At 37.6% G+C, this 72089-nt stretch overlaps 1 protein-coding gene across 1 annotated transcript; it reads right to left on the reverse strand.

The window, feature by feature from the left end:
- Positions 1-4892: 4892 nt before the first annotated feature.
- On the reverse strand, positions 4893-38814 carry LOC129283182 (G1/S-specific cyclin-D2-like). The gene is made up of 5 exons (XM_054919018.2): positions 38186-38814; positions 35761-35976; positions 28364-28523; positions 22743-22870; positions 4893-8880 (listed from the first exon to the last, which is right to left on the reverse strand). The coding sequence occupies exons 1-5, from the start codon at positions 38396-38398 to the stop codon at positions 8707-8709; spliced, it is 891 nt and encodes a 296-aa protein (XP_054774993.2). The 5' UTR covers positions 38399-38814; the 3' UTR covers positions 4893-8706.
- Positions 38815-72089: the final 33275 nt, after the last annotated feature.

A 72089-nucleotide genomic window follows, 5' to 3' on the forward strand; every position in this document is an offset into this window, starting at 1 on the left:
TAATTGATTGAATGATTATTTGATTGATTGATTATTTGATTGATTGATTGACTGACTGACTGACTGACTGACTGATTGATGATTATTGATTGATTTTTATTATGTGTTTGTTAGTTTTCCAACACATATATAATCACAACATTTACAAGTAATTGTAAATGATTTGAGACTGATGTTCATAGATAAAAACGACATTAAAAAAGGACTAAAAAGTGACATTTTAAAATCAAATCTCCCCCAAAAGCCCTCACATCACATACCTACTGTCATAAGCCGACTGATTTATTTACTAATTTATTTATCTATTCATTTTTTTCTTTCAACTGCGTATATCTCTACTCTCTATCTCTACCTCTACCTCCATTTATATACTAGTTTTGGGGTTCTAAAATATGTTTAGCCTATAAGTTCATTTGTAAATAATGGTCGATATTGTTTTGTTTCGTCATTATGCAATTACATAACATTGATACATTTTTCCCATTAAAAAAAACCCAATAATATACATTTTCCCCCCAATTTTCTGACTTCACTATTTTGATAAATGTATGATAAATACCAACAGATGAAGGCCTTCGTAAAGACCGAAGTACTGCAGGGAATCGAACCCTTGACCTTCATGTTAACCACTAAACCATGATCATTTTAGTGGAACTGTGCAACGCGGTGGCGTAACGTTATACTCGATAGAGGCGAGCGAAGCGGTTTTTTTTTTTGGGGGGGGGATGATACCCCGAATTAATTGAAGTTAATAAGGTCATTCGTGTCATTTTCAAAAGCTAAGTAAGTCAACTGGACGAAGTTAACAAGGTATTTATGTTCAATAACAAACACATTGTAGATTTCACCACGACATCTACAATACACCCACGAATTACTCGGAAAGCTGATCCATAAAAACATTTTTCCATATATATGTGCAGCTGGACAATAGGTGTATATTACATGATCCAGATAATATCATATGCCTACTTTTGAGAAAGCAATATAATTTCGATAATTTAATAGCTGGTATGTTTATTCACAATGATTTTTGTATGAATTTATGTTTATGAAAAATGTTTTGAAATGGAAGAAAATAAATGTTTAATTGAATTGAATTGAATTGAATTGAATTGAAATCATTCCTTCAGGAGCCGCGGAACAGTTTTCAAAGTGAGGAGCTGAGCCAAAAGTGTGTGTGCGGGGGGCTGACCATGCAAAAAATCACAACCCCCCCCACCCCAGCCCCACCCCCTCCCCCGCTTCCGAGGCCCCTGCAGTTCCAAAAAGGCCATTATCGTAATGCTTCTAAAAATTGAATTCAAAACCCCCTTATTTTAGGTGTACTTAATTGGATCAATAGTATAGTATCAATGGTGTTTATTGGAACGAAAAAAATAACAGTTGTCATGACAACCGATGATAGGATATTCACATTCTGATCATGGAAACATTTTTTTTTTCCAAGTTAAAATAGTTAGTGGAACCATTTTTAAGTCAGAGAACTTCGCTTTGTTACAATTGCAAATAATTGTAAATGTCGATCTTAGTAATCCTAACTCTGTATTATGAAAATGCAATAGCTATTAATGATAATATATTTTTTTCTAAAGAGTTCAATTTGGGCATTACTCGATTAATACTGATTAAGATTAATGCAAGTAATGTATTAGGAATCTACATCGGCAATGACTATATACGAGCAATTATTTTGTATATTTTTTATGATAGAATACCCATTTTGATGATTAATCGATTAAGCCGATTTGGATTTGAATTATAGGTTGTACTTAGATCCCCCGTTCCTCCTATTATCTGCATCAAAAGTATGTGGAGCTGATAAGCTTGATTTAGGGGTACTTTTGTGATTTTCCAGGGGCAAATAGACCCCCTTTCCGGCACGTTTCATGAAAATAATTTGTGTTTATTTATACACATATTGAACAGTACACCATAAAACAACAACGACACCAGTTGGTGAGGGGGCAGCACCCTTACGTTAACATAGGGTTTGAATATAACACCAAATAGTGTCGACGGAATTAAACACCAATGGGTGTTGATTTAACACAATGTAATTTAACACCACAGAAACAAACGCTGGTGTCAAATGCTTGGTGCGATCCTATCACAACACCGTCGGGTGTAGTTTAACACCAATCTGTCTTCCAATGTAAGCCTATAATTTGGTCTGTGGAACATGGGGCCCAGGTCTGGTCCTGTGCCTCTCTTTACCTCCCGCCAGGAAATCCTAGGTGTATAAGGAGGAGACTTTAGAAATAATTATTCTTTTGAATATCGCTCTCATTGTAGTAGCATAAGAAACCTTATGACGTGATGATATGTAATGAGCTGGATTATACTGTCACGAGAGAGCGAGTCGGAGAGAGAGAGAGGGTGGAATAGACCAGTGGCGTACAGGTGGGGGAGGGGCCTTGGGGCGCTTGCCCCCCTTCCAAATAAAAAGTAATGACCAAAATAATAAAGAGGAAAGGAAAGAAAGGGAAAGAGAGGATATAAATCTGAACATTTTGTCAAAATCTATCAGAAAACTGTATTTTTGTGATACAAATGTCGAAATTATTGCTCGGTCGCTTGCATCTTTTTATAAATTTCGCCCGATTTGCCATTATCTTTGCCCCTGAAAATATTTGGCTCATTATGCCATTGGAAGAGAGGGAGGGGGAGAGTAGGAAAGGAAGAAAGAATGAGCGAGCAAAGTGAGATAGAGCAATAAGAATAACGGAAAGGGGAGAGACGGTTTAAGAGAGGGAGCAAGAGAGCAAAGAGAGAGAGAGAGCAAATAAGAGAGACGGAAGGCAAGAGGAGGAGCGAGAGATCAAAGAGAGAGAGGAAGAGAGCAACTAAGAGACGGAGAAAGATAGTAGGAGAGCAAAGAGAGAGGCGGAGAGAGTTATAAAAAAATGGTGAAATAGAGAGAGAGAGGGAGGGAGAGAGAAAGATTATTAAAGGATAAGAGTTTACTTCAGGGGTAAAAGAGGAAAAAAGGTAAAGGCAGAGGGGTGCAACAAAGCCCCTCTTAATGATACAGGAACCCCGCTCGAGCGGTTCTTTTGATGCTTATGCACGATACCTTCTTTCACCTTTAGGGGCATCGATATGTGAATGACCTGGAAATACCAACATAAGTTTACCCAATATCTTCCATTTTACCTTTAGAAATTACAAAAATGTATTAGAATTTCACGGCAGTGGCTTGTTAACGAGCTCGTGCATTTTAACTGTGTAAAAATGTTATGGAAAAAACATTGTGGTCTTTTTAACTAGGCGGGGGCATTCTTCCAACCTCCAAGGTGGGGAAAGGGACTGGTGTGTTCATTGTTAGAGTACTGAGGAATTAAGGAAATTTTGTGAATATATTTGATGTGAAATCAGGATAGGTCTTGGACGTTGAGATCATTGATACTATTAAATTACAAAGGTGAAGGTTACTATGGAAGTAAATGGACTATTTTGGCCTTTTATGTCGCCCCCATTGCAATCTTTTGTGTAGTAATAACTATTCATCACCATCATAATTATCGTCATCATCATCACCAACACCATCCTCCTCCTCGTCATCATCACCACCATCATCATCACCATCATCCTAATCACCATCATCATCATCATCACCATCATCATCATCACCATCATCACAACCATCATCATAATCATCATCATTATCATCATCACCATCATCATTATCATCATCATCACATCACCACCATCATCATCATTATCACCACCATCATCATCACCACCATCATCATCACCACCATCATCACCCTAATCGTCATCATCATCATTATCATCACCATCATCATCACCATCATCATCATCACCATCCCCATCATCATCATCATCATCATCATCACCACCGTCATCATCACCATCATCACATCACCACCATCACCATAATTATCATCATCACCATCATTATCATCATCACCATCATCATCATCATTACCATCACCATCATCATCATCATCACCAACACCATCACCATCATCACCATCACCACCATCATCATCACCATCATCCTCATCCTCATCCTCATCATCACCATCACCATCATCACCATCATCATCACCATCATTACCATCATCACATCACCACCATCACCATAATTATCATCATCACCATCATCATCATCACCATCACCATCATCATCCTCATCATCACCATCACCATCACCATCATTACCACCATCATCATCACCACCGCCACCATCATCATCATCATCACCATTACCACCACCACCATCATCATCACATCACCACCATCACCATCATAATCATCATCATCATCATCACCATTACCACCACCACCATCATCATCACCATCATCACATCACCACCATCACCATAATTATCATCATCACCATCATTATCATCATCACCATCATCACCATCATTACCATCACCATCATCATCATCACCAACACCATCACCATCACCATCATCATCACCATCATCCTCATCCTCACCATCATCATCACCATCATTACCATCATCACATCACCACATCACCATAATTATCATCATCACCATCATCATCATCACCATCACCATCATCATCACCATCACCATCATTACCACCATCATCATCACCACCGCCACCATCATCATCATCATCACCATTACCACCACCACCATCATCATCACATCACCACCATCACCACCATCATCATCACCATCCCAATCATCACCATCATCATCATCACCACCATCATCATCACCATTACCACCACCACCACCATCATCATCATCACCACCATCATCATTATCATCTCAACCACTACCACTGACCCTTTGTTACCATGACCAGTTTCTCAATATAATTTTCAACATCCTGAACTTCCAATATTGATGAATTACAATAGAATAAAGTCACATCACACGATATAATTCTGGTTTACTCTGTTTTATTTTTTCATTTTCACTCAGAAGGACTCTCACAAATAATAATAATAATACCAATTATTAATATATCACAGCTCTCCACACTATAGCAACTATGCATCCAAAACACAAAAAGCTAAACTTCACAGGGAAACTGAAGATAACACCTAAAAAATATTTAACAATAATAACTCCCTAACCCCTGTGAAATTCAGCTTGTTGTGTTTTAGATTGCAATACGTTTAGATGCTATCAAAAGGTATAAATTTTTATTGTATATCACCCATATGTAAACTGCACTTCAACTTTAAGCATCGAAAATGGGTAAGAAATGTTATAAGAAAACACGGACTGAAAAAAAAGAAGAAGCGCTGTTCAATTGATAATAAGGTGGAGAAGAAGACACAAAGAATGTGCACAAAGTTACACAAGAAATAGCGAAGTCTTGAAGAAATTTTTTAAATAATTTGATAATGGAAAATTTTGTGATAAGTTGAAAACGGGTGTTCATTGCTATCTCTGGAATAACATAATCAAGGTATATCATTAAAGCTCTATAAACTGATGTAAACACCGCAGAGAATACAGCGTACATCTGATAAAAATTTGCAATAATTGCCTTCACAACATAACATGGAGTTCTAATTGAGAAAAAATGTCAATGAATTTATCAACACATTTGTAAGGATTTAACATTAATAATTCAACATTTTCAATTAACACTAATTAATAGGGTTTACAATGCAACATATACTTCATACAGGATAGATCGTCATAAACATGGCTTAAATTAAACATTATACTGATAACAAAGATTTGCATTTTTAGTGCACAATATAATATATATCATGTAGTTAAGTACTCCTGTTTGTCTGCAATATAATCTGTTTCTTACTGTTTCGTTCGACAACCCCTCACAAAATTTCCAAAGTCCAGAAAAAGTTGGAATATATAAAAAAATAAGAGTGAGGGAACAAGACACACATGAAGACAATGAGACACAGAAGGAACATTTCACAAGAAAAAAAAAAATGGATTACAAAACCAAAACTCACATCATTAATGCTGTAGATTTAACACTTCTTAAGGGGGGGAATAATATATTTTATTGATAAAGGGCACAGCAAACTCACTATAATTTGTTCGATTGTTTCACTCACTCACTCTTTCATATAACTTTATACTCAGTTTAACAAACGCAATCAAACGTGTTCCGCAAATTCCCATCTAGTCTCAAAATTCAGACACTAACTATAATTTCTCTTCTAGCTTAAAAAAGAGAGCAATGGAAGAACTTTATCGTACAAATCAATTAAAAAATTGTATTCCAATTGAGTTATATAAATGTAAAAAATCTTACAAGGTTAACACACCAAAATGGATATATTCTTGCAAAAAAAACACCACATAACTTTTTTTAATCAACTAGTACTATTTTTTTTTTTTTTCTATATAAATGGTCAAATTTAAAAAATGGAAGGAACGTGTGATTGTACATAACTCTGATTGGAAGTACTGCTGAAGAACAGAATGAGTTTCCAAATTGATTCTGGCACGAGAGGCAGATATAATACAATCTATTGACTATAGTGGAACATACATGTAATTCAGACACTCTGAGTAGGATTTTTTTTCCTTCAGAGTCCTACTCCAAAACACTCGTCTAATTCACGATGTCGTATCATCATGAACGTGAAAATATGTGGGCAAGCTCTGTAAACATCAATTAACATTTTCATAACATCATAATTGCAAAGACAAAATTGTCAATTCTTTCTAGATACCTAATCAGAAGAAAAAAACAGTAACATTTTGACAACATTATTTGAAATAGTGTATATAAAAAACACCCAACATTCCTTAAAATTTGAACTTTATGATCAAAAAGTTTTAAATTTTGACATTTTAATGCCTGTACATAATAAAATCTAACACATTTTCATATCCTCCTTCCGGCTAGCCACATATACGTCAATGTGATTATTTTTCTTCTTTTTTTTTGGAATGATCAATCGGAATGGTATTAATTTCATTAGAACTTGGAAATCTGGGTACTAATTCTGGAATTCTCACATTTTGGAATGATTGACAAATATTTCGGGCCAGCGACACACAAAAAATCAAGAATTCTTTCAAGATCAGTACATGGAAATGCAATTTCATTGATTCTATATCCCCCTAATTTCCTTTGGTAAAAAAAATTAAAATACATCAAGGCACTTCATGTACAAATTTCTTAACTGTCTTTATCTGTTCATAATTTTATGGCACATGAACTACATATTTTCACATTGTCTTTTGAGAACTGCATCATGCAAAATGCAGAAATAATGGGAAAAAAATTAATAAATGAAAAAAAAAAAAGTACCAACACTCCAAAAGAGCTGCATTTTTAAATACATACTTGCAATAAACGTAAAAATAAGTCTTCAAAATCGGCCCATCAAACGCAAGCATCCTCCACACACACACACACAAATAAAACAGGAAAATGAATAAAGTGATAAACAAAATTATAATTTAAAGAGAATAAACAATAAGTGAATTCAGCTCTTTTTCCACTAAGAAGAACAATTTAAATAACCTATCGTTACCTTGCGAAAAATAATATATTTGTGGCATTTGATCGCGAGATAACAGCAACATATTCATCATGAACCAGTCATATATTGGTAGTTATTAATATTATGCACTTTAACTACCACGATCTTTTAGAGCCAATATAAGGGCTATCGGACTACATGTTGCCAATTTGCAACAAAGTAACATTGATGAGTGACAAATTTTTAAAATTTAGTACCCAATATGTCTGACAGTGCTCTCAGCCACGAGCCTGATTGTTTACCGAGTCACGAAATTATCCACAGACAAACGTTTCATAGAAAATTCAACCGAGTAAACGATTTATCTGATCCGTAGAGCATGTCTGATGTACATTTGACTACATTTCATCTAATCCTACTTCAAATACAAAATAAGGCACATACGGTGACAGCCAAATTTCAAGAACTGAAATATTCACCTTGGATAACGATTATCCAAGACATCAAATTTTGGCCTGTTGATGTTGTCTTAGAAGGCACAAATGTTTATTGCAGATACTGTTTATGATAATAAAAAAAGTTTTTTTTTTCTTCTTCAAATGTTGAATTTGTAAGAGAGTAGTTACAGAATAAAATGTGTATAGTCAGCTGCCTTGTTTGTTTTATAACTACCCTCTTTCGATTAGAGGCGAATCTGTGTCTCATCTCCAAAAGATAAACCCAAGACGTCGCTGTGAAGAGCAGTCCCTTTCCCTTCGGCTGTACTTCCCGAAATGAGCTTCAAACCCCAGTCCATTCTGTCATACTTCTTGAAATGATCTTACAGGGGGCGCTGATCTGCCTAGATATCGGAACTTGATCTCATAGGCGAGATGTGATCGAGAGTCGGCACTTGTGGGTTCTGGTCATCTAACAGTCTTTGAGGTAGAACTACGATGGCATTTATCCGTTTCTATCTTCCAAAGAACGGAGATAAGACACTGCACACTCTACAACATTCTCTGGTACCCGTTTCCATTTTTATTTATTTTTTTTGTTGGTGCGACTAGTTGATCCTTCGACGACTCTGTCGCTGGCGGAAACAACTGCCAACATCACAGCAACCATAACTTTGCACTTTTTCGTTGTGTCCGAGCGTCACGCATTTCCCGCTCTCCGTTTAACGAACGAACGGTAACCTCGAAGGCAACATCCGCATCAGCGTTTCATCAAGGATGCTACGCGCTATCGTTTATATTCAGCAAACTGTCTCAATGGACGCAGGGTAAGTTCTTCTGTCAACAGATGATTTCTACCTCGTCTACACCGGTTGGTGTGCTTGGTTTGTCGCTCTCGCTCATGGTTCTTGTCTTTGAGACCGAGGGATGTTCTGCGGACTTGGTAGAAGCGCTTGTTCCTAGATTCTTACTTAGTAGGTTTTCCATTAGATCTCGTACCATGTTAAGGTGATCCTGCAGAGGGAGCAAAGAGAGAGAGAAAAAAGGGAAACTTTGATTAATGTCACAGCTCCAATGCCCACTTCTTAACCACTTTATGAACTTTGAGAAAGCTTGGCTGATAGGCCTACCAGATTGTCAATTTCATTTTAATGGAGAAATTAAATACTAAATCAGCACCTGTAATTAATGTTTATGCAGAACATAAAAAAACATACAATGTACTTTGATAAGTTAATCACTGAACACTGATGGTGAACTTGCATCCTTGTAACATCTCCAAGGCTTTATTCATATTTCTGAGGTATGCAGTACATTTTCATATTTTCTAAACGAATATGAAGAGCAAAAACACAAAAACAAAAGAGTGCACCTTTAAACTCCCAAACCTCAAGATCGTGCAGGTATGCCGAGGGATTCTAATAGGGTGAAAGAAGGGTCAAGTACCCCGGCTCCACCAATCAGACCTCAACGTATCCACCCTGGGGCTAGACAGGGGAGAGAGATAACCCAATACTTTTGGCTATCGTCATGGAAACCGATGACAACAAACCTGGTCGGGAGAGACCCACAGTGTGTAGTGTTTCCCAAGAATCCTTGTTAAAAAGAAAAAAAAAGTGAAAAGAGAGCGAGGAAGAAAACCACCCGGTGGTGCGCTCAATTTTTCAAACTGATCCAGGGGAGGCCTGCCAGTTTTTTTCTTCGTCATCTTTTCCCCCTTTTTTCACTTGTTTGCGTGGGACTAAGGCAACGGTCCCCAACTGCAGTTTTGAACATGATGTATGCGGTCGACATAACATTGTGGCTTGCCTGATATCGGAAAAAGCGAGACCTTGGCACATTTTCTCTGGGTGGGACCGTGTTCGGCCACGCTCGACCGCAAAAATGCCGTCCACGTTCACACAGGATCTAGATTAGGAACAAGCAGTTTGTCCTCCTCTTTTCAAAGTACAGATACTCGGCCATGTCATCATTGTTTTAAGATTTTCGTTCTAGAGTGCTTATTGAATGATGAAGTGGGGACTTAGAATGCCAAAGACTTTTCTCCTCATCTTCTATCAAACAATAGCACATGAAAATTTGACAGAGAATGTTCTACTTTACTTAAGTTATCCTTTTCCACTCACTTTTCTTTCAATAAGAAAATTTGAAGTCATATTCAAATCGGTATAGGTGGACACGAAGCACCTTCATACCAACACACCTTCATCCCTTGCTTCTTAAACTTTCAAAAGTTCAATCGGAAATGGAATTTTGTAACGAAAGAAATAACATCCTCTATGTGGGTGAAAACAAAGTCGGAAAGTCAAAACAATCTCAAAGGCAGCAATAGAATACTGGAGCCAACAGAGATATCTCACACAGTCCATTGTAACAATAGGGCCGTCTGCACCATCCCGAAGTTTCAAATTAGCGCGCTATTTCTGATCCGGCAAATTATCCCGATCTGAAAAATCTCGAGATAGTTGGCGGTGCAGACGCAATTATCGCGCTAGTTCGTAGGATTAATCTCGAGATTGCAATCCCAAGTCAACTCGGGTTTATTTGCAAAATAGCGCGCTATTTTACGAATTATCCCGCTAATTCGTCGGTGCAGACGCACTCGAGATTGGACTCGGGGTAATTTATTCATGACGTCAGTCCATAATGCAATTCGCGTTCCACTTCCGCCTTGGTCAAAACATAAACACGTGCGGAAGTCAACTTTATACATGCGAATAGCGTTCATAAGCAACGATGGTGTCCCACCAGTGAATGGATTTTGGGAGAGACCAGACCGAAGGGGGAGGCGCTCATCGACGATGGTCATATTCAATAACAACACTGACAGCAGTGTTGTCTTATTCCTTCGCAAAATGTGAGCAAATAGCATTTCTTTCCTACTTCTCTCCCTCTCTCTCTCTCTGTCGTTGCCTCCTACTCCGCCATCATATTTAACGAAGAATACATCACTTCTTCACTCGCTGAGCTGAGAGGATTGTTGCATAACACCGGTTGAATTCGGCGAAAGTGCTAGTGAAAGGAGTACATTGCTTGCATATCGCGGGAAGTTATTCAAAAGCGCGGGCCGTTGAAACTCCAAGATCCGAAAGTGCGCATGCTCGTAATATCGGGCTTGTTGCCTCGATCGCTCGAGCAGGAATCGCTGTCGTGGGATGGTGCAGACGGGGTTTCTTGAATCTCGAGATTAATCGCGAAGAGGGCTGATCGGGCTAAAATCTCGAGATTGAGCAAACTCGGGATGGTGCAGCACCGCCTAAAGCCAGGCATTTTTGCTTTCTAGATTATCCCCCCCCCCCTGCAATAATGGGTTAAGAATTCAAATCATCATGTAAGGTATATATAATCTCTGATTCAAGTTTGAAAATACCAAATTGGCTAAACAACTCTTCACCTTCTTCTGAAGGTGAAGTTCTGAGACAACCATGAACTCTGTGTTACCTGGAAAGAGTATGTATCAAATAGCAATTAATGTTATGACTGTTGAACTTAGCTACAAGACCAAGGGGAAGGCTGGCTAACAAGGAACTGGTAACTGTTGCATATATTTTCTTTAAACATACTGGTTGCTTTTGCAACTGATGGGTAAAAACTGAACTCATACTGAACTATAGTCTAAATACCAAATGCTAGCCTAATTACCTAGCCCCAAACGAGACACAGGGTCTACTATTTAATCCCTATCTCGGTATCGGGATCATGTTGATTCTAAGCGGACAGTGCTAACGAAAGAGCCTGGTCATGTTTGATTTAGGCCCGAGATAGGCCTGGCTCTACCCCCGAGGGCCTCACCGTGATCGATCCCCTTCTCTTGCAAAGCAAAGAACAAGTTGGTGTTGGTCAACACTTGCCTTTAAGAACTATATCATGTGCTCTTTAGACAAGTGTTTACCTCCATTTAAAGGGACTTGGGTAATGGATGTCCACAACATGGTAGAGTCCTGTTCTGTTGCATTTAGAACTTAAAACTTCATCAATGTGGTACAATTGGAACTGTTAACTACCTTGGTAACGGTCTCACAGCGTATCAAAATAATGCTCTCCAATGGTGGTTACAATTATTGCAAACTCTTCTGAAAAGGGAAATGGGTCGTAACTGACCGCCATAAGATAAGTGGCTAAAAAGTGATATTTTTTTTCTTCACAGAAGACCACTCCTACAGGTAGTTCTGCCCAAGTCAAATCTTTTGGGACCACACTCCACAGAAAAAAATCAGTTTGATTAAGGAGAAATTCGACTTAAAGGAGGAATATATAACATGTTTTGAATAATCTGGTCTTAAAATTGCTTTGACTTAAGATGATAATTCCACTTTAATATGGACGGTCAACTTAGGCAGAGTTACCCGTATTTTCATAGGGGCCAAGTGCATGTACTTCTTGTTTTGTGCACTGCTGGTATTGTGATTCCAAAAATAGTTGCTTATTCATCAATGATGAAAATGGCAGACTGGTTTCCTTCTGAAATTGCAATTTAGCTCCAAATTCATGCAGAACAACAAATAAACCTTTCCAGTAGTTGGACACTTACTTTCATCTCTTCAGTACAAAGGATGCATTGATCGAACTTGAGTGAAACTATAATGCGAAATGATGGGAAATTGCTCAATGTTTCTGCTAACATGGGGGCCCCCAAAGAATGTCATAGAAATAAATCTCTCTAGCACAGGTCATGTGACCTCTAGGTGACCTTTGACCTCCCCCTTGTTTGGACTGCAGACCCTGGGGGATGGTCCATGGGGTGGTAGGGGTCAGGGGGTTAAATCTCCCCTACACCTGTGCACCAATGGCAAAGGTATGATCATAGAGCTATTATGGGGGCAGGAGGGGGCATTCTACAAGAAAAGAATCAACTTCATGGGAAGTCGAGATGTTGGGAGTAACATTGCAAACATTCTGCCCTGTATGCAAAGATGACAGATGTTTAACATCTCTATACACATAAGCCTATCCACTTTCAATTTTCATATGTATGCATTTCGGTGGGATTGGTCCTGTGGAGGGAAAAAGGGGGAGAAATGTTATGGTCGTTCCGCACGTTCGCTTGTACGAGGTTAAGGGGTGGTGGAGGGGGCGTGCATGGTATACTGATGTCAGCTAGTTTAACCATCGTGGAATGTGTACAGTCTCACAGTGTTTCCCACTTAGCCTTCAATACAAGGCTTGGATACCATTTTCACAAAGTGCAAAGTTCAGTCCCACATGGCCCTTTTCATGTTAGTGCATTAAAATGAATAATACGGTAGGTGCATGAAACCAATGCAGTTTTAACTGTCCAAAGCACACTTCTATCAAAAAGCCAGACAAAAACCAGTTTGCTACAATATCAGAATTATAAGGTGAAATGAATGGTTGATCGAGTCAAAGGTCTATGGCCCCCACCCTTCCAAATAGGGCCAAATTGCGAAACATCGATCATCAGCGGAAATTGAAAGGGCCTGTAACACAAGACTAGAAAGTTCAGCCAGGAGACGAGGAGACCCTGGAGTCTCCCTCGCTTGGTGGTAACAGGAGAGCTTTTTGGCGGGGAGAAACACGATAGTTCCATAAAGTTCAAAATCATATCTGCCTTATTACATCATTATACGAGGGTGGCAGAGGGCACCCCCTTCGTAACCGAAACGCAAGTCCCAAAGACACTTGACAAGCACAAGACGTAATAACCAAGGATTCGGTGGTTTATGGTACTTTTTTCCTTTCGACAATTTTGTTTGAAGATACTGTAGGTTATAGTTTCATCAAAATGATGGAATTACTATTAGCTTGCAAGTCCATCGTTATACTTCAGCCTCCTCCTCCTTTACAGTTACATGTATAGGCCTATATGACCATGGAGCTCGGCACTAGAGTCAATGGACTTTATATGACCATAGATACACTTCTCAATCTCATACCAGAAAGGTATCCTTAAAATCCTTTATTTTTGTGGGGGGGGGGGAGTAAGAAATTTCCATTAGGTAAAATGGATTGGAGATGTGGGGGGGGGGGGTAATCTTGAAGCCACTGGCTCTTGGGGGGGGGAACCTATAATACATTCCTTTGTAGTAGATGGTAGTAAAATAAAAATGAGCAAAGGTCAGGAACAGAAAGGGGAAAGTAAAAGGAGAAAGTTATAAGACATGTACACAGTGCGCTGCAAACACTTGCCCTACAAGAAATGAATTGTACCAGGTCATTGCAACTTGCAATCAGGTCAACCCATGTCTGCATTCTTTGTGCAGGTAATATCACTTGAAAGATTTGCGACCAGAGACCTTCCTGAGCTGAGCCTGAGAAGGAAAAAAAGAAGAAAACCACTGTTCTCTCTTGTTCCCATGGTCTCCAAGCAACTCTTGAAGTCTTGAGCCAAGCATCAACAAAAACAAGAGATACACAAGCATCTGTTTGAATGCCAGACCGAAGGTGTCGTATTTACCTCACGGTGACGGGCGAAGGGTCTGCGGATGGGAGACTAGCCAGGGATAAAGCAAAGGAATGTGGATTCTTTTGAGTATGAGGAAAAAGGATCCTTCAAGAAACATTCTACACAAAGAAAGAAGAAATATAAAAAGGTGTTGGATTCTGTTGGGTTATTTGTTCTACTCTATTTTACCTTAATTCTCCCGCTATAGATTACAGAAACTGGAGACCTTATAGCGGAGGGGAGGAGGAGAGAGACGGCACTAGCTGGATTTCGGATCTCGGTTACCGTCGGCAACCACTGGAATCTACAGGGCTTACAGGAAGTCTGACTTGATTTCAGATTTAATGCAATACACCCAAATTATACCAAGCATTGTTTGGATTTGAAAGCACTCTTCCTAAACAGATTCCTTACCGAATTGCCTATTCTGTATTCACCTTCTCAAAGTTCTCTCTTTCAACAACAAAACAAGCACCAAGAAAATTGGCTCAGCACAAGAGTTAAATATATAGGCCTATTAAAACTATTAACCCTATTCAACACTAGAAATATTTAAAAAAAAATAATAATAGTGAGATTATGAAAGCATATAGGCACTACTGAAAAGTTAAATTTCAGAGGAAGGTGACACTTTAAGTTAGAACTTAAAAAGTAAACTGAAAAATGTTATAGCCCCCTTTCTTGTTTCGATATTCGGTTAAAGATCATTTGGAAATCAAAGTGTTCCTTTAAATGATGAACTCGTTATGAAGAATACTGCCTGTTAACTTTAGACTTTGATACCGCAGACACAGATTTCAAAAGTTTAAAATACCGCTGGAGTGCATATTTTGTAACGTGTACGGCCAACAAGACAAGATAACAAATTACATGACATCAGGCATAAAATGTAACTCTGTATGGGCCATTTGCAACTAAGCAAATACATTAAATTCTTCAGCTAATCTACAGTTTCCTATGATATAAAAGACGGATATAAAAACCCAAGAAACTTTTGAACCAAGTTTTACCCTAAAATAGTAACAAAAGAGGTTACAGAGAGTCGAAGTTTTTTGCACAAAGAAGATTTGATCTTTAGAAGAGTTTCCTCAACTATGAAAAAGCAATACAGAATTCTGTATTGCATGGTTTTTCTTCTTTTATTCAACAGAGACTGAATGATCTGACAAAATTGCCCCGCTCAGTTCATTTTTTCTCTCCTTTTCTTTGGAACCACCGCTTTGAAAACGTTGTTTGGAGTATCAGCATGAACGTGAGTCAGTGTCTCTATCAAACAGTTCGCACAGTAAGGGGTATGGGCACATTCACACACAAGACAATGTTTACATTTGAAGTTACGTTTCTGGAAATCAAACCGATATCTAGCACGATAATCGATTGCCTACAAATCGTGAAATGATGATAGGAAAGTATTTGGGAACTGAGTGGCAAAAGTGCCAGCTAGGAACAAGGCCTATATTCATACAATCTAAAATTTATTTCAATGTTGTAGTCTAACAGTATCATAAATAGCATCGAACACACTGCAAAATAACCACATACATCCATGTAACAACTTTAGGCAAGTGTTAACACAAGCCTATATCATTATTTTCTAGACACAGTATGTGGTAAAGAGTGGAGAAAAGATAGCCCACGGGCAACCTGAGCTAAAAGAACACCTTTATGTGTATATTTTTTTTTTTTTTCTTCTAGGGTCCATTCTCTCTCTCTCTCTCTCTTTTGATTTTGCTTTTTCATTCCTTTTCTTTGCACAACCATGACCCTTCTATGCAAACCCAAAGTGGGTTTTCATTTGGCTGGAGGCAGCCAAGGGGGTAAGAAAATTGCACGGAAACATTCCGGTTCCCCCCCCCCCCCAAAGTAGACCTGTGGTGATTTTGCTTGTCCCTCCGCTCACCCCACTTCATCCAAGTCACTGACCGGTCGGAAACCTTCGCGAAGCATTCCACCGAAACCGAATCGATTCACACACCACCACACCACGAGGGAGGATCCATGAGAGAGAATCGTCACAGTGTATCAAAACGAGAGGGAAAGAGGGCCAAAAATGCTATTCATGCCTCTCTTTGATTTATTTTCCTGATATTCGGTTTCCTTCAGGGTTTGGAAAGAGGATGCTACCACAAAGAGACTTAAAATTCCTCTTCTTTCATCCAAAGATTGGTCTGTTTCAAGCCTTTGTCCTAATCTTCAATCTGTCTCCTGGTCTTGCTCATGATAATAATTTATCATGAACAAAGTTAAGTCCTAATCAAGGACCCCCCTCCATTACAGTTAATTTACAGTAAACTAAAGCCCCCCCCCCCTCTCCCCTCTGTTATGGTAGTTCATATACACTGCCACAACACTCCATATATAAAACAAACTACTCATCACAGATGTTGTTGGTAAAAGTAATCCAATCGATAAGAATAAATAAGAGAAAGCATTCCAAAGTAGTAACAATAACAAACAAGAGACAAAGGTGCCAAAAAGGTTTTCTTTTTCATCCACAGCCTCTTGAATTGATGATGCTTATAACCTCAATCGAATAAATAATACTTATTTTCATATTTACGTTATTTGCTATTGTTCTTCGCATCAATTTAAATTCCTCTTAGTCCGAGTTTTGGCAAGACATCAAGCAGCTTCAGCTCTTGACGTCTTGGTACGCTTCCAGCATGGTTTACTTCGTAAGTATGGTCAACTTTCAACAGAAATAAAAAAAGGATTTCTCAACACCCTTTGAGTACACTCTATCATTGGAATGTTTACTGGAGTATAATGAAAGCAACTTTATTATCATAATAAACATCAGGAGTGGGCATATAGAAAGAAAGTCATTAAAATCTACTATTAAAATATCACCTTTTCAGTTTTGATGAAGATTTAAAGAAGGGGGGTGCAGGAAGGTTCCAATTATGCATCCTTTTCATTGAAAGGAGTTACTGCTGATAAAAAGTGATTCTCAACAGTCCCACATACTCCATTCTTTGTAGCAGATCTTTAAGGTTAATCACACAGATTAGGGGACCCAAAGGGAACATCCTCTTCACAATATGTGTGGTCAAGCATTTGTTTCTTTTCTGCCCACTTTTCAGAGTCGATGACTCACCCCTTTTTCTTGTTTCTTTTATCAACAGAGTGAGAAAATCTTGAGAAAATCTTGGGAAAATGTATCCCAGAGGGGAAATGGAAGGTTAGGAATGGTATGTCGTCTCAGGAATTTCGCAGATTTGGACAAAGTTTGTCTCTTTTTTTTTTCTGCTAAGGGCCAGACACAACCCAGCCCTTATGACATTTGCCATCGCTGCAAAGTTCAAATTGACAGTATAGTCTTTTTTCAAGTCAAAATTTTGATTTTTACCCATAATCGCAATCATAGTAACCGTGTAAGACCTAAGACTGAGTTGATTTCAATACTCTCCACTTTGAAACATATTTCCATTATCATTTGACACCAAATATACCTCCCTTTATACCGCAAAATACAAGTAATACATTTTCCATCATTCTAAAATGCAATTAACAGGGATTTCCATGCTATAAATAGGAGTGGGCTATAAATGGGTGATTTTTGGTTTTACTGTGGGAACAGTTTTTTTGTGTTCCTTTTACCTTATCTCAACATGAAATGACAATATTTTTTGTCTCGGGTCCGAGAAAAAAGTGTGCCGGGCCAAAATCCAAAATGGCCGCCAAAACCCCCCAAAATCACAGTTTTGGCCACAACCTTTTTATTTGGTGGTCATTTTCTCTGGTTTTGGTGTCTATTCATATGTTTTTGGGGGCAGGCAATTTGTTTTTCCAATAATAAGTACTTTTAAACCATTATTTGTAGAGTTAAAAGGTAATTATACCTGAATTTTCCAATTTTTGTAACCTTTTTTCAGCCAAAAAGTGGGTTTTATCATCCTGGGGTTCTGGGATATTAGATGGTACGAGGTCAACAATAGCAAGCAGCTTCATGTAGCTATATTGCTTTTATTCCTCCACTTTGGGTGTTAAGGATATTTGTGAAATATATCTTATCAAATAAAAGAAAATGTCATTTATCCATAGGGGCTATACGGTGTACAATGCACTGTACATACTACACTGCATATATCCATGCATTGACCACCATGGCATATGACAAGGCCTGTATATATAAACTATAGTGTCATAGAAATGAGCTTCAAAGGTTTAGAATTAGATTGTGAATTTGATTCCTTGTCAGCTGATGTACATGGTGAAACCAGTAACGTAAATTAAACTTACATGTAAATATCACATACATGTATATATACGTACATCATATTTTTAGCCATATCTTCTTCATTTGGAGGCTTTTTTTAAAACCTGGTTCTGGTGTCTAACTGCCTGGGCCTATGTTTATGGGGTCAGGTAACTACTAGTATCATGGTAACGCTGATCAACAGCCAATCAGAATAAAGGATTGCATGCAAGTTACCATTAAGTTAAGTTAACATAATGGTAAATTTTTATGCAACGGGGCCCAGAATAGCTACAGTGTAAATTACCTCTCTCCGCCCCCTGAATTAGCATATTTGACAAAACATGTCCTCAATTTATGAAACAAAACACATCTTCAATTTCTGAGGCATCTAATTCTAAACCTGAGAGCTCATTTCTATGACACTATAGTTTATACAAGCCTTGTTATCTGTCATGGTGGCCAATGCATTTATGCAGTGCAGTATGTATGTACAGTACATTGTATATATGTATAGCCCCAATGGATAATTGACATTTTTTTATTTAATAAGATATATTTCACAAATATCCGTAAAACCCAAAGTGGAGGAATAAAAGCAATATAGCTATATGAAGCTGCTTGCTATTGTTGACCTCGTACCATCTAATATCCCAGAACCCCAGGATGATAAAACCTACTTTTTGGCTGAAAAAAGGCTACAAAAATGGGAAAATTTAGGTATAATTACCTTTTAACTCTACAAATAATGGTTTAAAAGTACTAATTATAGGAAAAACAAATTGCCTGCCCCCAAAAACATATGAATAGACACCAAAACCAGAGAAATTGACCACCAAATAAAAAAATTGTGGCCAAAACTGTGATTTTGGGGGGTTTTGGCGGCCATTTTGGATTTTGGCCCGGCACACTTTTTTCTCGGACCTGAGACAAAAAATATTGTCATTTCATGTTGAGATACATTACAAGGAATAAAAAAAAACTGTTGTCATATTGAAATTACAAAAAAAGTATTTTTGACCCAAGTATAGCCCACTCCTACTATAAATAAAACATGTCTGTCATGAAGAAAAATCAGAATCAGAGAAAGACGTCATTTTATTTTCATCACGGTTCGGTTCCGCAGTTAAAATCCTGCTTTGGAGAAACCCTCTAATAGTCTCTGCGAACAATATTATGCCTTGCCTTGTATCAGGCATGTTTTTGCAAGTGGTAATTTTCTATTAAAAACCATGTTTAAATCTATGAATTCTAAAACCCTTTTTCAGCAAAGAAAATCATCCAACCACACAAAAACTTCTTGCAAACTTGGACAGAAATTGAAAGTCTCGCTGCTGACACTCGAGTTCTTGGTGACCAATTGTTATCGTTTCTCTGTTTCTCGTTGAAAGGCGAAACGATGAATAGTCCTAGAAAGTAATTTTTGGCTGAAGATCACAACCGATTTGATCCAGGAAACAACACTTAACATGCAGCTTTCATAAGATACTAAAATAAATGGGTTTTTCCCCTTCTTGGACTTAATTCATCCATTAAGGGCCGTTCACATTAGGCCTAACTAAAGCATAACGCTTCCTCTACAAGAATAATTGCTATACTCAAGTATAGAACATTAACATGGCTGGATATGAAAGAGTGAAACTATTCTGCCCAACTTTGGCAAAAGGAAGCAAGTGACACATCAGTCAAATTTGAGTTAAAGTTGTTTCTGAAACACCCTTTGTATGTTGCACGTTCAGGCAAAATTGGGGGAAGAAATGATCGTTCTATAGAAAGATATTGAAGAAATCATGCTGTTGAATTGCATCGATGCCTATGTAAATGACGAACACACACTGCTCATTTACAACAAATGATACTTTTGTAACTTGCTTCCTTTTGCCAAAGTACGGCAGTATTGTTTGCGAGTTCCCAGGTCACTCCTGCAGCAATTACAATTAAAATTGGCATGTCTGAACAGACTTAAGTTCATTAATTATCCATGGCCTTCATTTCAACTCAAAACTGACATATGGTTTGATCATTTCCATTTCTAAAAGAAAACAATGGCACTGACAATCAATTACAAACATGTTCTTAGAATCATTAAAGGAAAAAAAATTATTGATAAAAACAATGTATTTTTATATTTCGACTTCTGTTACTTCAATTTACGAGATGTGATGCTCTATTGTCAAAAATGGGAAACCCTGGGGATTGATTGTTATAAGATAAACTAATAAATTATTTAATGATTCATTAGATTTCATTTTAGATTGTGATGCTATATTTGACAGTACTTGAAATCAAATTTTAAGTGACAATGATTATTTATGAAGACAATAATTTCATCATAATCTATGAAGTTATCAAATTGGCAATGTTACAAAAAGTTGAAGACAACTAATTGCTCATTATATTTACAACTCCCTCCTCAAACACAAATAGTCACTGACAAAAAGTGACAAGATTTCTTACATCATTTAGATTTTAGTGAATCGGGTCTACAGTAGTACAATCAAGAGCTGAACGAGATGATGAACCCTCCTCCCATTTTCGCACAGGAATCTTTTTTTGGCAGTGCAAATTTTGCACTGTTCTTTAAACGAGAGGTGCAAACACCTCTTTTTTCTCAAATCAGTCTTGTGTTTAGAAGACAAACAAAGTGAGGAAGTCTTGGTACAAAGACTAAAAAGGAAGGCATGTGCATTGTACCAGAAGTCCCAACCCTATCTTTTGCGTTTCAAAAAGAGAATTGTTCCTCCTTTGTGTTTCAATTAGACATACAAGAATGCCATCAAAGAAACGATCAATTCTAGACAAGTCGGAGACAATCAACCGATCCATTATGCGGCTAAATTTGCAAACTAAAGAAGGAATGTGTACTAAAAGGGGGGCGGGAGGAAACTGACACAAAAAACGGGGCCATGTTTGAGGATGGGTTTAAAGGCCTATTCATAGAGTTTATTACAAGGTTTGCTTTGGTAGGCCGTGCCTGACGAGTAGTCTCATGAACAGACTTTGATAGAGCTTGTTTAAATCTGCTTTTTCATTTTCTAAAGCCTTTTCTTTTACACTCGGCAGCCATTTGGTAATCACACCGGGCTAAATTGAAGGAATCTTAAGAGGAAATGGGTTTTTTTCCTCTTTCATATGAATCCAGAAAAATCTCTACATCAGAGTTAATGCAAAAGAATCACTCTATGTTGGAAATTAATGAGAAGCGTTCTCAGGAAGGCTTCACCAAGGAAGGGAAGAAAGAAAGAGTTAAGAGGCTGGGCTTGCTTTTGTTGCGACTATCACGGATACGTCTAGTTGCTCCCTGTCTAGTTGCTAAGGGAGCTCCCATTCCACAGTAAAGCATGTTTGTTGGGGTGGAAGCAACTACTCTCTAAAATACACACTTCCTCTTCTAGATTGGGACAGAGTTTTAAAAGTGACAGAAACTGTCTTGGTAACTACTCCTTCGCTGGGACTCCATTTAGGAGGTGCCTTGGACCGTATGCCCGAGCAGGAATCGCAATTCACTGAAACGGCTTATGGAAATTCGGCTTGTAGGCAACGTAAATATCCTGAATGTTTTGCCCTTTGAAAGAACAAGTAATGTTCGAAGTGATGCAATAGCTCTATATCTTTAAAATATTTCCAATAACGGTACTAGCAGATGATGGCACTAAAAGTATTTCCAAGTGTACAAAAACAATGATGCATGCCGAGTCCTTCGTAAAACTTTAAAACCAGGGGTTGGTCTTAGACTTAGTTCGGGAGCTGGCCCAGCGGAAGCAGAGCAATCAACGGTCATCGTGATCTTTTTTTAGAAAAAAGTATAATCAGTGAATAATCAGCCTTGAAAAAGTACCAACCCCCTTAAAAAGAATTCTGACCCAAATTGAATACCCCACATGAAATGAAGGGTTCAATTAAATATAATGAGACCCATCGCAAGGCCACTCCAGTTTGATCTTTTCATATTTGATCTGTGATCCATCAATCCATAGTATTTGCTCCTATCTTGTCTACCCCCTTTGGAGTAGGGAGATCTTTACCATTTTTTCAGGGCAACCTGTCACAGACTTTAATTGATCACCGTGGCCAAGGAAATGAGCGACAGTCCGACAACCAGGTAGAAGCTAAAATGCCTTTGAAGTGCAAGGTCGAAGGTGCAACAACCAGACCCCAGGAAAAAAGCCTTCAAGAACTACCACTTGGATTTGCAAAGTTCCCCTATCTAGCACGACAAAGACACCCTCCTCTTGATATTTTGGAATGACTTTTGAAAAAGAAACGGATACTTACGGTTTCAATTTTGGTTATTCTATGAAGGAGATCCATTAGTTTAGGGATTTGCATTCTAAGTCCATTAGCTGCCGCTGCTACACCACTGGCAGCGATCAACGAAGGGGGTTGCATTGCAAAATTATAATCTGTAATAAAAAGAGAGGGAGGGGAGAGAAAATAATTATTTAATAACCTTAAACAAATAGCAATCATCCTATTATCTACTTCATTGTTGAACCTTGCTGGGGTTGATTCACCGAGGTTAATTTTTGAATGAGATACCAGCAATTCCCAGTGAGATATAAAGGCCCTATTCACTCATGAGTGGGATAAAACTATTTCCAAATTGGATCAAATCAATTTTACGTCAGATAAAATCAAACTCAAGTAGAAACTCAATTTCATTCATCTAGTTTACAGCTAATGAAATCGATTTTAGCTGCAAGTGAACCACATCAGACAGTTACCGTTTTCACAATTCAGAAGTCTGTATGTGTGTGACCTTTTTGTCTGATAATTGTAAGAGAATTTTGAGAGAGAGAGAGAAAGGGACATTCCAGACTGCCTGGCCCTTGAATGCTAAAGGTTGAAAAAAAAACCTATGAATAGCTCAAACACTGGATCTCAAAATTACGACTAAGAATGAAAAAAATGCAAAATGAAAAGATCAAGGAGATATGAAAATAAACATCTAATGAGGTGTAGCATTTGACAAAATGATCAAAATGAAGAAAAAGCTCCTTTTTGGAACACGTACAAGGAATCCCACGCAAATCAACTATGCCTTGCCAGTTCGGCAGGCCCAGCAAAAAAGAAATGAATTATCCATACCAATATTGTAGAATCAAGGTGAATTTCTTCTTTTTGCAATGTTTGACAAAGTCTAGCTCGGAAAGGGCGGGTTTTGAACTTTGTTTCATATTTAGGCATTAAAGAAAAAAAAATGAAAAGAAAATTTTCATTTTTTTCCTTTGATAATGGAATGCCTAACTAAACATGGAACTGAGAAGACAGATAGGAAAAAAATGCAAATTTTTGTATTTTAATCTTACGGTTCCATTCTCCAAGCCTTATTCTGACAAAATGAAAGTTGACATGGCATGACTAAATGAAAAACCAATAGGCCATAGAAAAATTTGGATGTATGTACAAATAAAATCAAAGTTTGTGTGCACTTTGATATTGCGGCCGACCGTGGGAACTGATTTTGTTAAAGTGAAAGATGGAATCCTAATGTTCCAAGAACAAGGTTTTATTCCATTTCTTGTATTCTAATTAGAAACGGTCTCTGTATGGGAGGGTGGGAGAATAAAACAGAGAGAAAGAAAGAAAGAGAGAGAGAGAGAGAGAGAGAAAGAGTACATAAGACATGGGTGGGCATGGGGGTTTGACCTTTCCAAACAAAACAAAAAAATCCCCCTTTTTCTATTATAAAATGTTTTCATTCACCCTTTCTTCATTATTAATCTCTCCAGTCAATTCTAGAATCTGATTCTGGGTAGCATTTCATAAAGCAAAAATAGTCATTGATTTTCACAGACAATTGTTATAAGCTACTGAAATCCTTGCATCTGATTGGCTCAGAGCAGATTAGACACTGGAAATCACTGACGAGACACTTAATGAAACACTCCCCAGAAATAAAGATGACATCGGGCCTAATCTTGCTCATTTGTTATCATTCTGTAACATTCTTGATGATTTCTAAGCCCCTCTTTTCTCTGTCTTGTTCTTCCTTTCATTCCATTTGAATAAGGAACAGAATTGAATCAAATGGCAAGGAATGTTAAGAACACAGGGGGATCTGGCCCTAATAAGATTGAGTGAGGCCTAAACTGGGTGTTGAGACTAAATACAAATACATAGACCAAATTATCCTTTAATTTCTTATACCATCAGTTCAACAAAGTAACGATTGAAGTATTAAAGAAAGAGTGAAGAGATAATAATAATAATACTAAAGGGATAGAGGCAGGGGGGGCAATTAACTGAGGATAAATGAGATTTAAAAACTAACTGATTGCCCCCTGGATTTGGAGTTACCCCCTCCCCCTTCCGAAAAAAAAAGAGAATTAAAAATTACAAAAACCCCCCTCATTATCACAAAGATTTATCCAAAACTATACATGAGCAATTTGATATGCTTTGCACAATGTAAGATTTGAATGCTGTGTAAGGACTATTTCATGCTTCCTCAAATTGGGCAACTTGACTGGCTTCCAAAGATTCCTATGGGAAGGGCTGTTACAGATATCATTTGCCACTAGTGATTGGTGTGTGTGTGTGGGGGCCTATTACATAGAAAACCAAAGAACAAGATCTAGTGATGAAAAAAAGAAAGAGGGGGGGGGGTGAAAAGAAAAATAGTGACATTTAGAAACATTTTGAGATCCACTTGACAGAAGGGTCCCCGAGCTAACGCAAGAATGCGAACGAGTGTAAACAAAGCGCCCCAACAAAGTTCTTGTAACCAAGCAAGCTGGAGTTCCTCAGAACATTCAACGGAGCATGATGTCATTCGGGAGTAGCGAAACACCACTTCCATGTTAATTTCATAATTGGGGCGTGGCCCTCAACTCTTCATTGACCGAGCCCGAGGCTCAGGAAACCCGGTATCAGATTTGTTAAAAGTATGTACTCTGAATCAGACTCCAATTTGGGGATTTGGGGACCTGTCAGGGGCGCAAGCAAGGATAAACTACAGTAGCAACAGGGGTGACCATCTTTTGCCTGCGAGAAGATTATCTCTGAAAAGAAGCACTGTGTCCTCTGGTCCAAGCATGAAAGGACACTTCATGTTCTAGAAGAGAAAAAAAAGAGGACTTCACAAAAAGAATTGTGGCTTGACGAGCTACGTGAAGGGTTTTAAATCATTTTGGAGAGACAGGAGTGAAGAGCAGAAAATGACTCTGTACGACACTTCAAATTGAAAGCATGACAGAGTTGTAGAAGGAGTTTGACAGGAAAAGATTCTATCCGACTAATTTGTAAGGGAATGATCACAAAGAGCTGGCAGTGAAATATACTAGATTTGATGACATGCTGTAAAAACTGTCGATATTCACAATGGTATCTTCTTATAAGAGAATCGGCTCTTATAAGAGAATTCAGTTCTTCTATAGATTCTCTTGCCATGCCTTAGAACCGCAAACAGACATTGATGAGCATTTCACGGCCTAATCTGAGGGTTATTAACGATCAGGCCAGAGATGTTTCTTTGAGAGTGGGAGGCATCGTCAATCCAGACGATGAAAACTATTGTAACAGGCCGATAGCTAGAAACAAATAGATATGGCTCCGTATTGTACCACAGATACATCAGCTTATAGTTGATGTTTGGATGTAACTATTTGCCAGAAGAAAGGAAGGGTCCCTGTGGATGTCTTGATTCTTGGAAATTTGTAACATCACGAGTTGCTGGTACTCTTATCAATGCGAGCAATAAGTCTTACAATGAAGAATTTAGAGTCTCAATGGAGCAATTAACATCTATCATGAGTGGCTCACATCTCGCCCAATTCTTCCTGTATCGATCGATTAATAAGAAGCAAGGTTTTCCACAAAGGACAGGAGGGGACATACGTGTTAGAATCATGTTGCCATTTTTTCTGTGAACTTTCTTGTGTCCTCCTCTTTTTGATTTGGTTACGCTCGGGTTACGCAGATCAACGTTTCTCCCGGTGAGCATGCTAACATAACCAGCGGAATTTCCTGCACGGCTCACAGCTGGAGGAAGGGAGAGGGGACGAGAGAGGAGGTGGAGCAGGGTGGGGCGAGACCAGTGACACGAATGTCTTAATCATGAAGCCTTGAAGGAATCAAGTTTCCTTTCTTCTTCCTCATTGTTCTCGCTTGTCATCGTACACCTCACAAACTTGGACAAGAGGCTAGTGCAACATGAGTTATTACCAGGACTATGGCGTGGCTTTAGAAGTGTTAAAACGTTTTATGAAACGTTGTTCAGGATGACCTTGGCTTGTGTGTGAATACAAGGGTAGTGCAAGGACCACCTGCCTGTATCATGGTTACCCAGGGCAGTCAATAAGCAGACAAGGGGGCAACCCTCAAACTCTTGGGTCCTTGTGGTATCAATTAAAAGAAGTGCAAATATTCTGTTCAGCATTGGGATATAAGGGTTCCAATAGTTGGGAATTCATTAAAGATTTCAGCATGGAGATAGCTCCATGATTTCAGAATCCTAACTTTTCATTTGCAATGCACCATGAAGTGGGCAATATTGGGTGAAGGCAGAGACAAACTGTTGGCTCTATTTAGCCAACAGCATCATCGGCTGGGAATAATCAATGTGACCTGGAGCAAGAGAGAAACAGTCACCGTCTTTGTTGTATCCAGGGTTGACATTGGACAAACCATATCTGGTAGCTTCAGAAATTTCCCACCCCTAATTTACCCTACTCCTCCTCCTCCCAAGCCGACCCCCATCCTGGATCCAACTCTGGTAGGTGGAAATTCCAGAGGCGGACATTGTCCCTTGACTGTCGCCTTGGCAATTACCTTCCCAGCATGCTTTGTGTCTAGGGAAGCCCAGGCAGTGTGGCCATTAAAGGGCACTTCACAAATCATTAAAGGCTGCATGCACTTGGTGAATTTGGTTCAGAATTTTTAACCCTATTTATCGACTCATCGCCTGAAACCAAGACAGGGTGAAATAACTCCACAGCCCATGATAATTGGTCACAATCTTCTACAAAGCGAGTCGTAATGAGCATCTTCATGATTATAAACAAGGCCAAGTTAAAATGACACTAGGTCAAAAAATGACTAAAACACCTGTTTGTGGCAGGGGTAGTGCTTCAACAACCGCTCACTGTCGGAACCAGGGCTCTGCATACCCAGGCCTCAGCTCTAATCTTTCTTCGAGATCTCAATCTAGAAACAAGGCAAGTCTTTGATAATGACAACGCCTTCTTCCCGTGGATCCGTCAACTTCCCAGACTCCATGCCCCTGATGGCATCGCCAGAACAAGGAAGTTTTCAACCGAGCAGTGAAGAGGGTCCCTAGAAATTAAAACCAAACGAGAGAGAAAAAAAAGATCTCCTCTTCCTCAAGTACAGGAAACGGGGAGGATCTGATAGTCTCATTAAGCTGTCAAACATAGTTACCCAGCAGGAGATATAGGGAGGAAGAAAAGAACCGTCTAACTTGACCTCTAAAGACCAACTTACTTCACCCCGATGATGAACTTCTGTGAGGGTCATCCTCAAATACGGAAAAGCGTGGCAAAGGAAGAGCTGAAATTAAGCCAGTGGGAAGAAGAAACATGAAAGTTTTGGGAAGCGACTGAAAAAAAGACGGGAGTGAGAGAGAAGTGGTTATCAAGAAAGAGGTAGGGGATGAGATGAAAAGAAATTGCTGGAAGAACTTGACAAGGAACAGCAAGGATATAAGAAAAACCAAAGCATGACAGAAAGTTTTATAGGTGGGACTACAATAAGTGAATTTAAGGTCTAAATTAATTAACACTTCCAATCTTCAACTACAAATTAACAATTTCACATCATACATCTCTAAGTTTCATTATTTCTGTGAACAATGTAATAGTTGTTTCAGTCATATACAGTAAGTTCTTATTAAAGAAAAAAGGAGAAAAATTACGAGAGGGCAGGCTTCGACTTACCTGTCGCGCACAGCACGATAAAGGTTTGGGCATGTTTCCTTAGCAACGTTGCCTGCTCCTTGTCGACGGGTAGCCGGTGGAGTATGTGCTCAAGAAATGCATTTGGAGTGATTGCCATTAGATCCCATTTTAACTTGGTTAATACTAGCTGTTCAAATTTCTGTCAATTAAGAAAATAAACAAAGAAAAAAAATTGACTTTCAATGACACTTTATATAATCAAGAATTCACTAAAAGACAAATAGATCATGTTTAAACTTGGTTAGTATTGCTTGTGTTCAAATTACTGTAAATAAACAAGGAAATGTACATAGGCAATTAACAACTTTGTAAACAGCGCCATCTCGAGTCCAATTTCACAGATTCAAAGATGATGATGAAGATAAAGTATAACATAACATATTAACAGAACTAGTAATATTCACTCAGCAGACTTTGCACAAGGAGAAAGTCAGATTTAGTCTAAGTGATAAAGACAATAAAAAAAGTATATCTAATCTTCAAATGAGGATCATTGTCAACATTTGGAAATCGAAACATATCTGATATCAAACTAGGTTAATTTCAATAATCAAATATAATACATGTACATGTATAAAGTCCAATGTCTGAAAGATTTAGTCAACTCAATAAATCTTTACTTTTAGTAGCCAAAGACTTGCACAATGTGTGTTAAAGGGAAATATTAGATACAAAGTTTTTTAAAATTTGTTAACTGATCTACCTAACAACATATTTTTGTACATCAGTGAAAAAATTCAAATGAACAGTACAAAATGAGAACAGTTGAACAGGACAGTACTCTTCTAAGTTCTAAAAAGTGCACCCAGCAATTGCCCAGAAAGACTAACGTCTGCTTTGAAACTTTACAAGCTTTCCAAGTTCAAGTTTTATTACCTGGTGACAAAAAATAATTCAGATCTGGGGGGCATTTCATGAAAGGACTTGTCGGACGTTTTATCCGACAAGTCCCATTTTATCCGACAAGTCCCATTTTATCCGACAGTTACCATAGTAACACTACCTCTCAGCCAATCAACATCAGAGAAAGATGTCAGATCTGACAACTTGTCGGATGAAAATGTTGATGAAACACTCCCCAGGAAGCCAGTTGAAATCGTGCCTACTATTAATGCCTGAAGTATCGTAAGATGGATACCTGGTGGGTGTTTCATAAAGCTGTTCGTAAGTTAAGAGCGACTTTAAGAACGACTGGTGATCCTTTCTTGTGGTAACTGGTATATTCACTGGCTATGGTTTAGCGCGTAAGAAAGGATCACCAGTCGTTCTTTAAGTCGCTCTTAACTTACGAACAGCTTTATGAAACGGCCCCCTGGACTCGCATTCAGAGTCAACTTGCATTCTAGAAAGTGATTAATCTGTTTTTCGAAGAAATTCTAACCAAGAAGTACTGGTATGTTCTTCTTCTGCTCTAGCGCTGAGCAAATTCATCACTTAAAATCATGCACAGCCTATCAGCGCCAGTTTCACTACTGTCAATATTCCAATGAAATTCATTGTCTGCTATATGCTACAACCTTTTTTAAAGTACTGTATCATTAGAGGAAATAAAAGATTATCCCTTAATAACTGGAAATAATAGATTTCTAAAATTTTCTATTTGTTTTAATAATTCAAATTATCTTAATGAAACAGAATCTACAAGTTTACTTGAAATTTTGTCTTAATAGCTACCAAATAATCAATAAATGAAAAATCAAATCTATCAATTCATCAGTATTTTGATTTTTCATTAATGAGCCAATCTATAGTTTTATATTTTTATATTTCATATTTATATTTTTAATTAATTTCTAATATTTATAATCATTATATTGTCTTAAAAGGGCAATGGATATCAATAGGATATCATGACATGAATCATCCAATAAATAATTGAACAATTATTTGTCAAACTGTTAAAATTGGTGCTTTATAAAACGCTTCTCTTACACTTTGCCATAACATTGGTAAATATACTGCATGGTCTAGCATGGGTGGGGCTGGAAAAATGTCTAGTAATTTCATTCTAATCAAATACACGTCATGTCCACATGAAGTTCCGTACTCTTTAGCCCTGTAAAAATATCCAAGAGTGAATTGAAATCTCTTGAGAGTCGAAACTATATCTTGGTCAAATGTGGCTAGAGAGGAAAGAGAAAACATAACCACAAGTTTTAAAGAGATCATTCCACAACCATGTTAACCAAACATTTGGTTTCGAATCCTTCATCCCAACTCATAGAAGTATTTGAGGATAGGAAAAGGAAACATTTAGCAAGAATGGTGTCATTTTTGTCAAAATTAAAAGCAAGATCCTGTTTAGTTTTGGACAAGGAAGATTAAATTTCCTCCAGGATCCTCAGTCCTCTCAGAGTGACCACAAGAAACATAAGAAACCACTCTGACCACACACTCATATATCATGAGTCAATGACACTCCTAAAATAACATTAGCTGCATGAGGGGATAAAGTAATGTTTGTAGACAAAATGACCTTACATGTATATCCATATCAACCCACAATTTCCATATCCCCATAACCTTATTACATACATGTTCATTCTATCTTTGTATGTTTGCTGGGGTAGAACGTAGATTCTTTGAAACTTGAATAATAGTGATTAATTAATAACTAATATTTTTGTGGGTAATTAATTATGTGTGTGTACTATCAGGTAAAAATATCATACAATCAAGCCGAATAATTTAAACATTCTTTGGCATAAAACATGTCCTTTATGCACTGGAGACAAAGTGTGAAGTAAAAATTCATCACATGATTTTTATAATCGTATCAAATCTTGACCACCATTAAAACGTTTCAAAAAAGGAAACGCTTATGTAATTGCCAGCCTCTCTTGCTAATTTCAAGCACCACCAGCAAAAGGCTTCATAATCTCTAGTTTCTTACGAATTCTCAACACTAAGACAGACATGGCCCTTTGTTCCAGTATCTATCGGTTCGAATAAATACATATGAGAGAAGAGAAGAAAGGGGAAATAATTATCATCAATAGAAACATAACAAGGATCTTGTTGCATCCGGAATCCCGACATGAGAGACTTCATCAAGTCCTGCTTTTATAAAACGTTAAAATAGCTGATGCAAAACGTAATTATTTTTTTTAATTCTTGAATGTTAAAGGCAATGAATGGTATTGAAACATTACCATTTACCATATGAACTCACCTACTGTAAAACTAATGCAACCAACCCCAAATACACACAAACATATTGATGTACAAAGTAAAATAATAAAAAAACTCTCTAAATATACAAATCCTACTTTGCTTTTCTCAATAATAAAATATATCCACTATTCACATGATCATTGACTGAAGCTATAGACTATGGTTGAAACTTTGAGCAACAAGTGGGTCTTCACAGAAGACTAGCACAAATACAACTTGTTTCGAATTCAGGGGCCTCTGTCTGTACGGTACATAAATCACTGGTAGGGACTGAACGCAGACTACGCCGAGGGAGCTCATTCATAAATTGTATGTCTCGTTAAATAAACGTATGTATGACTGACTGAAGTTCGTATTTCACACTCAGACTAATTACCAGATACTGCATCCTGTTTCGATGTTAAGGGTATCGATACAGCAATCTCTTGAATTGAATATGTGTGAGAAGTGAGAACATATCATTAAAGAACTCCGATAAGGCTTTTTTTTGTATGAGAAAATTCAACAACTCAAGTATCCATAAATTACATAAATCAAATATCAATAACTCAAACATTATCTCTATAATTTATTTTTATAACTTACTTCATACTATATTACATCAAAAATAATTACATCAATCATAAAAGCTGATTTAGAATTAGAAAATTGAAGAAGAAAAAAAATTCCCCTAATCAAGATGACAAAATTGCGTAATTCATAGCAAAAATACTGTCTACATGTACCTGTCCCATGATTCACAAGAAACCATTGTATGTACAGTCTACCGTGCCTGACCTTTCGGATCACAAGGTCGTTCATACTAAGTCAGCTGATATGTGCTGCCCTATTTCATAAAACCAAAAGTTTTTGTTTTACTATGTTTTTTTAAACTATGACAACTCCATTTTGACCCTATCCATGAAACGTAACACGAAGTTGAGCCGAGTTCTAAGATTTACTGGTAGACTGGAACAAGAAGCCATGTCAGACAGAAATGGATGTCGGAGATTCGCAGGAAAAGAAAAGAATGCTCCCATTCCCCCATTGGTTTGCATCTCTTTGCAGCTGTACACACTGCTGTGGCAAAACAGAACTTCCTGGTCAACGTTTTTAAAGGGCAATGCCACCACGATTTCCTGCATTTCAAATGCAAGTAAAATAAATTTCAGATATTTAGAATATATCAAATTTACCTCCTTAATGATTAATCTATATGAACTTTTAATATACCAAAACAAAACAAATACATTGCATTTTCAGATATATCTAAACTTATCATGCAATATCAATGACAAAAATTTCCTTTGAAGGTGGGGATGTTTCAAAGATTAATTTGTTAATGTTTGCAGCGGCATGATTACATTATGGACCTGTAGTAGATCCATGATTACATATAGCGCAAAGATCTTTTAAGGTTTGAATAGCACCCCTTTGTATAGTTTTGAACTTGACACTTATTTAAGGCTTAGAACCATCAAGTTCACACACCAATAATGGTCCCAAGCTCTTGATCCTTTAATCCTCTTTTCAAAGAATAAATCATTTGGGGATTAAAGACAAAGCAGTCCTCTGAATAGATAAATCCATCAGAATGATTTATCTTCATAAAGAATTAGACAACACACCATTTTCAACCCCCTTTGTGACAAGTTACAAGCTTAAACCAACACATCAGTCATGGTACATATGGTTCAAAGTTGACTGATTCTCAACTAAACCTGATTTTGATGCCTGTATGTATATCCTGAATGTATAGAAACTATGCAAATGAGTTAAGATTACTTAGTTCTTGGAAAGAATATTAACCAGGTCTCTGTTCTGGTAAGCTCATCTGGAAGCAAGAAAATTTGAAGTGTGTGGAATTGAACACTATGGCACGATGTGGGGGGGGGGGGGAGGAATTCACCTATCATTTGTAAGCTAGGTTATCTACTCTACCCTTTTTTATACTTTAAATTAAAGGCAAATTTAATGAGAGGCCAATACATACATGTACAGTATGGACTGCTAATTAATATCAATAAAAAAGAAAGCTTGGTAGGGGGGGTCAAACAATACTGATATCAAATAATGAAAAAGTTTTGTATATGTGCTGAAAGTTACATGTAAGAGAGAATTGCTTGAGTTTGAAATGTTATTATAACTTATCATCCTCGTGTTGGCCAAGCCCAAGATAGGCAAAATGATTTTTTTAAATACAATTTAATTTTTTTTTTTAAATGACAACTCTGCTTGAGGGTGACCAAATCTAATTTAGTTTGGGAACTATCATTTCCAAACAAACTCTCATCTGAAAACGCAATCATTAATAAAATGTAGGCAAACATTATCAATATTTCAAAACAGAGTTGTAATCCCTTGCGCTATCGTTTCCTAATCCACAGGGTATATTATGTGGCACTTTCATGTCGATTTCCTTTTGATGAAGGAATGTAATTTTAGAAATTCCAGAGCTTAGAAAGTACATTTAATCCTTTGAACATATCGCCCTATGAAGCCATATTGATTTTTTTTCTCTTTCATTTATCTCCTCCCGGTTCTGTGCTTCCCACACACATGCATTGGTTCTTGGTCCAGGCAAATTTTCCCATGCTCCACTCAATACATAATCAATGCCTCTCCCTGCTTCGATCAATTGATCCTCATTCTTACCAAAGATTACAAAGAGAGAAGCCATTCAATGGGGACCAAGATGACCCATACTGTTTCAAAAAAGAGTTGCCCCTATGGATTCTTTTTCCCCCTTCCTTTTTCTTCCTAACTATGCCTAGCTGATTTTAAAGTCTTCCTATCATCATGAGTTGAAAAGAAACCTCAGAACCGTTGAATTGCTAAGGACAGACAAAGTATTTAGAGGAACAAGACAGCTAGCTACCCCCAAAATCCAAAATGAAATAGGCTCACATAATTTCTTTTTTAAGGAATTTCATTTTACAAAAAAATACCCTAAAAATAATAACCAAACCTTTCCAATTGTAAGCCTATATTTTTCAATTACTATATGAATCCACCACTTTAGAATATATAGGATAAACAGAATATTTCAAAAAAAATAGAAGAGAAAAAAAAATCTTAATACATGTACTAGTACATGGAAATATGGAATCAGACTACACCCCTAATTCCCAGAACAAAGTTTCTACAGCAAAAATAATCTTGTCATGATCACATCACATAATTGAATCATAATCTTTTCTCTATTTTTTTTTACTGCCTTTTATTTCATTAGGCATTTTTTGTCATGATTAATCCAGATTTTTTTTTTCTTCTTCAAAAATGCAAATAAAAGTAGAATGCTGTACAAAAGGTTCTGAAGTGATAATGTAAACAAAGTTGCACTTTTTCAAGGTGAACTACGCCCCGCTTATAATGTTATACAATGTGGAAATAATTACTTCCAGAACGCGCGCCGAAAGTTTCACATGCGGCGCGCCCCTGGGAAAATTTTCAGCCAATGAGAGAGTTACACAGAGAACACACCTACACGTCATGCTCACTGTAAAGTATGCGCGCCGTCATTGTTGAGTGTAATTGGTCCGTTCCCCGATCCGAGATACACACGGAGAAGCACATTACCAATACAATTACCGTACACACTCATTTCCCGTAGACAATACACTAGTACCCTGCGCAACGTACTGAAAATCATAAGGGGCGCGTTAAGCTTGTATTTTATAATAACAATTAAAGTACCCGGTATTTATCAATTAGAAAATAAATTGTCTAGTGACTAAGCTTTTAAAAAGTGGAGGGGGTGACAATACTAGAGGTAATAAAACACAATTGCACCAAACAAAAACAAAAACTTACCTGGCAAACTGGTGATTAATAAAATATCCATGAAATATAATCCAACAAACAAAGCCTCATCAAAAATGCATAAGAATGTTTACAGAATAATTTTCATGTTTTACGACTCCAGACAGAAAATATCATCTGTAATTCATTCTCAAACACTTCTGATATCATCTCATCAAACACTCAAAGTGCGAAAATACTTTTTTTTATATCATCAATCGCGGAAACTTCATCCTCATTCCTCAACTTCCAAAACTTTCTCGCGACTCTGTCGGCCATCGTCGTCTCGCCGCGTACTTTTAACCAAGAAAACATTACACTCATCTCGATTTATTTCCATTTTAAAATACTTCATGCCTGAAAATTGATTACTCTGAAACAATTGACCTGCATAAAAAGCACCAAAAAATGGAAGGACTTACGAGAAGTTGCTCCAATGTGATGCTATTGTCTGTGTAGATGATAAGTTTTTCTGACGTTAGGGGAATTGTTTCTAGGAGTTTTGAAGCAAGAAACATACAGGTGGCGCCTAAGAGTTGGAACCTGTCCCGTGATATTCTCTCCATCGAGAGGAATCTGTCCAGATAATTGACTGAAAGTGGGAACACATCCTCCTCTCTTTGTTGTTCTTCGCAAACCTATACAAACAAAAAAAAAATAGAGAAAGAGCGTGTAAATTCATTTGGAATAACTCCACAAAAAATAATCCAGTCGCGACAAAAAAAATAAAATAAAAAAATAGAGAAAGAGCGTGTAAATTCATTTGGAATAACTCCACAAAAAATAATCCAATCGCGACAACTTAAAAATATAAACCTGTAAAAAGAGAAAGAGCGTGTATTCATTTGGAATAACTCCAGAAAAAAAAATCTGATCGAAAATATAAAAAAACTTACAAAGTCAAAAATATTTTAATCGTTTTTGTTTACCATTCGGGTATTGGGGTAGAAAATTTATGGGGGAAAATAAACAGGGCGCAGCAATAGAGTACTCAAGATCAATTAAAAGTTAATATAATGAACTTTTATAATTAATAGTTTGTTGTAGAAATATATTAGACCAGATTTTCAGATCCATCACGTCCTTTTTCAGTTTTGGCTCATATTTAAATCACAATAGACGGGGGAAATGCCCCATAAAGTGCAAGAATGTTAATTTGGTCTAGATCGAGACCGATGTTTTTATTATCAGCCCACGGAAAGACTAAAATAAAATTGTAAAAATTGCGGATGAGCGAAAACACGGATGTACGTTGAATTGCATTTTAACATTTCCCTACAAATGAGAAGGCATATTGATCTGTTTACGAATACTAAACTAAACAAATGAACTTCCCCAATAAATTGGTTGGATACAAACTGGCTATATCCGCGAGTTGCACGAGATATTACTCTAGCTCTTCAGTTATCTTGTTCATGATTTTATATAGAATCTATCAATTGTTAAAAAGTGTAATTAACGAAATAGGTGCACTCTTGAATGATGATTTTGCATATTTATTATTCAGTTAATATAATAAGTGATCAGATTATTGGAACTCCCAATTTTAATCTTCAAAGTTCCACCCAAATATATTTTGGTACCAAGTTTCTTCTGTCTCTGCGCAACCAGCCCTCCCAACCTCCAATTAAATTTGTCGAAATAGAAAAAGCGCGCGCCTCCCCATATACCATGTAGGCCTATATACACGATCGAAAGATCATTTGCCGGTAGATTAGTTAGATACAGTATGCAGTCAAGCGCCCGTCCCGTGGCTTTATAGCAAGCCAATGCCTAAATGCACACAGCTAGCTCAGCCGACCAGTTTGCGAAAACCAAAAAGCGATCGCTTACTCGCCTCAAAACACTCATCAAAATTAATTCGAAATAAATGAACACCGGAACATTTTGTATAATTTCATAGCATGGGCAGAAAGACTAAAACATACACATCTATTTCATATGGCTACTTTTTCGAAAAAAGGAGCAGAAAATAACAAAATCATTACTTTCTAGGGTGGTTGCAGAATAAGATCTGCAGATTTTGCGTCGCGCACAACGTTGGAGTCAATGCAATCAGGCCCTTTGCGCTCTCAAAAGTTGGCTCGGCAAACATTCGTGTTAAATTCGGAAAAAATAATTGGCAGCATTAATTGTGACAAATTTGGTATTACCTGAAAGAGAAATATCTGGGCTAACTTTTAATATGGACAGATTTTTGACTTAAGTCTTCAGAAAGCAGAAAAGGCCGTCTATTTCAGTGCCATCTGAAGCCGCGCTCAAAATCAAGTGCCCATCGCGTCAAACTTTGTAAGTCAATGACAATAGACAAATCACACACGTCTAATGGGCAACGAATAATAATTGTTACAAACACATTTATACAATTTGTCAACATAGAAACAACCGGCAGTGATTAGAACCCTCTAGGCCTAGGCTAAAATATGAAATCAGACTGACACAGAAAATCAACTTGATCAAGGGTACGATAAGTTTGCAAGTCGGCCACAACGAATGTGGAATAACATGCCTAATGACGGTTCAAACTAAAACTTCCTGAAAACAGAAAGAATGGTAAAATAGATACAACAGAAGGTAATATTTTAAAATACATTCTTGTAAAAAGTCCTTCAACAATTCTGAAACAAATCAGAGCAAACTTAACCGAATAATCAACATGATTGGTTTGACATTTAAATCATTAAGAGTTCATTCTGGAAATCGGTGACTTCTTTCAAATTAAGAAAAAAATGTTTAAAAAAAGAAAACCCGAACAAATTGCACATCAAAATAAAGCTTAGAATATATTCTAGTGATTGAAATATAAAAGAAATTATTTTGAAACTGAAAAACGTAGAAAATACTCACTTCAAACATCCAGTCCACCACAAGTTTTCTCATCGATGGTCTCAGCTCTCGTTGGAAGTGGTTGCCAAAATAGTCCGCCGACAACACATATTGTTCTTCGACTGCTAATAAGTTGTCCAAATTTTTATCTCGCAATAAGACTTGGTCCACGTATGACATAGGTGATTTAGCATGGTCAAAATATTCTTGTTCGAAGCAGAACAAGTTATCCATGATCGTTCCACAAGCTCGTTTTGCGGTGAGAGCCGAAGTTACTTTTTGAGTTTTGATCGAGTTTGATGTGATGTTCTTCAACTTCAAAAGGCAAAAAAGGAAGGGGGAATTGGTGATTTTGGATGACTTGACACGACGGGGAACAGCAGACGAACAGGACCTACAAACCCAGTGGAGATGGGGTATCGAAATATGGGCGAAAACGGGTAAAAATCACCACTAATATGGACCCAAACTCCACAACTTTTCGACGAATCACTTCGGGTTCTCTACGTTAGGCCTGTGAACTCGGTGCTGCCCCTCTGCCGAATGCATCGATGGTGAATTCCCTCACAACGCATGCTTGTGTGTGTATCCGAGTAGTTCTTTATTATACATGTACGTGTATACAAAGTTCGCGCATGTATTCAACCAGTGGTTGCTGTCGATGTCATGAATATGCACGAGTTATACCCAACAAGACACTATTTTGTGATTGGTCAAAAGCTAGATAGCTAGCCCAACTCATAACTCCATGCACGATATACCACACACGTTTCATTTTTCCTTCTTTTCTTCTCTCTCTCTCTCTCTTCCTCCCCACCCCCTCTGTCTTTTCTTTGCGTTTGGGAGGGGACATGGGGGGAGGGGAAAGCGCACACGGGGGGGGGGCTTGTCTCTGAATAGGTTTCTTTTATGGTCTGGTCTTTTTTTTCACGTGGGGATATGGCCGGCTGGGGCCTGTTGCTGAAAATCTATTGATGGAATGTGTATGCGATGTATATGGTCAAAGATTCGATCGGGAACGGCCCAACGTTTTGGGGAGCCATGGTATACCTCTTTGTGAAGTAAGCCTGCATGCTGTGAAATATAGTTTCGGAATTGGGTACCCTACCTCTATATCGAATATGCCCAAAATAAATTATACCAGTTCAACTGCACGACTTTTTGACTGAATGGTTACCTTTTTATTATCATTCATCGACTAGTTCATCGTTTGGCATTTTGCAGCAAAAACAAAATTGGGAAATTCAAATGGGGAGGGAGTAGACCATAATTTATTGATGAAATCGAGGGGAATAATTTTACATGGGTAAAATTATAGATTTCAGGGTTTAAGGACCTCTTACAAACTATTGCTAATCAGTTAGTATCGATAATATGTTGTGTTCAGAAAAGGCATATACCATACCACTGTACACTTACGTATAGGCCTATGAAATTTTTCTAAAAAAACAAATCGGGGAATTTTTAAACTAAAATCACCTCATTGGAAAGAGCATATTTTTCTTAACACGATGAATGGTTGGATTATAACTTTTGATTGGGTAGGGGCGATTTTATGATTTTTCAAATATTTTCCAGAATTCTCGCTTACTCCATGTGCAAGCTTGACTACACGCATGTGTGCATGGAGATTCGCAATGCACTCGCTCCAATGTATTACCATACAGCATAGCCGCACACAGTATACTGTACAAATCGACCGGCCGCATCCTCATACACAATGTACACAAAGCGAATACCAATACATACAGTACAGTGTATTGGCATCACGCTCCCAATAGACTGTGTACAAATTCTAGACAGTACACTTCCTTATCGAGCCTGCGGCTAGCTCGCTGTGTGGACGTCTCCTCCAAATCCCCAGCACGTCCTAGTCTTCTGTCGCAGACCCTAAAGTGCGTTTACAACCCGACAAAATGAACAAAGAAATGTTAGAGCTCATACACGTAGATTATAATTGATTAATCGGCATTTCTATTTGCCATATCAAGGGGAATAAATTTCCCCAGTATCTGTTCATTAGATTATATCCGATCAGTAACGATCTGAGCTCAATTCCTTCAGTTAGAGTTTTACCCCACTACTTTCGTTATGAAATAAGACATGCAAACGGATCTCCTGTAATACGGGGCTTTTTATGACTTGAAATTATGAGCAATATTTCATCTCGATACGAAATTAATGATTCATTCATATTTATAATTTTAAGGCCCACTTTACATCAATTTCACCATTGTAGGCATTTTGGTCCCTCAGATAGGACCATAAGCCTTCGATCTTCTGGCAACTTGATTGCAAGCATTCTTGCTTTCTTAGCCATCAAGTCACCCCCCCCAAAAAAAAAAAAAAAAACACCACCAGATTGGTGACTTCTATATCTTAATATTTTTTTAATGTAGCTTGCATGTCGAATATAGTAATTCAATGGGTACAACGTAGCAAAGCAAAATAAACCTCTCCCTTTTCTTTTTCCCGCGATGATTTCATTTAGGAGGCGGGACTTTAGAAAATCGTCATTCAGAAATACTTCCCTGGATCTGTGTTGTGTGAAATTTACATCGATTCAGAGAAAGAAAAAAATATTGATAAGGGGAAAGGGCTTGACAATGGGATAGGATAGTTAGCTTTTATAATATTTTCAGATGATGTGGCGTGGTATTAACAAAATATATGATCATACAGGTAAAAAGAGAGAGTTTTCGATTAGGGTTTTCGGCCCCTTTTCAAAGTTTTGGGGCTATTGGGGTTCCAATCTCTTGTGACAAATGTTGAAGACGAATAATCACGGAGCGCCAAGCCCGCGAACGTTTGGCCAATGGTGCGCTCCGTATCTGCGTATAAGCTATGCATAAAACATGAGTGGTGGAGCTATGCTTTGTCACTCCTACAACAAGTACAGCCCCTCGATCCGCTGGTGCTAGGCAGAAGTTACTATTTATAAAAACTCGAGGGGCGAGCGCGACTTCGCCACGTACATACGTACGTAAGCAGAGTAAAGCCTATACTGTATATGCGTGTAAATTTATTATATCTTCTCTGTTCTTAAATAACCATCGAACATCGAAAATTGATAACAAATATTTTTTGTAGAAAATAGAAATAAAATCTGAGTAAAAATTAATCGAGGGATTGTCGGTTTAAAACTGCATGAAAAAAAAAATCTGCGGAATTTAAACGTCAGAAGTTGAATTATGAGAATTTGGATCAAAGTGGTTTAACATTTTGTGAGCATTATTCAACTCCATAATCCGTTCTATTCAACAAGGGGAGGAGGCAACATATCCCATTTTAATTTCATCATTTTGGGGGGAGAATTCTTTAATTCATTAATATCAACTGCCTGGTAGATATTTTTTTTAATAATTTTTATCAGTATATATTTTCGTTGACATCATATCCAACTATACAAAATGTTCAATGTGGAAATAACGTGGTTGGGAAGGTTTAAGGTTCGAAACCCTTTACGACTTAGTCAGAAAAGCTACATTTGTGAGATGCAGGTTAATACTGATACTGAATACTGTATATAACATACATAATTATGATACTTCATGTACTTATCTGGGCCTTATTTGATATGCCTGCACTGGTATATCGCACCCCCTAATTGAAATCAATGAATTAAAAGAAGAAACGCGAATAAAATCGCACATTGCTCTCTATTCGATAGAAAGGGGCAGCCCATTCAGATATCATTAAGATATCAATCAGATATTTTTTTCCAACTTCTTTTTAGCCCTCCAAAGGCCTTTTATTGAGTCAAATAATATCAAAATATACACAAGCAAACATTATTACACAATCAATAAATGATCTCAAACAATTAAACATTTCTCTCAAGTAGATAAAGAATGAAGTGACATCCATTTAGTATTAAATTTGTTAAATAAACCCGATATAGAACTAATATATCTCTCATCTTCATAATATTGAATCAATCAGTCAAAATCAATCAATCAATCAGATATGGTGAGAAGCATTTTTTTTTTGTTTTTATATCGAAACCATCATGGACCCACATCATATTGATAATTCCGACCATTTCCTCATTACTCTAAAAACCAAGCGTGTCTGTTGGTCCTGGCGCCTCGCCCTTTCAGCAAAATAATTTGTGCTTCATTAAAAGTACATTGGAGAGGTTAGGAAAGAAAATAGATGAGGGGTGTGGGGGAGGGGTTGACTGCACAATTATTACAAGTTTTTGAAACAGGAAATATTTGGTCAGCTGATCGTTTTACAATGGCCAATTTTAAAGGCCAATTCCACCCCAATAATTATATTATATTCGCCTAACTAAATAGTGAAAACGCTTAAAATTTAATCAAAAATCGGATCCATTAGTTATAGTATCTTTAAGTTTCCCAAAGCGAATAATGTTCGAAGTATGGGGATTATTTTATATTTCATAAACTGGAATAGAAAATAAATAGGTCTAGTGTGTTGACACCAATCAACTTTCTCATGTGTGTATATCACCCGTTTTATGCATATATATATATATATATATAAACCTAAGCTGTTTTCTGCATGAAATAAAACGAAACTTTAAACGGTGAAAAATATTATATCACATTACATGTTACGTTCGATTCTGATTATGAATGTTCATGAAAAACTGCTTGATTGAAATTTCTTTTGGATCATTTTTATTTTGACCTATATAGTTTCGATTCCGAGAAAAGACCTCCCCCCCTCCCCCTTCTTTCCTAGTTTCCTATTCAATTGGGATCCGGGTTGTATTTGTGAAATGAAAGAACGATATTAGATCAAGATCCTTGAGATAATTTTGTTTAGTAGTAAAACAATGTAGGTCATGACGTCACACGATCTTCGACAACACTATGTGATAAATTTGGTTTCAATGTGAGGGGATGATGAAGAGACGTAAGCTTCCATCTTCTGAGAGCTGTCGTGCGAAAACTTTCCAGAATTGAAAGAATAAGTAATTTGACTGTTCACAAGAGGATAAACTGGTCAACATAATATAGGCCTATGAAAAATCCTATTAAAAATATAGAGAGCATATCAAAAAGAAACCTTTAGACGCCTCTTCAACATGAGATACTCTATGTTCACTGAGGAACAGGACTTGGTTCCACATCAAAACCACAACACAGAAAAATGGCGTGCCGATGTGTAGAGCGTCCTTAGTTACCGACCGAGCGTAGTCTTGTTCGGAATCCGCAACATTGTGAAGTAATGCCAGGTCTATGGTTCATAGATTATTCTCGATCAATGGTTCGCAAACTGAGAATGTAATTACTTGAAATGCACTATTGTGCTGGGGAGGTTCATTGTAGCTGAATCTATTATCCAGTCTTTTCGGTTTTTGAAATATATATTTTGTATATGCGCATAAAACGAGACCAGTATGGCAGACAAAAAGTGCATGGGAAATCGTGTTGGAATGTAGTGGTTACGCCGTGTAAATGTACATTTTGTCATGTATGTATAGGGAGAAGGGGGGGGGGGGGGTATTCGTGTAGCCTTTGAAATCGAACCTTTAGATAACAACTGAATATCTCGGCATCCCTAGCCTTTCAAGCTTTAGGTGGGTGCGTTTCAACTTAACCCGAATCTTGACGTACATAGTTAGGAGTCAGGCAGTACTACTTGTCTCTGCATGCAAATGACTACCGAACTTGAACTTCTTGAAGGAGCATTTATATTCATAGGCTATCTATTTTCTTCCCTTAGCTTTATGACCACCTTTATCGTACCTTTTTAATCAAATAAGGTACAACATTTGTCTTTTCCCCGATATTAATGAGATGACCCGACGGCAAAGGAAGGTCAAGGAGCTAACCGGAAATGGGCTACGACCGACATCCGGTTTGCCATTCACCGATTTCTCGGCTCACTAATCGAGGTACCGGCCCTCTGACGTCACATGGTACGGAAGTTATTAGACCCCCACCCCAACCCATATTCCATAAGATCAACCCCATCCCCATTCTAGGTTTGTCAGACCAGGGAGACTATGGACCTACATGGTCAGATCAGGGTCCCCTGTATTATAACCATGGACCTACACAGTAAAAAAAATTATACAACGCTGTTTACTATATGAACCTTACAGTAATTGTTTAAACAGTTTAAACAACTGTTTCAATCTTAAGCAACAATTTTCAATATTTAATTGTCAATAAATTAAACATGATTGTTTAAACGGTAAAAACAAATACTGTAAGGTTCATATAGTAAACAGCGTTGTATAAAATCTTAAACAGCATTTTTACTGTGTATTACAACACAGTTTAGCGATTTATCAAACTTGATTTTCACGATTGATTGTACATTGTAGTCAATGTAATCAATCGTAAAAAAAAAGAATGTTCACGATAATTGCTGAGTTTTGTGTTACGCACCCGAAGGAAACTAACAATTCCCTGGTCAGACAACGGAGATACAATAAATTGGTCAGAGAAAACTACAACGACATTTTTACATTAATTATATACATGTATAACCGAGATAATGATGTCATATAGGAATCGGAAAGAAGGAGCGCGGTAGCGTTCCTGCTTGGCTTGGGAAGGTGTGTCAGAGAATGGACCCCACTACAGCAGCTTAAAGGGACGGTCCGGGCTGAAAGTATTTATAGCTTAATAAATAGAGTAGAATTCACTGAGAAAAAGGCCGAAAATCTCATTAAAATCGGATAACAAATAATAAAGTTATTGAATTTTAAAGTTTAGCAATATTTTGTGAAAACAGTAGTCATGAATATTCATTAGGTGGGCTGATGATGCCACATCCCCACTTGTTCGTTTGTATTTTATTATATGAAATTAGGTTTATTCAATTTCTTTCCTCCAAGAACTAGAAAAATTGGATGACAGCTGATTTAGTGCATTAGATATATATTGATGCAACTTATTTCATTATAAGGGAGACATATTATTCACACAAGTATGAAATAATGAAAAACTTATGATTTATGTAATAACATAAGAAAACGGAAAGTGGAGATGTGACATCATCAGCCCACCTATAATGAATATTCATGACGACTGTTTTCACAAAATATTTCTAAAATTTAAACTTCAATAACTTTATTATTTGTTATCCGATTTTGATGACATTTTTGGCGTTTTACTCAGTGAATTCTACTCTATGTATTTAGATATAAATATTTTCAGCCCGAACCATCCCTTTAAACAATCGTTCTATCTGATCCAAAAGTAGCTCGTGTATAAGAAATATTTACAAAACATCAAGCTCGTTGCTTATAACTTGTTATATAATTATGCCTGCCTCTGCTTGTTGGCCTAATTTCAAACAGTGAGCGAAGCTGTGCAAAGAGGGGAAAATAGCATTTTCTATTCGTTTTTTTCAAGGGAAACAAAACGGCAAGCTGCTCACTTGAGCCTGCTGGTATAGCGGTGGTGCACAGTAGGGGGAGTGTTAAGACTCAGGAAAAAAAAAGAGAGAGAATGAAACATATTATATTTTTTATTATCATTATATTTTCTGAATATTATGTCGAAATCTATCACAACATTTGATATTTGTAATAAATATGTTGACATTTTTGCTCGCTCACTTCGCTCTTGCAACTTAAAAAAAATAAGTTATAACCGATACGCCACATCTGGCCCCCTCAAAAGTTTTGGCTCATTACGCCACTGGGGTATATACCCCTAAATTAGAATAAAATTCATTACAGCATCATTTATTGCAATATTATAATGAGGCGCGGCGTATTAACATAATGTACTTAAAAAAATATAATTTTATAGGCCAATATCGGCCTATATAGTGCATGAGCACAACTCGATTCTCAACCAGCATTCTTGCGTGTATGTACTCAAATTTCGCCGGACTGGTTAGAAAATGTCCTCCCTTGACCGACCTTCTTCCTTCAAACGGAAAAGAATTGTTAAATTGTCCATCCAGGGTCGTGTCGTTTCCAGGAATTTGGTATTTCAAATATATCCCGTCTCATAATTATGAAGGACGAGTTTTTCTGTATATAGAAATCGAAGTGTTCATACATCTGTCCCATCCGGTATAGATCTATAGGGGCGGTGGTCTGGGGGGGGGGGGGTCTCACATTCGATCGGTTCCAATGCAGCTTTAAAATGGGGATGTAGAGGGGGGGGGGGTTAAGAGAAATAAGACAGGGCAAGAAATAAGAAGCAGAAGTAAAATAAAGGGAAGTTTGACTCATAGAATATTAAATTATGATATCACGATTATTGAATTGAGGTGAGGTGGGTAGATAATGCCCCTCTAATCTGAATAACTGGCTCCGCCCCTGACTGCTACATTACCCCTGTCCACAGATTATAATTAGGAAAAGAGACAGAATTATGTGTAATTCAACGTATGCATGGGGTCTAGTATGTCTTTTGAGGAAATTCAATAGAAAAAATACACACAACATGAATTATATCAAATATAATAATTTAGGCCTACATAATTATGATACCCGATCAATATTAATCGAGGAATATAGGCCCTCATAATTTCATAATACTTTTTATAATAGCACTCAGAAATTTACAAATTAAACACGGCAGACCAATAGGGGAAGGAGTTCGTCGATTTCCGGTCATTAAAGGGATGGTCTGGACTGAAAACATATCTAAATAAATAGAGTAAAATTCACAGAGCAAAATGCTGAAAATTTCATCAAAATGTAAATGCACATAGTCATGAATATTCATTAGGTGGGCTGATGATGTCACATCCCCACTTTCCTTTTTCTTATGCTATTACATGAAATCATAAATGTTTCATTTTTTCATAGATGTATAAATAATGTGTCTCCATTGTGGTGAAATAAGTTGCGGCAATAAATAACTAATGCATTTAATCATTTGTCAATCCAATTGTTTTAGTTCTTGGTAGAAAAAAAATTGAATAAACCTGATTTCATATAATAAAATACAAAAGAACAAGTGGTGATATGACATCATTAGCCAAATGAATATTCATAAAGACATGCCTATAGAACTGTTTCACCGGAATAATGCAAAGTTTTAAAATTCAACAACTTTGTTATTTGTTATCCGATTTTGATCAAATTTTAAGCATTTTGATCTGAGAATTTTACTCTATTTATTGAGATATAAATACCTCCAGCCTGGACCATCCCTTTAAATTTGCTCATATTAAACATGATAAACACACGTAGCAGGCCCTGACACGTAGCCCTATATAAAGGCCTATAAACGATGTATTCTTTTACAAATTTGACTTTATCTTTCGATAATTTTTTTATTATGTATATAGACGTTATCATAAATATGGAAAAGATGTGTCGTTATTGGTTCGTGGTATATACAATCATGTTAATTTCGTTATATGGCACGCTTCAAGATTCAATTCAATTCAACCAATTCAAAAGATAATTGATAACTTTTCTTTTGTTCATAATGTTGAAGCTTTGACGACATAAATCTACAAAAGTATCTCTTGTTTTAATGTATATGAGAGTATTTTTTGTCATTGCCACTGATAGAACATTTTTTACTATCCCCTAAACGGTTGTTCGCTTTGTGTTCATTTTCTGATTTTATGTTCCCCATAAAATAGAATTTATGGGAGGAAATAGCATATCAGTAACGGCCCATATACTCGTGCCAAGACACATGGTGTACGGGTCATTAGTTCATAGAGTCATTGAACATCGTTTGTTGAATTAGGGGGAACAATCGAGATAAAACATTAACAACTATGAACTATATTACATAAACAAAAACATTAATGATGAAACAGTCATAATATGGACAATAAAAATAACAAAAAGGTGATATCGGTTTCATGCATAAGTTTCATTGTTTGACCTGTTATTGATTGACTAATATCTTTAATTAATTTTTCATTTTCATTTTTTTTGTATTGAGTTGTGTTTATTTGACAACAACTTCAATTCATATACAAAATAAAATACGTATAACAAATAAAAATCTCACCTCTTTACAAATTAATAAATACCTTGACAACTCATAAGTTAAACACTATACATTTTTTCCTTAAAGGACAAGTCCATCCCAGCAAAAAGTTGATTTTAATAAAAAGAGAAAAATCCAGCAAGCATAACACTGAAAATTTCATCAAAATCAGATGTAAAATAAGAAAGTTATGATATTTTAAAGTTTCGCTTAATTTCACAAAATAGTTATATGCACATCCTGGTCGGTATGCAAATGAGGAGGCTGATGACGTCATCCACTCACTATTTATTTTGTATTTTAAAATATGAAATATTCTAATTTTCTCCTCATTGTCAAGTCAAACAATAATTAATTTATCCCTGAACATGTGGAATTACCATTGTTTAATACTATGTGGTTTAGTCAAGTTGGTCCTGCATGATAGTCAAATCTGTAAAAAATGAAATATTGTATTATTGAAACAATAACAAAACAAAAGAAATAGTGAGTGAGGGACACCATCAACTGTCTCATTTGCCATTTCACTGAATTGTGCATATCACTGTTTTGTGAAAAATAAGCGAAACTTTAGAATGTCATAACTTTCTTATTTTACATCCGATTTTGATTAAATTTTCAGCGTTATGCTTGTTTGATTTTTCTCTATTTATTCAAATCAACATTTTCGGGGTGGACTTGACCTTTAAGTGTTACAATAAAACACAATATCAGATATCTTCCAATACATTAATTGATTGATTGATTGATTATTGAACGATTGATTGATTGATTGACTAATTAATTAATTATGAACTACGCAGAAGACGGAAACTTACGATTATAATGACAAATAAACAAATCCGGTAAAAACTCAATATGTCCATGTGGAAACACTATGCCGCATACCAAACAATATTGTTTTCATGGCATCGTCCAAACACTTAGCTGCGAATCCACAATTATTGTTTGCTTCATGAACCCAGCTTTGGTAATGAAATTTCAATTTTTGATACATGGAAAATTAAAAGTATGGTTAATTGCTCTGGGACTTAAGAGCACAGTATTTACACCACCCCCCCCCCCCCCTTATTCCCACACATGGGGCTTTAGTATCTTCCCATGCTTTAATTAAGATATAGGGCCTTCATAATTCAACTTAAATCTGAAAATAAAATGATTTTCAAAAGAAATAAAAGCATGCGTTCGTTGTTGCCCATCGAGGGTTTGTTTTCCGAGACTGTAAGCAGATTTTCCTCTCGTGTGATCTGCTCTAATGAACCGATTTAGGTTTACTTTTGTAATTCCTTTATATTGTTTTTCGCGGTCCTGGAAGCGCAGGAACTTGACGCAATTGACAACTACCGCATACAGTGGCGGGAAACTGGCTACAAAGCGCGGGAAAGTCTGTCATTCACAATTATCATTAGATCATGGACACGGTCAAAACATGGACCTATTAAGAGTAAAATAATAGAGTCGGTCCACCGAAGTGTGACGTCATCAATTTTCTTTTTTTTTCGTTGTATTTTACCATATTTGATTTTGATACCATATTTCGATTGAGTATGATGAAATACCTCTACAATTATCAACTCAAACTTGGTGGGAATCGGTCCATGGGGCCGCCTCAGCAAGATATGACCTCATGAATACATAATTAGCCCCATTGAAGTCAATGTATTATTGGCCTATAGGCTATACATGTATACATGTAGTTCTTAATTTTAGGATCCAAAAAGCCAATAATACAACGGGGCTAATTATGTATTCATGAGGTCATATCTATGGCAGCCATGGACTGATTCCCATCAAAATTTGATTTGTGATGTATTTCATCATGCTCTTTCGAAATATGGTATCAAAAATGCTAAAATGCAACAAAAAAATGTGACGCCATCACTTCGGTCCTCAAAAGAAGAAAAACATTGTTAAAAAGGATGACGTACAAGCCTATAATACTCAAAATATTTTTGTATCCTGAATTTCTGAAATACGAGAAAGAGCTAGTTTAATATAAGTATTATAACAAATTAGACATTAAAATCCTCATGGAATAACAAATTGTTACATGACATTTGCTCCGGCAACAATTTTTTGTTCCACTACAATGACCAACTCCTATCCTAAAGTAACCCCAAATCTAACAATTATGCGAGCAGCTTTCCTACATATCGAATGGTAAAAAAATCAGAGAAATTTCATTTTCTCAGAAAATTGAAAATGGTTTTTACTTTGACATTCAGCATGTACATAGAAATATAACTTCACACCCGTTCCTAAAAAGAAAACAAAAACAAGTCATCACGAACCATTAAAAAAATGACATTTATGCATTTCATGTTACATAATTATATGGGGCAGCTGCTCGTTTATGACATCCAAAACTTAAAATTCTTATAACTTCCTTAATCTTTATGGATTTTCTTCAAACCTTCACCAGTATTTTTATTTTTGTCTTCTAACCTTTAATACAGCACAATTCTTCAGTGTGAACTTCCCCTTTAACCATTCATCTTGTCACAACGCGTCTTCGGTCTCTTGACCAGGGGGGGGGGTGTCAAGTGAGGGACAGTGATTTCCATCATGTACCTATTTCCATTGACAAATTTGCTCTAATCCAATTAATGTACGGATTTCAGTAGCTTAGGAGTTATCAGTGAAAGGGACTGGACACGACAAGACTTGATGAAACGCCCTCCAGACCAATGGACATAACACGAGGCATATCTTGTCCACGATTTTCATCGACAAACTCACTTCCAGCCAATCAGATGCACGTGATATAGTAGCTTACAACAGCTTTCGGCAAAAAGCTCACTGACTAGACGTTTGATGTAACCGCCCCAGGTTTTCTGGCATCATGATGGTCCGATGTGACATTACTCTGACACGCGACGAGGAAATACCAGGGGAATTGGAAACAGTCATCCCAGCTACACTAGCCACAGATCGACCAAAGCCAATGCGTTGCATCAAATGACATACCATCGGTCGGTCTGGAGTCGGTTTCAATGGTGTGACCATTCCCAATTCAGACAGGTTGCTCGCCATAGCTCCAAACTCATCCGGATGGCATTCCAGGAAAGCAATAGCCCATACTTGACCCCTCTGACCTGACCTTGTGAGACCGAAAGAAAAAAAAGGACATATGCATACATGAAATCGATCGACATGAAAGTTGCTCTAGTTTGTACAGAACTCCACATGTCCATGCTTTTACAAAGAGGTTGACCATTGTAATATACTATACCGGGCGTTGACCTGGGCCGTTGGCTTCATTGGGGAGAAAGTTACGAATTGATGCAGAGGTTCGAGCCCTAGTCACGTCTTTCGAACGGTGTTGGTCTCGAGCGATATATCTGGTCGATAAGTGCACGTAAAAACCCAATCACACATGCACCATCTAATTATATATTTCGAGCCCAGGTGAAATTATTCAATGATTTTTAGTTCTTTCCACCAAGGCTATGGACCTTATTCACGATAATTGCCAAATGAAAACCGTGTTCAAAATAGATGATTCTGTCCGTCTTGAAGAAGACTGTTCCCTCGCAAGGTGAATCTGCGTTGAATTCATGAAGCCAGGTAGTCTGCAGACATAGACCCTTGGTTTTCGCATAATGCATAATGCAGGGTCTGAAGTAGAAGACTAGAATGAATTGTGTTATGTGGAGACGCATTCATAGGAATTGGGATCTAATCTCCACACCCGACATGGTATCATTTCTTGAAGTGTCAAATATTTTAAGTCAGTGCTAGGGTATAGCAGACCAATGTCGAACTGTGTTAAACTTCAAGCTAGTCTGCTGTGCAAATCCCCATTCGAGGAAAGTGGTCTGAATATGCATCCTAAGGCTATGGTCCCTGCCAACGACTTGCGTATATACAGAAGGCCCATCTCGTTATAGTCTTGCGTAAAGACCCACTTGTTGACCAAAGTTTCAATCGGGGTCTGTGCCGACAGACTAGAAGGCAGGCGCCAATGAGGAGATGCTATCGACCGAGTACTAGTATTACCTTCTTGACTCCGTAAATAAATGTTTTCCCTGATTTTATCGGCGATTAGAAGAGAAAAATCACGATAGACTAGGGAAGCTCGCCGCTGGTGGGCGGGGGAAGTGAGAAGGTGTGTCTGGGGGCATGCAGGTGTATGACTCCCCCTTTGAAAAAAAAAATGATGATGTTGCTAGGACCATGTGTTTGGAAGTATTCCCATACACAAAGAATGACTTCCCCAAATTTGCAAGTTGTTCATATTTTCGTCATTTTTGTCATATTCTGCCCAATTATGTTGCAAATGTGGACCGTTTCTGTCTACCTAGACCATGGACCAAGCTCCATGCCTAGACCTATACCCAAATGTTCCTCTACACAATTTACTTTGTGTCTTATCAATATACGATACATGTACTACTGCATCAAACATCATTAGCCGAAATGATATCTTTCTATTCCATACATGATTAGTTTACCCCCTCCCTGACCCTCCCATCGTGAGTGACCATCGTGGGAAAGTATGTCAAGTGTCAATGTAGCCCTGATTATTTTCATACAATTCGGAGTAGATCCCCTTGAATTTTGCTTACCGAATTCTAAATATATAGAGCGGAAATGATTAAAGCCCCCATATTTTAAAACAAAATGTAGTTACCACCCCCCCCCCCCTCCCCGGCTGACCATTATTTTCATATTCCTGGAGCGATCCCCGGTTATAGCCTTGGTGTGGGTTTGCAAGGAGTTTCACGGTGATATATCCGTGGGTGTCTATCACACATACAAGAATGTTAAAGTTTCCAGACGAAATGTAATGTTTTCATTGCATGCTTTCGTTTCCCCCGAGTGTTGAACCAGGATATTCCCTGATTGGACAAGGTGGAGTTTCTCCCACCTCTCTGATTTTATGACCAAACGCATTGAAAATTTTGAAATGGACTCCAGTCTATAAACGAGCTCAGCTTGCTCTGTTGAGCTCACCAAACGTTATGTGTATAATGATGACAATAAATCAAGGAGCTGCTTCTGAAATAATGCACGATATTGGTGCTCCATCATTTTCTCTTCGATGGTTGTTTTGTCATTCTTAACCACACCCAAGGACCACGCCCAGGGAGTGTCCGAATGCATGACCAGTGTCGTTCATTCTGTCCGCCTTCATCACCTCCCAGTTCCTCGTCGCTTCATGGTCAGAGCACGTCAAAAATCCATGAAAAGTGCAAGGACCGAAGACCATTACGATCTCCTGGAATGAGGTCCACCGATGTTCATTCATGCGTATATTGACAGGTGTCTTTCACTGACCACTCACTTCATGACATTCGACATACCTTTCTTCACATTGACTCTTCACCCCTTCCCTTCAGGTCGTGCACCCATTTCTACTGGTCCTGTACTCCTCCCTCACCTCTTTTGAATTACCCCTCGCAGCTGACCATGCATTCCTCCCTGCTGCCCGTCCCCCTCCCCACTTTGTCTTGTACCCCTACCTGCTGGTCTTCCTGTACCCATCCCATAACTCTTCCAATGATACTTTACCCCCCACAACTGGTCTTGCACCCCTCCCTATTGGTATTTTACCCCCTTCCAACCCCTGGATCCTTACCCCCCTATCAACATACCACGATTATAGGGTTGGTCTTATCAGTTAGGAACCAGACAGAAGAACAGAGAAAGTTCCACGCCTGGCAAATCGGTTTGGCAGGTTGCAACGATCCCACTGGGAGGAGGGGCAAGCGCACACCGATCATCAAACACTTCCTCTCCGCGAGCACGTGGTAGGATTAAAGGTAGAGTCGTTACCAGTAATTATCTCTTCTTGAAATTCCATAGAAATAAAAAAAAGAAGAAGATAAGGATCGTGTCTCGACGTGTTACCAATGACAGGCAACAATTATCACCAACGCACAATGACCACCATCACCATCGTCACAACGTGTTACAACATCTACCATCCATTATTAAACCACTTCAGCCACCACCACCACTGTTGTCACTACAACTACCATCACTTCTACTACTTCCATCACTTCCACCGCCACCACCATTACGATTTCAATTACCTACCCACCCCCACTGACGCAAAGCAACCACCGACATCAAAACTACTTTGATTTGCCCTCGTGTTTTGTTACATGAGACCTAAATGATTTCATTTATCAATTCACGTGGGGACTAATCTTTCGATAAGTCATTTAAATTTAATCATGAACCTTCGAGTTATCATAATCTTTTTTTTTTTTTTTTTTACAGAATAAAATTGTAGAATGTAGCCCGAAAGCATTTAATATTTCATTTTCATGAAATTTTAACATCAATTTATTCACCAAGCAACGATTTATCCTTTAAACGTTCCCAAATTAGACGAGACCTTGTTGGAAAGAGGACCTCCTATTATCTTGGAGGCTAATAGCCTCAAGTGACATGGTACGATTCCTTGGTTCGTTGACTTTCTACACTGGAATGTCACATCCCAGCGTTGGTGCGACGTTCTTTTCGCGTTACTTTGACGACGGTGCGGCGTCGTTTTTCTTCAAATTCAACCTAGTGTAACGTTGGATATAGTCGAAATGAAATTTCCTTGGACAAAAAGGCGAAACTAGTCTGCAGGCGCAGACCCCGATTGGAAGATTTATCAACAAGTGGGTCTTCCAACAAAGACTAACACATACAAAACTTGCTACACAAGATAATTATTGCAAGCTTTGCATTCAGACCCTTTACTCGAGTCAAGGGTTTGCTCTGGAGAAAATTTGAAAGGTGATTTTGACATGGAGATATCTCCATGATCTCGATGAGGATGTGCGCTGCTCTCCATATCGACACATCATCGCACGTATAATAATAGGCCCTATTTTGTGTAGGAAAATTGGGGTGAGCGAAAAATAAAGCATGGATTGGGAATGGTGCCAGCTTTGTTCTACCATGGACCTACTGGGTGCATACTTTTAGCAATAGTAAGGTGACCAGACAATGGTGGGAATCCCCAGAAGGAGAGATGGATGAAGAGAGAACGGAAGAGAGGGGTGAGGGGGGATGAGAGAGAAATGAGAGGGATGGAGGGGAAAAGGGGGAGGGGGCTATAAGGGAAGGGGTGCGTCGGTACATGGTGTATAGAGAGTTGATAGATGTTGTGTATGGGTATTAGAATTGGAGAGAGAGAGAGAACGCGAGATAGATTGGTAAATTGCCAAATCGTCCACTGCCAACTCGTCCACACACCACACGGTCTAATGCCATTTCGTCCATCAACATTTCGTCTAACAACCATTTGGTCCAATCATCACTTCGTCTAATCACCAGTTCGTCTATTACCATTTCTTATAATAACCAGTTCGCCTAATACCCCTTTTCTTTCCCTTCATTTTGCACAATTAGCACCTAAGTTTTATCATGGAGCTATTTTAGACCAAATGGTATATGGACTAAATGGCTAATGGACCAACTGGTTATTAGATGAAATGGCATAAGACTAAATGAAAGTAGACCATGTGGTGAGTGGACGAACTGATGGTAGACCAAATGATAGTAGACTAGTTGGCAATTGGACGAATTGGCATTAGACGAATTGAAAATAAACTGATAGATATATAAATGGAGAGAGTGGCGAAAGGGGAGAAATGCAAGATTCGGAAAAAAGGCAGAGTATTTTATATGTTTTTATTATGTTGTCCCCACCCCATTTCAAGGGGCGATTGCAGAAATGACCCTCGTGACTTGATATGACTTTTTTTTTAACTTTTGATAATTCTTTTACTTTTTTTAGAAAGTGCCCCAGCCCCCTCTCCGATAAATCATGAATGGATACGCCCTGGAAATTATAAGGACTGAAAAGATAGACTGGTGATGTAGAGAAATGGGAAGGTGGATATCTCAAAAGTGTCTGGCTACAATCGTAATCAAAAGACCAGATATGAGGTCCAATCAAACCTATTAGTGTTGTCTAAACTTTCCCAAGGATCCGATCAGACATCGGCCCAGATAGGCTTGGTTTGTCAAGGAAGATCTCACATGATTTGTCAGTAATACGTTTGATTGTACATGCATTTTTATTGTCAGATTCAGTGATTCAGATCCAAGGGGGGCAGTTCCGATCCGTGCACGCCCCCTTGAGAGTCAGAGTCAATATTTTGTATGCAAATGTGTCGTTCATAATTAGTGCTCTCCCCGTTTTTTAGAGTAATTGTCAATATTTCTTATGTAAATATGTCGTTCATACACAAGTGTGCCCCTCCCCTTTGAGAGTCATATAGTCAATATTTTAATTAGAATATGTCGTTCATACACAAGTGAGAACCTTTTTTATGGGGGGGGGGGCTTGTCATACTTTCCTTAGAAAAATGCGCCCCCTTCTGGATCCACCCCTGGCTAGATTGTAGACACAAACCCCTTGGGATTTAAAAATGGCGGGAACTTCATGCCCTCGCGCCAAAAAAAAGACCTGCAAAAACTCGCTATGTCGCTACCATGGACCTATTACGAATAGGTCCATGGTCGCTACAAACCCCAAATACAAACCATGTATACTGTAGAATGAACGAATCCTATATATTTTGTCAACAACGATCATTATTTTGTCAACAAGTCAGGCCAATTACACACTTCATAATGATCAAGAGTTGGTCGCCAAAATACTTTCATTTTCACCGCCCCTTCCCGGGATTCCTTCTCATTTTATCCGTTTATTGAATCGAGCGCTCTGATTGGTCAGAAGTCTGCAGACAAGCCCTCGCCCGAGCGTGTCGAGTATGAAACCCGTCACGGTCCGTCGTTCACACAAAATATGCTATCGCCCCGAAACAAAGTCGATAGCATTCTTGCGTACCTGCCAAGAAATGAATTCTAAGTGTAAATAGAAGGTATTTTTTACGCTACCCTCAAAATGAAAGAGACAGACTTTCGTCGAGTGTTATCTATTGCAATAAAGTACTCCATTAGAGCCAGAGTCTTCATTAATCCGTAAACACATACGGCCACCATGCAGGTGCATTGTGCTTGATTATTATAATGGAAGGCGATAATGTCTCACGTCACACGCAATTCCATTATTGTGTTTCATTTCAAGACTTGTAGAATTGACTTGTCTCCAAAACCTGTCCCTGCCGTGATTTTCTCCCTAACACCACTGCGACTGCAACAATATCAAGTCAAATATATATATTTTTTCTGATGAAATAATGGCATGGAAAAGAACAGACATGCACGTTTTCATTGCACGCAGTGATGCATGGTGCTGCACGGGGCGGGGGCGGGGGGGGGGCACCCTTTGATTTTTTTTCAAGAAGTGCACAAACATGAAAGTGGATGAGGAGAGAAGGAAATAAGAGCATAAAAATTACAAAAAGCCCCCAAATACCCTGACGCCACCTATGAACTATTTTCTCTCCCCTTTTTTTCAGATTAATAAAGGCCTATAGGGCATTCTCATCGATCGATTTTAGGTGATGATATCGTCAGACTATCTGCCATTCCACATTTTAAAATCAGAAACTTGTCATGCGTGGGACTCGTTCGAAATGACTTGTAATTAAAATGATCCCGGAAGTGACGTAGAACTTTATCAATCAAAATTGTAACGAGGAAGAGTCGAACATGCGTTTTGTTATAAAATCGAATTTGTTGAATAACTTCGTCATTGAGCGAGAAAGAGGTGGGAAGGTCTGGGCATGGACCTATTCGTGGTTCGGGGAAGGGACAGAGGTAAAGATGTCAAACCAATTTGTTTATCTATTTTATCTATCTATCTATCTACCTATCTATATATATCTACCAAATAACCTACCCACCTACCCACCTACCTATCTATCTATCTATCTAACTATCTATCTAATCTATCTATATCTTTAGTTATTTATTTAATTTATTTAGGGGGCATTTTATTATTTTGTATCAAGTCCTTTCGAATGCCAATAATTGGACCTTGATGTTGTTGCTCTCGTTGCGGTAACTGATGTTCTTAGTGTTACTGTTGCTCCTTTTTTGTCTTCGGTAACGTTGTTACTGTTTCTGCTCTTTTGTTCGATGCAGTTACTTTCGCGGTTTTGTTGCTGCAACATTCATTCATTGACTTGTTGCTGTAGTGTAGTTTCTGCTTTCATGTGGGATCGTTGTTTTTGTTTGTTGCTGAAATCGATGCTCTTGGTGCTATCTGTGCTTGTCTGCAACTACAGCCCCTTGCAGAGACGGGGGCTAAGATTATTATATTCCCATGAATAGGAAGTGTCAGATTCATGTGGACTCTCTGTCCAGAAAATTTCTTATGAAATATATACTTAGCGTACAAACCAGTCTCTGCCTTCATCCGTATATTGTACCCCAATTGCCCTCCTCGGAGGTTTTTTTTTCTTTCTTTGCCCCTTTTTCAAAGGCGCAGACCCGTTTCACAGACCAACCCAAAGAGGAAAGAAAAGATTAATTGTTGATAGGTGACAATGGAGGAGACTGGGAGGTATTTGGGAATGATTCCCGTTCAAAGACCGCCACAAAAGGAAGATTCCAAAGGATAAACAGTCCTATTATTCCCTAGTGGTAGTTTGAACTTTGATTTGAGCGCAAGGGTTCGTGTGTTTCTGTGTCTCTCGCCTCCCTCCGACACGGCAATTACAACACCCGACAATACGCTATCACTTGTGTCTGCTGTGGCGCTTCTTCTTCTTCGACTCAAAGGCCATCGACGTCGAACCCCTCCCTTGTCTATCACTGGTTACGGGGGTTTTGTAAACTACTAATAACTAAATATGCCTACAGTTTCGTTCAGTAGGCGCAGGGGTGGTGCCACAATGGGGGGGGGGGGCGAACCCCTTGCGATTTTTGGAGTAATAGAAAAAAAAAACTAGAGTGATAGAAACGGGTTAAAAAAAAACAGAAAGGGGAAGGAAAGTATAGAGATAAGAGGTCCATAAATTAAATACCTCTATGGTAAAACATAACGTCGCCTTTTGGGCCCCGCCCCCTCCCCTATCAAATTACCAGGCGCCGCCCCTCACTGGGCGTATCTGGCGGAGCACAAGAAAAGTCACATGGAGAAAGAAAAAAAAAGTTTTTTAGAAGCCAGGTCTATTCCAAGTTGACTTTGATAAATACATTTTTTAAATGCAAAACAAGAATAACGCTGACATGTCATCAAAATTCGATGCTAAATAGAACAGTTTTAACCAAAGTTGTGATATCCAAAGCTACGGGTGCAAATCACTGGCGTTCGGATAGGGAGGGGGAGCCTAGGGGGCCATGGACTCGGCCTAAATTTTCACGAAAAAGGGAGAAAAGGGAAAGGGAGAAATATATTATTTTAATATTATGTCAAATTTTGTCCCAAAATTGGAGTTTTGTAATAAAAAATGTTGATTTTTTTTTTGCTCGCTCGCAACTCTTTATAAATGTTGCCCGATAAGCCATATTTGGCCCCTCAAAAGTTTTGGCTTATTACGCCACTGATGTACATGATGTAACCGATGACGTCACGCATTTTCTCTTATAGGCCTATAACAAAGAAGGGATGAACACGGTGAAATAAAAGTAAAAAGAAAGCAAAGGAGATAGAAAGCAAATGAGATAGAAAGCAAGTATAAGTGAGCAAGAAATAATTACCACTAATGAACTCATAATTTATCATGACATTAATGATCCAGTGGAAACGAAAAAAATACATGTAATTACAAACCACATTGATTTACATGAAACCGTCATTAAACATGATAAATGCAGTTTCATTTCAAATCAAATTTAGCTGAAACGACATCATCGTATATGCAACAGCCACCTGCAACCCGACTCTATATACCGATCAAAGCTAATACATTATTTCAATTACCATCGGTCGGTTTGGAGTCGGTTTCGGTTACAGTCACACAACGAAACCGACTCCAGACCGATCAGATATATTACGTTATTTCCAATGACACACCGTCGGTCGGTTTGGGGTCGGTTTCATTGGTGTGAATATAGCATTTATTGTCACAGTCAAACCGGTGCACCCGGTTCCAAACCGATCAGATATTACGTTATTTCCAATGACATACCATCGGTCGGTTAGGTGTCGGTTTCATTGGTGTGACATTAGCATTTATGGTCACAGTCAAACCGGTGAACCCGGTTCCAAACCGATCAAATATATTACGTTATTTCCAATTACACAACACAATCGGTCGGTTTGCACTGTCGGTTTCGTGAGTATGACTGGGTCACAATTGTACAGGTATGTACGATGGGAATGAAACCATCATAAAATCTGTTCGTGCGTGTCTGACATTATTTAACATTCTCACCCTTTTTAAACAGAAATCCAACGATTCGATTAAAGGTCAAGTCCACCCCAGAAAACTTTTGATTTGAATAAAAAGAGAAATATCAGACTAGCATGATAACGCTGAAAATTTCATCAAACTTGGATGTAAAATAAGAAATTTATGACATTTTAAAATTTCGCTTATTTTTCACAAAACAGTGATATGCACAACTCACCGACATGCAAATCAGACAGTCGATCTCACTCACTATTTCTTTTGTTTTTTATTGTTTGAATTATACCATATTTCATTTTTTTTTTACATATTTGGCAATAAGGACCAACTTGACTGAACCATTATAGTACTTAACAATGCTAATTTCATGTTCAGGGAGGAATTAATCGTTGTTTCACTTGATAATGAAGAGAAAATTCGAATATTTCATATTTCATATAATAAAATACAAAAGAAATAGTGAGTGGATAACGTCATCAGTCTCCTCATTTGCATACAGACCAGCATCCGATTTAGATGACTTTTTTAGTGTTATGCTTGTTGAATTTTTCTCTTTTTTATTCCAATCAATTTTTGTTGGGGTGGACTTGTCCTTTAATAAATGCCAAATTCTGAAATTATTTTAAAACAAATTTGCATGCATTCATTGCACAGCAGGTTCTGGGCTGTTTCGCACTCTGACATAATATAATCTTGATAATTGAAAGGCATTTCGTTGGGAATAATGGAAAAGTATTTCAATTATATACTCGATAATTCCATGCTATTTTGGGTTCAGTTTCCACGTCACATTATCTCAGTTTCTTGAAGTCACTGAAAATGTATTTTGGGGTGACGATTTTTAGGGTTTGTTTTGTAAGCTTCCTTTCATGCTTTCTTAGCAATCAGGTAAAAAATAACCACCAACACCAATACATAAAGCAATAAGTGAATTTATAGTCTTGTGGTCTATCTATCTATTTATCGATCTATCCATCCATCCATCTATCTATATATCTATCTATCTATCTTTCTATCTATCCATCCATCCATCCATCTTTCCTTCTTTCTTTCTTTCATCTTTCTTTCTTTCTGTCTTTCTTTCTTTCTATCCATCTATCTATCTATCATTGTATTGTCTTTTTATCTTTTTTATACCTACCTTTACCTATCTTATTATACATTCCTCCCACCCCCCCAAAAAAAAAAATCCTTTAGCTCAAATGTTACAAAACTCGCTTATCCAGCTTGGTCGCTTCGCTTACTCGCTCATACATGTAGGGCTTGAATTAATCCAAGACCTCCAATGGCCATGGTCCTATTAATGCACTTTTGATTGGTCTCAATGTCCCTATCACTGGCCTTAGATATAGGGCTATTAATTACTATGCCCTTTTTATATATTTTCCATTTTTCTTTTCATTTTTCCTGTAATATAAAAATAATAGAAAGTGGCTTTGCTCTAAAATTTAGGCGTGCTCATAGTTGTTAAACAATATTCTACCCATCAAATTAAAAAAAATAAAAATAAAATAAAGAGGTTATGACTGAGGAGAGTGGGTAGGGACATGGACCTATAGGTCCATGGTATAGGGACAAGCCCTTAGCTATTCCTATTCCCCTGTCATTTTCAGCTGTGATTTTATTTATATCAATTTCTGGAGATTTTATACATGCCAAGTTTATAAGCAGAAATATGAGGTTGTGGATGGAAATACCCCGCTGTGTTTCGGGGTAGGATAAGACACCGTTTGGCGACAGCCCTGAATTCTTGCGGTCATCTCGAACAAAAAAAAAATGAATTATCTTATTCTTAAAAGAAAGGAGAGGGAAGAAATAGAAGATGTTTTGAGATCTAATTATATAATTTTTTGTACGGGGATACTTGAAATATATTTTGTTATTTGTATGTCAAAATGTACGAAACAAACTGTAATTGTTGAAAATGGAAATAAACGAAATGAAATGAAATCTACATGATTCAGAAGGACGTATATGTGATCAGTAAATTATCATATTGACCTTGGCAAATTTTTTTTTAATGCCCAGTCGCCATTAAAAATCCGCCAAACCAAGTGAATATCGGGTCCAGTTTCTTGTTTATTTGCCCAAAAATGTACTATTGCATTGTCTGATTTTTATAATGAAATTGACTCTATTATCAATTTTAAACTGAAAAATATTAATATTAGCCATCAAGCGCTGGATTGATAAAATTATAGAAAGTTATGAAGATGAATAGAAAGGGAGTGTAATGAAAATTAATTGCTCTGCCAAAGTATAAAATGAATAAAGGAAGGGACGAAATGAGATAGAGAAAGAAACAGAGAGATGGGGAGTGAATGAGAGAAAAGGGGGGGGGGGTATTAAGAAATTGAGGGAGAAATTATAAAATAATTGAAAAGGGAAGAATATTGGGCTTGGGAGTAATTTCTAGAATGTGATGGCATAGATCTTGTTCCTCGGGTTCCATCGAGCATGGGCACAGACCTCCATGGGAACTTTGCCCGGGTGTGACAACACCGTGACCGCAGAGTCCCTCCGGGCCCTTGTCGAAACAATCAAGATAATAACCCCAAGTTCAAACTTTTCATGGAAAACCAATCATTTTAACAGGAGCTTGTTAGAGGAATTTGTGATAATAGAACCGGCAAAATTAGGGGGGATATTCACACGCGGTCGCAAGTTACAATGCATAGGCCACCTTGAGCACTGAAAAAATGAAATGAACGGCGTTGTATACTTCGCATGATTTTATAATAATTTGCAGTGTCGCAGCGCGAAGCTACGCGCTTATATCGAAACGGGGTTGCTCTCAAACGCTACTGAATATAAAGTCGCTATACCACACAAAGATAACATTATTTCAAGAGGTCGTTCCCATTAACACACACACACACTCGTGGAAAGTGGACATCACCAAGGAGCTTCAACAATTCTCTTCAAGTTCGATCTTCTAGATTGTTTTTTAACAAAGACCTTTGGTTAGACGGAAGATAAACTAACAATTCTGATTTAAAATAATAGGAATTTAAAGGACAAGTCCGCCCCACCAAAAAGTTAATTTCAATAAAAGGAGAAAAATCCAACAAGCAAAACACTGAAAATTTCATCAAAATCGGATGTAAAATAAGAAAGTTATGACATTTTAAAGTTTTGCTTAATTTCACAAAAACAGTTATATACACATCCTGGACGGTATGCAAATTGGCAGACTGATGACGTCACCCACTCACTATTTCTTTTGTATTTTATTATATGAAATATGAAAAATTCTAATTTTCTCCCTATTGTCTTGTGAAACAAAATTTTATTACTCCCTGAAAATGTGGAATTACCAATATTTTTACAGTTTATGGTTGAGTCAAGTTGGTCCTTATTGTCAAATCTGTAAAAATTGTAATATTGTATAATTCAAACAATAAAAAACAAAAGAAGTAGTGAGTGATGGACATCATCGACTCTCTCATTTGCATATTGCCGAGTTGTGCGTTTAACTGTTTTGTGAAAAATAAGCGAAAGGTAAAAACATCATATCTTTCTTATTTTACATCCGATTTTGATGAAATTTCCAGCGTTATGTTTGTTGTATTTTTCTCTATCGATTCAAATAAAACATTTTCTGGGGTGGACTTGGCCTTTAACAAACATTATATAGCTCATAAGGCTAAAGTTTCAAATGCAACAAAGTAATTTCCAAATATTGTAGACTTTGCACATAACGTTGCCATGTCAGTCATTCACTGCTCGAAAAACACGACATACACACTACTCGTCATTATTGCTGATATATCTGGCAAACCTCAAACAATATTTCAGGTTGTTGGTTAATTAGAGTCAAAACATTTGTTTAATCAGAACATATTTTACAAGTAAAATGGCCTAGTGGTATGGAGGCCCCGGCAAGTATTGGATCATAAGTTTAAACCCCACTTGTCCACGCGCCTTTTTCAACAATCTTTTTCATGATAGAGTTAAGCAAATAATAATAATAAAACTCTCAAATAAATGGCAGTCACTAACACAAAACTGTTTACATAGGAATATACTTGTAACTTGTTTAATGAACATGGTCCGAAACCTTCAGTTATTACACAAATTTTGAATAGTAAAAAATCAAAAATTGATACGAAACTATTTAGGAATGCGTAAACAGGATGAAAATAGTTGTAAAATTGCATTAACTTCAATTACTTTGACCATTCCCAACAAAAGTATATAGAAGTCATTTCTTAAAATAAAGGAATCGAAATCGAGAGGAATTTGCCATTTGATGTCGACGAATAAGTGAAATTAAATAAAAAGCAAATAAACAAAACAAGGAAGTTTCCAAATACTTATTTTATCAAATGTATCAATAATATTGTTAAGTTTGATACTTCCGATGCCCTCCTTCTACAGTGGAGTCACAATTTGATATTGTTAGTCAATCTGACTGAGCGCTACAATTTCCGAGAATTATAAAATTGAAATCTCACCATAAACCTTATATTTTCGGTTTAGTCTTCCTTTTAATGCAATTCAATAAAATAAAAGAGCCATATAGAATGAGGCCCTAGATATAAACTCACCTGTGACCCCCCCCCCCCTCTCCCTCACATGCACTCACTCATATGTGCAATAGGCCCTGCATACATAAGCATACAAATGTAACCATGGACTTAGGAGGAAACACTTATCGCACTCGCTCGTATTGTTTTTAGAATAGGCCTACGATAACCACATCGTATCTGAGCTTCAATGAACCCCTTTTATATTTATTTCCTATTATTATGACACAAAATGACAAACATTATATATTTCGAATGCTCTCATTGAATATTGCACTGTTTGTCTGATTTTCATTTCCCTTTCCTTTTGAGGCCTTTATCAATTTCAAGCTCTAAGCTTAAGATGAAGGTCTCCCACTTTTCAAAATGTATTATGTTGATATATGTATATATACAATTTTTTCTACTATTTGTTTTAATAATTAAAAAAAAAAGAAATTTATCAGGTATAAATATATTTCAATTAGATTGTATGTATGCATATGCTATCAATTATATCATTTGCTTATTGTTATGTTATGCTAAGAAAAAATGATTACACTTGTATATACTTTTGTTATTGGAATGTGGAAATAAATTAATCAAATATTCTAAATTTCTTATATAGGCCTACACTTCTTGTACTTTACTGTGTGTGATGTTGAGAGACGTCTCAGAAATCGCGAGGCATGCTGGTCGTATGAACGCAGAGGTCAGTGACTGACCAATTATTGTGAAGAGGTCGATGGGATGTATCCGCGGCGTAAGATCAAATGATAATACATCGAAGAAATTGAGAGGATAATAGACACCCGATCAGTGTATCGCTTTCCCCGAGAAGGAGGGGGAGCGTGGGGGGGGGGGGGGGGTAAGAAAGAAATATAGGCGAGATAATTATGGGGAGTGAGAGGGGGAAAAAAGAGACACACACATCATGAAAGAATGTGAGAGAAAGCGGGATAGAGATTGAACGGAAAAGAGGGGGGAGCGAGGGGGTAGAAAGGAAGATTGGTAAAAAGAAAGAAAGACAGAAAGAACGAAAGAAAGAACGAAAGAAAGAAAGATAGAAAGAAAGAAAGAAAGAAAGAAAGAAAGAAAGAAAGAAAGAAAGAAAGAAAGAAAGAAAGAAAGAAAGAAAGAAAGAAAGAAAGAAAGAAAGAAAGAAAGAAAGAAAGAAAGAAAGAAAGAAAGAAAGAAAGAAAGAAAGAAAGAAGAAAGAAAGAAAAAGGGACAGAAAGAAAGGAAGAAAGAAAGAATGAAAGAAAGAATGAAAAAAAAAATAAAAAAACAGAGAAAGAAAGACAACCGCTGTTTCCTTTTGGGAATAAACAGGCGGGGGGGGGTAATTAAAAAAAAATCCCGTTTACAAATTAGATTTGTTCTTCGGTGAGTTTTTAGATCATCGAATTCAATATGAGTATAAATATTTATTTCCGACAATTATTTCCGAATAAAACATTGTAAAATTACTAGAAATTCTGATTTGTATATACACATGAACAGAAAATATCATGTATATGTCCCTCTAGTCACCGGATATTTATTTAGACAAAGACTATCTCGGTATCACCCAATTAGAGTTTAATTCTTCCGAACTCCGGCCATTCTATATTTGAAGTGTTGTCCATTTTAACCGCACACAACGTACAGGAGGTATTTGCGGTTTCCGCGGTTTAGCAACGCCGAACAGCCCGCGATAGTACGTCACCAAACTTTCGACCAATCAGAGCGCAGTGCGATCACGTCGCGGTGGCTGGCGTGCGCATAGTGCGTGCGAGAGTATATGTTAGTCTTGGATACCAGACGTTCTACGTCAATTATGATCGGAAACAAATTTGAACGTTGTTTCCAATGAAAATTGATATATGCCTACTATAGAATTTATGTTTGACTGTCAGTGGCGGCTGCGGGCTTTTAATAGTGTAAGGAGGGATGCTGTGAAAAGAATCCACACTGCCGCGAAGAGCAGTAGAAAAGATTTACTATTTTTATCATTATTTATTTATTTTATTATATTTTTTTATTATTATTATTATTTTTTTTTTGCGGGGGGGGGGTAAAATAATTGATATTTCGCATTTGATCTGTTACATTGATTTATCAGCTGATTAATCTATCAATGAATACAGACCTACAATTATTTATAAAATAAGGCCTACTTGTTTATTTATTTTGTTTATATATTGCATTATATTTACACTTATACTAACCTAAGAATGTTTTTTAACCGAATTATGACGCAATATAAATTATGTTGATCATCATCATCGTCATTTGCCCCCCCCCCCCCTCTATGAAAAAAAATAAAGAATTCACCCGCCCGCTACTGGCTACGACGGCGGACGCCCCTTTATGACTTCAATATCAACACGTACGTCATTGCTTTGCTATATTGCTGGTAGATCAATATGGTAGCCGAATCGTAAAATAAAATTGTTAAGTAGAAAGAAAATCGTGTGACATTATATTTACTCGGAAGCAGTGATAAAGAAATATGATTTGACGGGTACATGACAACAGCGATCGAAACTTTCACCCCCCCCCCCTAAATACATCATATTCGATTAGGATCTGTAAAGAAAAGTGGGTGGGAAAGAGTGTGGGAGGGGTGCGGAGAGAGAGGGGGAGTGGGGCATACACGTATACTATGTGGGAGTATTAACTTTTTTCTGTAAAAACAAACTATTCTTTTTCAGAGGGTGGGGTAAGGTGTAAAGTGTATGGGGCACCAAATAACGGGAAAGTGCTTATCACTATAGAGCAAAAAAAGCCGTTCTTTGCAATATTGTAACTTCTTAAAACTTATATTTTCATGAAGCGCCAAGTGGAGTAGGACTCAACAAGTACCCATCATAGCAACCCAACCGGTGGCGATTTTTTAATTTTTTAATTTTATAATTTTTTACATAAAAAAATATATCGCTCTAGCCCTCAACCGATCTCTGCTCCTTCGAACAACCTCTATGCGTTGAAGATGGTTGCCCGCTTAAGACAGGTGGTCGTTATATCGACTGATAATAATTATCTCCGAAAATCGGGAGATGCGACGTCATAATGACTGACAATGACGTATTAGGAATGAATGTGACGTCACAATAATAGTGAAGGTGATGGTAATCAATGGGTTAAAAATATCGGTTTATGAGGATTATTATTATAGGAATGATGAACGAGATAGAAACAAAATACCAATGAAATAAGATCAGTTTCGACGACGAAGGAATTCCATCCAACAAGTTAACTCGGCCATGAACCAAAGATAACAAAAAAAAAAGAAGAAAGTCAGGTGGTACAACAGTTTGTCATACACTCTTAAAACTTTATGGCAACGTCACATAAAACGTAAACTCGATAGCAAGACAAGAACGGCCCGCCATGACCAAATAAGGTCAGAGTGTTCCAAGACTCAAGACGTCTTGTCTGTCTGTTCAAATATTCATCTTTCTTTCGAGTTTGGTTATACACCTTCTCCGAGGGTTCGTCTCTATGATCTTTTTGATCTCCAGAAGGAGTTTTTTTTTACAAGTCGCGTGCGACAACCCACCCAGGTCGAAGTTTTTGATACATTTTTTTAGATCTGATTTTTTTTCAATTTAACGTTTTTTTAATAGTTCTTTGTCTCTGATTTTAAGATTTTGCTAATTGTACGTTATCAAAGAATTTCATTTTAACAAATGTATTCAATCGTGTTTTTTTTTAAAGAAGGAAATATATAAGGCTTGGAAACAAGACTAATGGGTGCATATGGTATATCATTGGTTAATAGCTCCAACAAGTAGTTAGTCTCTCTTGCAGCCATAAACAAATATAATGTAACGGGGGGGGGGGTGGAATAAATCTTCCCTATAGAATCGCAATATTGCAACCTATCATTCTCCAGGGGAGGAGGGGGGGGGGGGGTCTATGCTCCTGAAATGTTTTTTTTACACCATCCCCATAACTATAAAAATTTGAAGTGAGTCTCCTGTTGGGGGGGGGGGGTTACAAAAGTTGACAAAAGTTGAAGTATCAATTAATAATCTATAACTATACGCTTTTGTTAATTTTAAAGCTACTTCATGAAAATATGACACACGTTTAGGCCTTTTGCATCTCTTCACGATTCAATCCAAGCAATATTGAGGATGTTGAATAAAAACCCCGGGAAAACCGTCTAGGCCTCCCACTTTCTTCGGGAAGAGAAAGAAAGAGGGAATGAATTTCCCCCTCGAACTGAGGCCCCAGTCGCGTGGCGTTGAGCGTGTAGACCCCGTCTCGGAATAGAAGTGAAATAATAAACTATCGGCGGTGAAAACGATTGCTCAGGTTCAAAAGGGCTAACCAAGTTCACTCCACTGCAAGTTCAAGGCAGGGAAGGGAAGAAGGTGAAAAATTAACCATGGCCTTCTTTTCTTTCTCCATCTCTGCCACTCCTTTCCGTTCTCTCTTTTATTTCCTAAGCAGCAAGCAAAGAGGCAGAGAGGTGTCCTTTGTTCTGAAACAACCGTGAGGTGGAATTTTGGGGGTGAAAAATGACGGGAAAGGGAACTGGAAATAGCGATAGTTGCGTTTGGTCGTCTGCCTCTGTTCGCTGCCTGGACGTATAGCGCGGGAAGCCTTTGTGTTGGTGGGAAAGGTGTAGGGATCGGAGCGGGTTTGGCGGGAAAAAAGGGGGTGGATGGGAAGGGACAACAACAAAAAATATCAAAGGATATGGCATAAATGAATAGGAGATGACTTTTTAGCGGGAAATTCGAGCATTTTGTTTAAGGTCCATCACTAAGCGCTACAAGAGGCCAACATGAACGCTTTTGTCATTTTCAGGCCTATTAAAAAAAAAATTATGGACATCATACTCGACTTCCATCTATCCAGTGATGAGTTAAATTGTATGCCCGTTCTTTATTGAATCAGCTTGCTTATAGCACCCATATGGAACAATGATATATGTTTTCTTATTGTCGATGTATTGTCCAGAAGAAAAATGATACTTTAATTTATGACATATAGAATGACACCGAAAGTCAGGTATTTATAACTCGGTGCCAACAGCGGATTGGGAGCTTGGGGCCTCGCGGGCACTATGCCCCAAGAATTCTATGACCAGGAACAATAATAACATTAATTATAATGATAATAATAATAATGATAACAATAATGATGTTGATGGTGATGATAATAAATGATAATAATAATAATAATAATAACAATGATAAAAATAATATTAATAATAACATTAATACTAATAGTAATAATAATAATGATGATGATGATAATAATAAAGGGAAAGAAAAGGAAAGGAAAAGGGTAGAATGTAATTTTACTTTCTGAATATTATGTCACAATCTATATCATGAAATTATAATAGTATGTTCATTTTTAAAAGGTCATAATTTCGCCCACTCGCGACTTTTTAGAGACTTTGCCCTATATATGCCAGGTGTAGGCACCTCGAAATGTTTGGCTTTTATTGGGCAAAATGGCAAACCCAATTGATGAATGCAATATCTCTACTAGCCTATGGACAATGACCATTATTATGAAACGAATGCAAGACCCAAATCTGATCATCTAGTTCCTGGTTCCACCTCCATGGGCCTAAATGAGAGTGCCCCGAGTCCCTCGAGGCAAACGACCAAGAGAACACAGCCATAATGTGGCGTACAGATGGGGGCACTTGCCCCCCCCCCCCCCAAAAAAAAAAAGTATATATATATATCTGACCAAGAAAAAATTGGAAAGAAACGGAAAAAGAGAACTGTGAAATGTGATATTATTTTTATGATTATGTCAAAATCTATTACGAAATTATAGATTTTACAATAAAAACTTAAACATTTTCGCTCGCTCGCAGCTTTTTTCAAATGTTGCCCCAAACCCTGGTCCTTTCAAAATTTGTGGTTCATTACACGACTGATCATAATCATCTATAATTGCAAACTTGAGCGTGTGACAGACTTGTTTAAGGAAAACTTAAATGGTATTGACGTTGTCTATCAAACAATGGGGATTTTTAACAGGATAAATTTTTCGATTTTATAGATTTTTCTGGATACTTGTTGAATTCACCGATCCGGAAAGAAAAAGGATTTCCAGACTTGTTTTCTATAGAACCGACACCCTAAATAATGCTGAATACACAGAGCGAACGTGTGTAGGATGACTCAATATATTATACTTGAAATTGGTCATTGTCATATGACATCGCATCTTTCAAAAAATGGGAAGTTTCACATTTGCTTCTGTGATTGGTGCATTCTGATGCTTAACAACAGTTTAGAATCTTACATCCAGGTGGGCAGCGTCACTGGCGTAAAGATGGGGGGGGGGGGGCTCGGGGACACTGGCGAAACCAGGGGGGGGGCACAGCCGGCCCGTGCCCCCCCTTGAGAAGCAATATTAAAATTTGTAATGTAAAAATGCCGTTGAAACAGAAGTGTGCCCCCCCCCCCTTTGAAAGTGAAGACCTTTTTTTTTTGCTTGTCAAAGTTTTCCTCCACCCCTGCTTGAAAGAAGAGAGAAGGAAAGAAAGGGAAAATAAAGGGTAAAATATGAAATTTTCTGATTATGTCAAAATGATGACATGAAAGGTCCTTTTTTTCTCTCGTTCGCTTCCCTCGCTCGTAGCATTTTAGGAATTGTGCCTTCTGACTCATTACGGCAATGGGAATAAAAATCGAGAATGTTGAAAGTTATAAAACGTATTATTTTATGCAACCATTGTAGGATGTAAAGTATGTGATACATCTCGCTTTTTGGGGGGAGGGCCGTTTCATGACCATTTTCCCCTATTTTCATTTGTCTCATTAAGACGTTTTTCGTATCATATGAATTCAATATACTCATACCTTCCTCATTAAGGTCCAATGTTTTTATTTCAGAGCATGTAGTCATACTTATCAAATCAACAAGAATGATTGATAGGGACCCTGGATGGAGAGTGGCAATCTTGATTAATGCGCTGATCGATAGTAGACTCGGTGAACTTTCAGAAGTGCCTCACCCCCCCCCCCCCCCTTCTGTGGAATCTTATAATGTATGCCAAGGGTCTGATACTGCCTTTGACCCGGTCTGGAGACAGGAGAAACTTTTAGACGCAGTTCAAAGGCATGATGACCAACCCACGAAGCCTTTATCTCAAGTTTGGCAATAGAACTTGACTGGACTGTTTGCAGGTCTGCATGGCGACAGAATCTTCCAGAAGTGGCTCGAGAAGTCATGAAGACATAGCCGACATCCTTCAAGACATCTTTTCACCGCTTACATCGCAGTAACACCAAGGAAACCGATTCAAACCCGACCGATGGAACGTCATTGAAAA

Source organism: Lytechinus pictus, unplaced genomic scaffold (genome assembly GCF_037042905.1).
Source record: "Lytechinus pictus isolate F3 Inbred unplaced genomic scaffold, Lp3.0 scaffold_20, whole genome shotgun sequence".
NCBI lineage: Eukaryota > Metazoa > Echinodermata > Echinoidea > Temnopleuroida > Toxopneustidae > Lytechinus > Lytechinus pictus.

What these genes read in the sequence shown, in the direction of transcription:
- LOC129283182 (XM_054919018.2), bottom strand. Translation starts at nt 38,398, where the DNA reads ATGGATAACTTGTTCTGCTTCGAACAAGAATATTTTGACCATGCTAAA. An exon ending in TGGTGGACTGGATGTTTGAA is followed by an intron (nt 35,977 to 38,185) that starts GTGAGTATTTTC and finishes TTGTTTGTATAG; the next exon opens with GTTTGCGAAGAACAACAAAG. An exon ending in TCACATTGGAGCAACTTCTC is followed by an intron (nt 28,524 to 35,760) that starts GTAAGTCCTTCC and finishes CTTAATTGACAG; the next exon opens with AAATTTGAACAGCTAGTATT.